This window comes from Heterodontus francisci, chromosome 5 (genome assembly GCF_036365525.1).
Source record: "Heterodontus francisci isolate sHetFra1 chromosome 5, sHetFra1.hap1, whole genome shotgun sequence".
NCBI lineage: Eukaryota > Metazoa > Chordata > Chondrichthyes > Heterodontiformes > Heterodontidae > Heterodontus > Heterodontus francisci.
In genome coordinates this window covers 101,275,246-101,347,334 of record NC_090375.1, presented here as the reverse complement: position 1 = coordinate 101,347,334, position 72,089 = coordinate 101,275,246, and the positions used below count along the sequence as shown (strand labels likewise).

At 43.5% G+C, this 72,089-nt stretch overlaps 1 protein-coding gene across 1 annotated transcript; it reads left to right on the top strand.

The window, feature by feature from the left end:
- Window positions 1-26,851: 26,851 nt before the first annotated feature.
- On the top strand, window positions 26,852-58,425 carry LOC137369576 (delta-type opioid receptor-like). The gene is made up of 4 exons (XM_068030867.1): window positions 26,852-26,921; window positions 27,170-27,440; window positions 47,856-48,208; window positions 57,899-58,425. The coding sequence occupies exons 2-4, from the start codon at window positions 27,178-27,180 to the stop codon at window positions 58,423-58,425; spliced, it is 1,143 nt and encodes a 380-aa protein (XP_067886968.1). The 5' UTR covers window positions 26,852-26,921; window positions 27,170-27,177.
- The last annotated feature ends 13,664 nt before the right edge of the window (window positions 58,426-72,089 follow it).

Sequence of the window (72,089 nt, the reverse complement as noted above, 5' to 3'; positions counted from 1 at the left end):
TACCAATATATGCTTCCGAAGGTGTGGTGCCCAGAACTGCTCACAGTCCTCCAGCTGTGATCTAACTAGGACTTTGTTTGGTTAAGCATGATTGCTACCCCCTTGTATTCTAATCCTCTAGATGCAAAGGCCAGTATTCCATTAACATTTTGATTATTTTCTGTACCTGTTCATGACATTTTGATGATCTACGTACCTGCAACCCTAAGTCTCTTTGGACTTCCACTGTTTCTAGCTTTTCACACTTAGAAAGTACCCTGTTCTATCTTTTTAGGTGGAATATGGATGACCTCACATTTGCCTACATTTAACTCCATTTGCCATAGTTCTGCCCAATATCACTTTGTAATTTTATGCTTCCATCTACATTGCTTATAATGTCACCTATCTTTGTGTCATCAGAAAATTTGAAGATGTAGCTTTCTCTTTCATCATCTAATTCATTAATAAATACAGTGAATAGTTGAGGCCCCGACACAGATTATAACGGGCCACCACTAGTTGCATCCTGTGAATTAGAGTACCAGCATCCCTACTCTGTCTCCCTGCACTCAGCCAATTTTCTAACCAGGGGTCAAAAATTTACCTTCAATTCCATGAACTTCTAATTTAATTTGCACTGCTTTAAGACCCTTTGAAATCTAAATATTGATAGCACTCAACTTTCCTGTCTACCATCATTTGCATAATTACTCATAGCTGCAGGTGCAAATTCAGGTGAGTCTACAGATGACACCACATGCTGGAGAGGAAGATTGTGTATGTCAAATTTAAAAAGGTAGGGATAATTGAACTGTAGTGTCACAAGGAGAGGGTCAATATTTTAGAAAGCTTCGGGAGAGCAATAAAACGCATGTGAAGCCATCACCAAGCTTTAACAACCCATTTCCCTTCCTCTTCATCTTCCTCGTTATTATTCTCTGGCTGCTGTGAAATCACCTCCTGAATGTATGCTTTGAGAATGCTTTCTCTTTCTTTCCATATAGTGCAGTTTCTCCAATTGTCTCCAAATTAGTAAATGAAATCATCCTAATGGAATATATTATGAAAAAATCTCTTTAAGTAGATTTATTTAAAGTAGCTGCTAACTTTAGCTTTTGACCTAAAACAAAATAAGGCATTACTTAGCAATAATGAAAAGATAATTATTTTTAGTTGAGATCATTAGTTATATCAAAAATCTTACGTCAAATTCTATTTGCCTAATTATTGAGGTTTGAGGTCCACACCCACCTTTCTTACTCACTTCAGGCTGCCAGAAAAACATATTAAATAGATTTTTTTGCTTAATTCTATGTACGCAGAAGCCACATATATAATACTTGATAAGCAACACATAGAAGACAAATGACAAGTGGTAGATGGAATTTAATATAGACAAGTGTGAAGTGATGCATTTGGTAGAAGGGATAGGGAGAGACGATATAGACTTAATGGCACAGTTCCAAAGAGTGCTAAGGGATAGAGGGACCCGGGGGTTCGTGAGCATAAATCTTTGAATGTGGCAGGAAATATTGAGAAAGTAGTTAACAAAGCATATGGGATCTTGGGCTTCATAAATAGAAGTACTTAGTTCAAAAGCAGGGAAATTATGCTGAACCTTTATAAAGATCATAAGATCATAAGAACTAGGAGCAGGAGTAGGCCGTCTGGCCCCTCGAGCCTGCTCTGCCATTCAATAAGATCATGGCTGATCTTTTCATGGACTCAGATCCACTTACCCGCGCTCCCACAGTATCCCTTAATTCCTTTATTGTTCAAAAAGATATCTACCTTAGCTTTAAAGACGTTTACTGAAGAAGCGTCAACTACTTCACTGGGCAAGGAATTCCATAGATTAACAACCCTCTGGGTGAAGAAGTTCCTTCTTAATTCAGTCCTAAGTCTGCTCCCTCTAATCTTGAGGCTATGCCCTCTTGTCCTAGCTTCACCTGCCAGTGGAAACATCCTCTCTACTTGTATCTTATCTATTCCCTTCATGATTTTATATGTTTCTATAAGATCCCCCCTCATTCTTCTGAACTCCAATGAATATAATCCCAATCTACTCAGTCTCTCCTCATAAACCAACCCCCTCAACTCCGGAATCAACCTAGTGAACCTCCTCTGCACCCTCTCCAGTGCCAGTATATCCTTTCTCAAGTGAGGAGACCAAAACTGCACACAGTACTCCAGGTGCGGCCTCACCAGTACCTTATACAGCTGCAACATAACCTCTTTGCTTTTAAGCTCAATCCCTTTAGCAATGAAGGACAAAATTCCATTTGCCTTCCTAATTACTTGCTGTACCTGCAGACCAACCTTCTGCGATTCATGCACAAGGACACCTAGGTCCCTCTGCATAGCAGCATGCTGCAACTTTTTACCATTCAAGGAATAATCCTTTTTCCTGTTACTCCTACCGAAATGAATGACATCACATTTCCTAACATTGTATTCCATCTGCCAGACCTTTTCCCACTCACTCAATGTATCTACGTTCCTCTGCAAAGTTTCACAGTCATCTGCACACTTTGCTCTGCCACTCATCTTAGTGTCATCTGCAAACTTTGACACCCTACACGTGGTCCCCAACTCCAAATCATCTATATAAATTGTAAATAATTGCGGTCCCAACACCGATCCCTGAGGCACACCACTAGTGACTGATTGCCAACCAGAATAGCACTCATTTATCCCCACTCTCTGCTTCCTGTTCGTCAACCAATCCTCTATCCATGCTAAAACTTTACCCCTGACGCCATGCATCCTTATCTTATGCAGCAGCCTCTTGTGCGGCACTTTGTCGAAGGCCTTTTGGAAATCTAGGTACACCACATCCACTGGGTCCCCATTGTCTACCTTGCTCGTAATGTCATCATAGAATTCCAAAAGATTTGTCAAGCATGACCTGCCCTTCATGAACCCATGCTGCGTCTGCCCAACGGGACAATTTCTATCGAGATGCCCTGCTATTTCTTCCTTGATGATAGACTCAAGCATCTTCCCCACTACAGAGGTTAAGCTAATCGGTCTATAATTCCCCATCTTTTGTCTACCTCCCTTTTTAAACAGTGGCGTCACATCTGCTGTTTTCCAATCTGCTGGGACTACCCCAGAGTCCAGCGAATTTTGGAAAATTACCATCAGTGCACCTGCTATTTCTCCCGCCATCTCTTTTAGAACCCTGGGATGCATTCTATCAGGGCCAGGAGACTTATCAATCCTGAGCTCCATTAGCTTGCCCAACACTATCTCTTCCGTAATAATGATTGTTCCCAGGTCCTCACCTACGTTCGTCTCTTTGTCAATTACTGGCATGTTATTAATGTCCTCCACTGAGAAGACCGATACAAAATACCTGTTCAATGCCTCGGCTATTTCATCATATCCCATAACTAAATTCCCCTTCTCATCCTCTAAAGGACCAACGTTTACTTTAGCCACTCTTTTTCGTTTTATATATTTACAGAAACTTTTGCTATCTGTCTTTATATTCTGTGCTAGCTTTTTCTCATGTTCCATCTTACTTTTCTTTATGGCTCTTTTTGTAGCTTTCTGCTGACCTTTAAAGTTTTCCCAATCTTCTAGTTTCATGCTGCTTTTGGCCACTTTGTATGCCTTCTTTTTCAATTTGATAGCCTCCCTTTTCCCCTTTTCTTCCAGTCCTTCCTTTTCACTGGAATATACTTTTGCTGAGCACTTTGAAAAATTGCTTTGAAAGTCCTCCACTGCTCGTCAACTGTCCCACCATAAAATCTTTGTTTCCAGTCCACTTTAGCCAAGTCCTCCCTCATTCTATTGTAGTCCCCCTTGTTCAAGCACAGGACCCTGGTATTGGATTTTATCTTCACATTCTCCATCTGTATTCTAAATTCAACCATACTGTGATCACTCCTTCCAAGAGGATCCCTAACCATGACAAGCTCTGGTTAGGCCACAAAAGGGATATTGCGTCAGTTCTGGTCATCACACTTTAGGAAGGATGTAAAGGTCCTTTCACGGGTGCAATAGTTCCAGGGATGAGGGAATTTTGTTACAAGGTTAGGTTGTTCTCCTTGGAGCACAGGAGGCTGAGGGGAAATCTAATAGTGATGTAGAAGATTATGACAGGTTTAGATAAAGTAGGCAAAGAAAAGCTGTTCCCATTAGCTGGGCAAGAGATACAGTGGAGATGTGAGGAAGAATATTTTACTCAGTGAGTGGTAATAACCTGAAACTTACTGCATATGAGGGAAGTGGAGACGATCAATGATTTCAAAAGGAAATTGGATAGGCAATGAGGGAAATAAACTTGCAGGGCGACAGGGATAGAGCAAGGGAATGGGACTGACTGGATTGCTGTACAGAGAAGGGGCATGAATGGGAATGGCCAAATGTCCTCTTTCAGTACCATCATAACTCTATGATTCTATAATTTGTACTGTCTAATAAAGCTAACACTTATAAATGGATAGTGGAGCTTCTGTGGGACCCACTCAGTCCACATCCAGCCTTTGACTTAGCCTCCCCTCCCGCTCCTTGCCTCCTCACTGCCTCAAGCCTGCTCAGCCCTGACTCTTTGTTGCTTTGTTGCTCCAGATCCTGCGCACTACGTTCAGCACTTATGTGACCAGACAGAGTGAGAGAGATAGGCTGTGGTTCCTCGCTGTGTCCAGCATCCCTTCTTGCTTCCAACTCCCAATTCCTTCAAATTCCATCTTTGGCTTGGCCCTTTACATCTTTTGTTTTCTTCTTTGGCCTCCTTGTCTCGAGAGACGATGGAGGTGGTCAGTGGTTTGTGAAGTAGTGCCTGGAGTGGCTATAAAGGCCAATTCTAGAGTGACAGACTCTTCCACAGGTGCTGCAGATAAAATTGGTTGTCGGGGCTGTTACACAGTTGGCTCTCTCCTTGCGCTTCTGTCTTTTTTCCTGCCAACTGCTAAGTCTCTTCGACTCGCCACACTTTAGCCCTGCCTTTATGGCTGCCCGCCATCTCTGACGATCGCTGGCAACTGACTCCCACAACATCTGATCAATGTCACAGGACTTCATGTCGCGTTTGCAGATGTCTTTAAAGCAGAGACATGGACGGCTGGTGGGTCTGATACGAGTGACAAGCTCGCTGTACAATGTGTCCTTGGGGATCCTGCCACCTTCCATGTGGCTCACATGGCCAAGCCATCTCAAGCGCCGCTGGCTCAGTAGGGTCTATATGCTGGGGATGTTGGCCGCCTCGAGGACTTCTGTGTTGGAGATACGATCCTGCCACCTGATGCTAAGTATTCTCCGGAGGCAGCGAAGATGGAATGAATTGAGACGTCGCTCTTGGTTGTTCAGGCCTCGCTGCCGTAGAGCAAGGTACTGAGGAATCAGGCACGATACACTCGGTCTTTTGTGTTCCGTGTCAGTGTGCCATTTTTCCACACTCTCTTGGCCAGTCTGGGCATAGCAGTGGAAGCCTTTCCCATGCGCCTGTTGATTTCTGCATCGAGAGACAGGTTACAGGTAATAGTTGAGCCTAGGTAGGTGAACTCTTAAACCACTTCCAGAGTGTGGTCGCCGATAATGATGGATGGAGCATTTCTGACGTCCTGTCCCATGATGTTCGTTTTCTTGAGGCTGATGGTTAGGCCAAATTCATTGCAGGCAGCTGCAATCCTGTCGATGAGTCTCTGCTGACACTCTTCAGTGTGAGATGTTAATGCAGCATCGTCAGCAAAGAGGAGTTCCCTGATGAGGACTTTCCGTACTTTGGACTTCGCTCTTAGACGGGCAAGGTTAAACAACCTGCCCCCTGATCTTGTGTGGAGGAAAATTCCTTCTTCTTAAGACTTGAACGCATGAGAGAGTAGCAGGGAGAGGATCTCAAACAGTGTGGGTGCGAGAACACAGCCCTGTTTCACGCCACTCAGGATAGGAAAGGGGTCTGATGAGGCGCCGCTATGCTGAATTGTGCCTTTCATATTGTCATGGAATGAGGTGATGATACTTAGTAGCTTTGGTGGACATCTGATCTTTTCAAGTAGTCTGGAGACCACGTCTGCTGAAGGCTTTGGTGAGATCAATGAAAGCAACATAGAGGGGCATCTGTTGTTCACGGCATTTCTCCTGTAGCTGGCCTTTACATGCTAGAGTTGAAATTGCATTATGCAGGCCCACTGCCAAGCAACCTAGAAGTAAAATAGAGAGGTTGATATAGATGGAACTAGATTGATGTGGAGTGGAGAGCATATATAGACATGGCAAGTTGGACAATATAGTGTTTTAGCAGAAACGGAGTGTTTATGTCGTATAAGGGATAACACCAAGGTTGCTGATTTACAGAGATTCAATTGGCCAAATTCCATTTTCCATTGCGTTCTGGAATTTCTACTGGTACTAAGGGAAATGAATTCCAAGATGCTATCCATTAACTGTAAAAAATATAAACGAGTGACCTTTCTTCCCATAAATTTAAGTTTTACCAATTTTTCAAGCTGCAAACACAAAATGACATACCAACTGGAGCTAGCTCCTGGGGGCCAAAATTCCAAAGGCCTTCATGCTAATGGAATAATTGTAAACCTATTGAAGTCTGACCTCTTCTCAAGTTGTATGGATGGGGTCTTTCACATTGTTGGGGCAGTGCCATTGCCTGTGAGGGGTCGTGAGTGGTGTCAGGCAATGAGGCCCACAGTTACTTCCCAGGAAATGACCTTCGACACTTCCTAGACCAAGGCAAAAGGAGAGTTTAAGCAGTCTCTAGGTACAAAAGCAGCTAATTGCCAATGAAACAAAAATAATTAATTCCCTCCAGGATCAATTATCTTTGTTTGGGAGACTTTTGGAACCATTTTTGGTGTTTCCACAGAACTCTTGCCAATTCTCACCAGTGAATTTGATTAAAGCCTACAGAGAGTATATGGATAGAATTTTCAAAGTAGCTCTGGAACTGCAAGCACCTTTAACTTAGGCTAGGCGGACAGAAGCTTCAGTCGAACAACAGAATTTCTCTTCAGGCTATGTTCCATCCCATTTCTGGTCTTCTGACTCCCCTTATCCGTTCTACTTAGGCCTCTGCCCAAATTGAATTTCAGGATGCTAATATTTAGCAATATTGGGTAGGATAGAGTTGAGTTTAGTTTGACTAGGAGTGGGTTGCACTTTGGGATCCTGAGATCTGACAGCACTAGGAAACTGAAGCTTGACAGACCATGGAGAGGGAACATATTGATACAGCTGGGTTTTCCTGTAGGTTTTGGCCCACTGTTGGATTTCTGAGAACCTTTGAGCAGTGAGGGGAGAGGATGGCTTGGGCTTGACAACTTTGTGAGGGGGTGCTCCAGGTCCAGTCGCACTGGCTAGTAACTAAGAGATCTCTGCAAGCATAAATTTAGTATTTTGTGATTAATTTCTGTAAGTATCTGCCTCGCTCTCTCTTTCTCTGTCTGCCTCATAGGTGTCAGTAATTCGAATGTTTATATTTTCTCTCAACAAAACACTGAGAGTAACTATAATTAGTTCATTACATGCAAAATTCAACTTTAGGAAGGGAAAAGGATGCTTGTATGTGAGCTTAATATGCTTGCTGATATTTACTCATTGTCATAGCACTCCATCTCTGTCAGAAGATCGTGTGTACAAGCCCCAGTCCAGAGCCTTGAGCACAAACTCTAGTACTGTGGGAGAGCTGCACTGTCAGAGGTGCTGTCTTTTGGATGAGTTGTTAAACTGAGGCACCTATCTACTCTCTTAGTTTGACAGAAAAGATCTCAAGACATCATTTTGAAGAAGAGCAGAGGAGTTACCCCTGGTCAACATTTACTTCTCAAACGACAGATTATCTAGCCATATATCTCATTGCTGCTTGTGGGACCTTGCTGTGCTCAAATTAGCTGCAATGTTTCCTAAATTACAACAGTGGCTGCACTTCACAAGTATTATATTGGCTGTAAAATGCTTTGGGACATCCTGAGGTCTTAAAATTTGCTATATAAATGCATGTCTTTCTTTCAATATACCTTCAGAAGAATATCAGTCAGCATCTTTGTTTTAAAAATATATTAAACAATCTGAATAAGGCTTTCAAAATTTATCTTCTGACTTTTCTTCAAATATTTTTTAAGAGTATCAACCAAATAGATTTAATTACAGATTGATGGATAAATATTCTATCATTTAGCTTGATATATGTTACTGATCCATGCCAGGAAGTTGTGCCCATTGCACTGTTCAAACAGCAGGATCTGTCTTTAGCTAACCATGCCATTGCTCTGTGGAAAAATATTGGGGGTGAAAATTTATATGCCCAACATCATTTTGAGAGGCTAGACAATGGGTGTTTTGAGAACAACTTCACTTGATGTAGTGCTTGATGCTAACATGATGGAGGTTTAATTGGTCTTGCTTGAAAATGCAAAATGGGCAATAATGAATTGGCAGCCCATTTTACACCCAGACAGATTTTCTTTTCCATTTGAATTTATTGGAAAAGAGAATCGTGTGCAGTGTACAACGAGCTGCCAATTCACTATTGCCTGTTTCACACTGTCACTGAAGATCAATGCCATCTTCTGTGTGCCTGAAATGGGAAGAGTTCCCAGTACTGACATCTGTCACCCCAATGAGCTCAAAAATCATGTGCTCACATTTCTTCATTACTACACTTACGAGCATTTATTGGATCTATTCCATAAATGCACCTTTGCTCTGCTTTTTCTTTTTCTTTCCAGCATTCATAGCAATAATAAACACAGACTATTTGCATATTTTACTTTCCGTTGGTAGTCACAATTCCTCACCTATGCCTATTTTTTCATTAAAGTTATTGAGCACCTAACTATTGGTCCCTATGTTTTATGACATATATAAAGTTTGCTGAAATTTTCTCACGAAGTGTCAAACTTAATTTTCAGAATCTGAAGTTACATGATTTTGTTTGAAAGTGTCTCCCTGTGCACCTGTGCCATACTATTCCCAGTTCTTCACATAGTTGGTGTCATATTCTGCTGTTGCAGTGTCTTAAATGTAACATATGGTCATTTAACAAACTGAAATGCTCTGCATGATGCCCAAATTCAAAATGGATTTCGTGCCTTGGCAACTGCAGTAACTTTGGAAAAAGGTCAGCTTGACTAAACTTGGACAAATGTTTAGTTTAGCTGTCAGGTTCATTTTATCATTCAGATTTCTATGTCCTTGAATTCGGTCAATGGAAACTGAGTCCAAGTGCAGTGCACTTTCTTCTTGCAATAATAGGATTGTTACGGTTATGGTCAGCAACCAACACTTGTGTGCATATTTTTGGAGAAGCTATTATCCGTTAATGTGGAAGAATCTTTTCATCGTTATTTACCATTTACCATGCAGTATCTGGAGCAGTAAATTTCTTGCATTTGTTTCATGTAAGTAGAATGATGTAGCCCATTGACCCTCTTAAGAACACAAGAAATAGGAGCAGAAGTAGACTATATGGCCCATTGAGCCTGCTCCGCCATTCAATACGATCATGGCTTATCTTGGGCTTCAATTCCACTTTCCTGGCCGCTCCCCATATCCTTTCGTTCCCTGTGAGACCAAATATCTATCTATCCCAGCTTTAAAAGAATTCAATGATGAAGCATCCACAACCCTCTGGGGTAGAGAATTCCAAAGATTCACAACCCTTTGAGTGAAGTAATTTCTCCTCATCTCAGTCCTGAATGATTGGCCCCTTATCCTGAGACTGTGTCCCTGTGTTCTAGATTCCATGACCAGTGGAAACAATCTCTCAGCTTCTACCCTATCAAGCCCTTTCAGAATCTTGTATATCTCAATTAGATCGCCTCTCATTCTTCTAAACTCCAGAGAATATAGGCCCAATTTACTGAGCCTCTCATCATAGGACAACCCCCTCATCCCAGGGACCAATTTAGTAAATCTTTGCTGCACCACCTCCAGTGCAAGTATATCCTTTCTTAAATGTGGAGACCAAAACTGCACTCAGTATTCCAGGTGCGGTCTCACCAAAGCCCTATGCATTTTCAGTCAGACTTCTTTATTCCTGTACTGCATTCCCCTTGTAATAAAGGCCAATATGCCATTTGCCTTCCTAATAGCCTGCTACACCTGCATGTTAACTTTGTGCATTCCTTGTATGAGTATCCACAAGTCTCTCTGAACATCAACAATTACCAGTTTCACACCTTTTAAAAAAATATTCTACTTTCCTATTTTTACGACCATAGTGAACAACTTCTCACTTCCCTACCTTACACTCCATTTGCCATCTTGTTGCCCACTCACTTAACCTGTCTATATCTATTTGCAGCCTCTCTAAGCCCACCCCACAGCTTATCTTTCCACCAAGCTTCGTATCATCAGCAAACTTAGATACATTATCCTCTGTCTCTTCATCTAAGCCATGAATATAGAATGTAAATAGCTGAGGCCCTAGCACTGATCCTTGTGGCACCCCACTATTCACTGCTTGCTAACTTAAAAATGCCCCATTTAGGCCCACGCTCTGCTTCCTGTCTGTTAACCAATCCTCTATCCACGTTAATATATTACACTCAACATCATGAACCCTTAAACAAAAACAAGAAATGCTGGAATCACTCAGCAGGTCTGGCAGTATCTGTGGAAAGAGAAGCAGAGTTAATGTTTCGGGTCAATGACCCGAAACGTTAACTCTGCTTCTCTTTCCACAGATGCTGCCAGACCTGCTGAGTGATTCCAGCATTTCTTGTTTTTGTTTCAGATTTCCAGCATCCGCAGTATTTTGCTTTTATTACCATGAACCCTTATCTTGCCTATTAATCGTTTATGTGGCATTTTATCAAATGTTTTTTGGAAGTCCAGGTATACTGCATCTACTGATTCCTCTTTATCTACCCTACTAGTTCTTCTTCTTCTTTGGTCTCCTTGTCTCGAGAGACAAAGGGTAAGCACCTAGAGGTGGTCAGTTACATCCTCAAGAACTCTAATAAATTTGTGAAACAGGATCTCCCTTTAGTAAAACCATGCTGACTTCACAGAATCACAGATCACAGAATAATACAGTGCAGAAGAGGCCCTTCAGCCCATCGAGTCTGCACCGATGCATTAAAACACCTGACCTGTCTACCTAATCCCATTTGCCAGCACTTGGCCCATAGCCTTGGATGTTATGATGTGCCAAGTGCTCATCCAGGTTCATTTTAAAGGATGTGAGGAAACCTGCCTCTACCACCCTCCCAGGCAGGGCATTCCAGACCACCACCCTCTGGGTAAAAAAGTTCTTCCTCAAATCCCCCTTAAACCTCCTGCCCCTCACCTTAAACTTGTGACCCCTCGTAACTGACCCTTCAACTAAGGGGAACAGCTGCTCCCTTTCCACCCTGTCCATGCCCCTCATAAACTTGTACACCTCGATCAGGTCACCCCTCAGTCTTCTCTGCTCCAGTGAAAACAACCCAAGCCTATCCAACCTCTCTTCATAGCTTAAATGTTCCATCCCAGGCAACATCCTGGTGAATCGCCTCTGCACCCCCTCCAATGCAATCACATCCTTCCTATAATGTGGCGACCAGAATTGCACACAGTACTCCAGCTGTGGCCTTACCAAAGCTCTGTACAACTCCAACATGACCTCCCTGCTTTTGTAATCTATGCCTCGATTGATAAAGGCAAGTGTCCCATATGCCTTTTTCACCACTCTATTAACCTGCCCTTCTGCCTTCAGAAATCTATGGACAAACACGCCAAGGTCCCTTTGTTCCTCAGAACTTCCCAGTGTCAGGCCATTCATTGAATACTTCTGTGTCACATTACTCCTTCCAAAGTGTATCACCTCACACTTTTCAGCGTTAAATTCCATCTGCCACTTTTCTGCCCATTTGACCATCCCGTCTATATCTTCCTGTAACTTAAGACACTCCACCTCACTGTTAACCACTCGGCCAATCTTTGTGTCATCCACAAACTTACTGATCCTACCCCCCACATAGCGTCGTTTATATAAATGGAAAACAATAGGGGACCCAGCACAGATCCCTGTGGTACGACACTGGCTTCCAGTCACTAAAACAGCCATCTGTCATCACTCTCTGTCTCCTACAGCTAAGCCAATTTTGAATCCACCTTATAAAGTTACCTTGTATCCCATGTGCATTTGCTTTCTTGATAAGTCTCCCATGTGGGGCCTTGTCAAAGGCTTTGCTGAAATCCATGTAAACTGCATTACCCTCATCTACACACCTGGTCACATGCTCAAAAAATGCAATCAAATTTGTTAGGCATGACCTCCCTCTGACAAAGCCACGCTGACTATTCCTAATCAAATTTTGCCTCTCCAAGTGGTGATAGATTCTCTCCTTCAGAATTTTCTCCAATAGTTTCCCTACCACTGACGCGAGACTCACTGGTCTGTAGTTCCTTGGCTTATCTCTACAACCTTTCTTAAATAATGGGACCACATTAGCTGTTCTCCAGTCCTCTGGCACCTCCCCCGTGGCCAGAGAGGAATTAAAAATTAGGGTCAGAGCCCCTGCAATCTCCACCCTCGCCTCCCACAGCATCCTGGGACACAAATCGTCCGGACCTGGAGATTTGTCCAGTTTTAAGCCTTCCAAAACCTCCCAATACCTTGTCACTCCCTATTACAATTTGCTCAAGAACCTCACAGTCTCTCTCTCTAAGTTCCATATCTACATCCTCTTTCTCTTGGGTGAAGACAGATGTGAAGTATTCGTTCATCACCCTATCAATATCCTTTGGCTCTACCCGGAAATTTCTCCCTTGGTCCCTAATGGGTCCTACTCTTTCCCTGGTTATCAACCATTTGTCCGGCTTCATTCCCCAGAATTAGGTCCAGCACTGCACCCTCCCTTGTTGGATCCTCTACATATTGAGCTAAAAAGTTTTCCTGTATACATTTTAAGAACTCCGCTCCATCTAAGCTCTTAACACGATGACTATCCCAATTAATGTTGGGAAAGTTGAAATCACCTAATATAATTACCCGATTATTTTACACCTCTGCAAATTGCGCACATATTTGCTCCTCAATTTCCCGCTGACTATCTGGGGGTCCATAATAAACACCTAGCAATGTGGCTGTCCCTTTTTTTATTCCTAAACTCTACCCATAAAGCTTCATTTGATGCCCCCTCCAAGAAATCATCTCTCCTTACTGCAGTAACTGACTCCTTAACTAATGCCCCCTCCTCTTTTACCCCCTCCTCTGTCTCGCCTGAAGATTCTATATCCAGGGATATTGAGCTGCCAATTCTGCCCCTCCCTCAACCATGTCTCTGTGATGGATACTATATCACAATTCCACGTGTTAATCATTGCCCTTAACTCATCCGTTTTAACTGCAATACTCCTGGCATTAAAGTAGAGGCCTTCCATCCTGGTCTTACTCCCTTGAAACTTACTTCCGCTGTATTCCCTCTGACTTGTTCGCTTTCCTGTGTTTAGACTTGTTCTAATCATGCTATGCTTTTTCAAGTGCAATGTTAAGATTTCTTTCATAATAGTTTCCAGCATCTCCCCAATGACTGATGTTAGGCTAACTGGCCTGTAATTCCCTGTTTTCTCTCTACTCCTTTCTTGAAAATCAGTGTAACATTTGCCAACTTCCAATCTGACAGGACCATTCCTGAATCTAAGGAATTCTGGAAAATCATTGACAGAGCTTCCACTATCTTTTCAGCTATCTCTTTTAGAAGCCTAGGGTGTAGGCCATCTGGTCCTGGGGACTTAACAGATTTTAGTCCCTCAAGTTTCTCCAATACTTTTTCTTGGTTGATATCAATATCCTTAATTTCATCACTCTTTTTAGCCCCTAGATTACTGCCTATTTCTGGTATGGAACCAGTGTCTTCTTACTGTGAAGACAGACACAAAATATTTGTTCAATGCCTCTGCCATTTCCTCATTTCCCAGGATGATTTCTCCTGTTTCTGCCTCGAAGGGACCAACATCTACTTTAGCTACTCTTTTCCTTTTTATGTACTTATAAAAGCTCTTACAATTTCTCATAGCTGACCACTGCATCTCAGATAAGCCAATTTTGTCTATGGACTTCAGAGGACTGTCATTGCATAACTAACATTCTTGCCTAATTCTACATTGTATTAACCATATGTGTTATAAATTTGGCTACAGTTTTTTTGAAATGTCAATATTCATTAAAAGAGGAAGTAATTACAAAGAGAAAACCATTCTGAAATGCTAGTTCTTTCTATTTTAAAAGGTGATCATGGAAAATGAAAGGGAGCAGCAAGCAACAATATTTTAATTCAGTAGTTAACTTGAAAATAATCAAAGATCAACTGGATAAGATGTATATAATCAAGTGATCCTGGGGAAGGTTTCCAAGAGCATGCACCACACATGGAGTCTCATTTGCAGATAGCATGGGTCATATAAAAAAAAAGGTTGTAAAATTAAGAGAGTGATCTGCACCACCTGTATCTTCAGTTCTACTAGTGATATGGGCTCTCCAAACATTTAACTTGGCAGGATTGGACCCAACAGAGCTGAATGAGGTATTTAAAAAGGAAAAGAGTAAGTAAAGTGAGTGTTGGTCCTCTAGAGAGTGAGAATGAGGAGCTAATAGTAGATAATAAGGAAATGACGGATGTACTGAACAAATATTTTGTTTCTGTCTTCAGTATAGAGGATACTAAAAACATTCCGGCAATAGCTGTAAATCAGGAGGTGGAAGGAAGAGGGGAACTTGGTGAAATTACAATCACCAGGGAAGTGGTACTGACCAATCTGATGGAGCTGTGGGCTGACAAGTCCCCGGATACTGATGGACTTCATCCTAGGTTCTTAAAAGAGGTGGCGAATGAGGTAGTAGATGCGTTGGTGTTAATTTTTCAAAATTCGCTAGATTTTGGAAAGCTTCCATCAGACTGGAAAGTAGCAAATATAACCCCTCTATTCAAGAAGTGGGGGGGGGGGGGTAGGCAGAAAACAGGTAACTATAGGCCAGTTAGCTTGACATCTGTCGTGGGGAAGGTGTTAGAATCAACCATTAAGGAGGTTGTAGCTGAGCACTTGGAAAAACTCAAGCTAATTAGGAGTAGTTAGCATGGTTTTGTGAAAGGGCAATCATGTTTAACCAATTTTATTTTATTTAGAGATACAGCACTGAAACAGGCCCTTCAGCCCACCAAGTCTGTGCTGACCATCAACCACCCATTTATACTAATCCTACATTAATCCCATTACCCTCTCACATTCCCACCTTCCCTCACCTATATTTATAATGGCCAATTTACCTATCAACCAGCAAGTCTTTGGCTGTGGGAGGAAACCAGAGCACCCGGCAGAAACCCACACGGTCACAGGGAGAACTTGCAAACCACACAGGCAGTACCCAGAAACGAACCCTGTGAGGCTGCGGTGCTAACCACTGCGCCACCCCACTGTGCCACTCTTTATGTTGGATTCTTTGAAGGAGTAACATGGGCTGTGGATAAAGGGGAGCTCCGTTGATGTACTGTACTTGGATTTCAAGAAGGCATTTGACAAGGTGCCACATAAAAGGTTATTGTGCAAAGTAGGAGCTCATGGTGTAGGGGTAACATATTAGCATGGATAGAAGATTGGCTGGCTGGCAGAAAGCATGCCTAAATGGGTCCTTTTCTGATTGGCAGGCTGTGACGAGTGGAGTCCCGCAGGGGTCTGTGCTTGGACCTCAAATTTTTACAATTTATATAAATGACTTAGATGAGGGGAGCGATGGCATGGTAGCTAAATTTGCAGTTGACACAAAGAAAGGTAGGAAAGTATGTTGTGAAGAGGATATAAGGAGGTTGCAGACTGATATAGATAGGTTGAGTGAATGGGCAAAAATCTGGCAGATGGAGTATAATGTGGGTATTTGGCAGGAAGAATAAAAAAGGAGAGTATTACTTAAACGGAGAACAACTGCAGAATTCCAAGGTGCAGAGGGATCTAGGTGTTCTAGTGCAGGAGTCACAAGAAGTTAGTATGCAGGTACAGCAGATAATAAAGAAGGCTAATGGAATGCTCTCCTCTATTACGAGAAGAATTGAAAATAAGAGTGGGGATGTTATGCTTCAGTTATACAGGGCATTGGTGAGACCACATTTCAACTACTATGTGCAGTTTTGGCCTCCTTATTTAACGAAGGATGTAAATGTTTTGGAGGCGGTTCAGAGGAGGTTTTCTGGATTGATACCTGGAATGGGCGGGTTGTCTTATGAGGAAAGGTTGGACAGACTGGGCTTGTTTTCACTGGAGTTTAGAAGAGTGAGGGGAGACTTGATTGAAGTTTATAAGATAATGAACGATCTTGACAAGGTGGATGTGGTGAGGATATTTCCTCTTGTGGGTGAGTTCAGAACGAGGGGGCACTGTTTTAAAATTAGATGATGCCCTTTTAGGACAGAGATGAGAAGAATTTTTTTTTGTCAGAGGGTTGTGTAACTTTGGAACTCTGCATCAGAAGGTGATGGAGGTGGGGACATTGAATATTTTTAAGGCAGAGATAGATAGATTCTTGTTAGGCAATGGAATCAAGGGTTATTGGGAGTAGATGGGAGTATGGAATTTGAAACACAAGCAGATCAGCCATGATCTTATTGAATGGCAGAGCAGGTTCGAGGGGCCAAATGGCTTACTTCTGCTCCTAATTCATATGTTTGTATATTCGTATGTACAAGGACAGGGAATTTGGACAGAGATCTGTCCTGCTGGACCTCTGCGCTGCCTCTCAAGACAGTGCCACATCTGTCGCCTCCTGCTAACTTTCTTAGATGTCCGCAGGTATCAAGTAAACAGCTATGGCCAGGATGCCCTTACAGCAGCAAGTGAGATGTAGCCTACAGCACATTCATCTGGGCCGCAGCTGCTCCGAAATTCTGCCCATCCCAATCCTAACAGGTTCCTGCAGGAAAACAGCAACGAGTCACCTTATATCCTTCTTCCTCTGAGGCAACAGTGAGAAGTAACGGAATAAGAATATGAGTATTGCTGAATATAGAGACATTTTGTCAAAGCTTTTCGTCTTGCACTCATCAGGACAATGCACAAGAATACCAATGTAAGGGAAAGTAACAAATTTATACTGTATGAAAAGAGAGTGCTGATTGGTTGGCAAGTGGGCTCTGATTGTGAGAGGCATTGCCACAGAGAATGTACCAGTTCATGGCGACTGACAGTTAACTGCCAAGCTTTGCTTGAAATTTAAATCAGGCAGCTTGACTTTGATTGGTCAAGACATTGCCCTGAGCAATGAACCAGAAAATGGCTATCACTTATTTTGTTTAGCTGAATCAGGCACAATGTGTATACATGTTCTTTCTATCTGCAAAGATCAGTGCTCTGTGAATTCATATATGTAGCTTCAAGCACTTGCAAATATGCCTTACTGCGAGCCTGACTGACAATCTTAATCTGGTTGTCCGCGTAATTCCTAGCACACTGAGGATTATTTAGCAAATGTTGTCCACTTGCAGAATCACATCAAATGTTGGACACTGTGTTTTGAGTTTTGCAAGCTGGTTGGGTATGGCCTGTACCTTGCCCATTGTGAACAGCGGAAGGGACATGTTGTTTGGTACGATCCGCCTGTCTTTGGGGCAAACGGCCTATATACCTAGTATCACACTGTCATTGAAATTCTTTGCAGACAGAAAGAACATGCACATACATTGCACCCCTGTTTCAGCTAAACAAAATAAGTGGCAGCCATTTGCTGGTTAATTCCTCAGGGCAATGCCTTGACCAATCAGAATCAAGCTGCCAGGTTTAAATTTCAAACAAAGCTTGGCAGTTAACTGTCAGTCACCTTAAACTGGTGCATTCTCCATGACAACGCCTCTGCCAATCAAAGTCCACTTGCCAATCAATCAACACTCTCTTCTCATACAGTATAAATTTGTTGCTTTCCCCTTTACATCAGTATTCTTGCAGATTGTCCTGAAGAGTGCAAGACGAAAAGCTTCAACAAAATATCTCTATTTTCAGCAATACTCAAGTTCTGTACTACCAAATGACTATTTAGAATAGGAATAAAAGGATGCATAATTGTAGGCACCAAGGGGAAGCATGGTTCAAAGAAAAAGAAGTGTGGCGCATCGATCTTTTTGCATGAAAATATGGTTACATTACAATGATATGTGCAGTGTTTTTGGAGAATAACAGTGAGGCTATCAGCACTCATCATTAATAAAGTGTAAATTGAACAGCAACTGCCAGCACAGATGCAGTTATTCACAGAGATCAGGAGGTTACCGTCCAAGTTGCTCTGTTCCCCAGAAGATTTATTACATCTATATCTTAATTACTGCCAAACAACCTCTCAGGCGTTGAAAATTATTCTTTTCAGGTTTGGAGTCTCATTCCTTCAGAATAGGAATAAAAGGGAACACAAATTTAATTATTGTTGGAAATCTTGAAAAATTAATACATTTAAATAACTTTTGAAAGTTTTTTCATTCTGTCTCTTTAATCTCTCTCCCTTAACCCCATTTTATTTCCCTCTCTTTATTTTGATTCTTGTACATGATTTGGCATTGAATGAACTATTTTAACTTGCACTCCCTGGTTCAGACTCTGCATGCCTGAATAAGGATTTTTCAATCTTGACTGGTTAAGGAGAGACATAGTAGCTCGCAGCTGTCCACACACACGCCTGTACTGAAATAACTTTCTAATCAGGCAAATTCTAGTGCAAAAGCCTGTAGAAAGTTTGTGGGCAATGTAAGTGTAATGAACAGCTGGTGCCGTTCGTTGACCACAAAATATGAACCATTTTATCAGAAATGGTGGAGCTGGTATTTGTTTCTGATTGTCAAGTATTGTTTTTGTAAAGGGGGAATATGGAGTTAGGGCTGATCTTGCCGGGAGCCATTTAGAAAGATGTCTTGGATTAACTGTCTTCCAGTTGGCAAAAGGTTTCCATCTGAACGTCCTTCTTGCAGCAGGCCTTCATCTGCCTGGTCACCTTACTTCTTTCTTTCTTTCTTTTGGGCCTCCTTATCTCGAGAGACAATGGATACGCGCCTGGAGGTGGTCAGTGGTTTGTGAAGCAGCGCCTGGAGTGGCTATAAAGGCCAATTCGAGAGTGACAGGCTCTTCCACAGGTGCTGCAGAGAAATTTGTTTGTCGGGGCTGTTGCACAGTTGGCTCTCCCCTTGCGCCTCTGTCTTTTTTCCTGCCAACTACTAACTCTCTTCGACTCACCACATTTTAGCCCTGTCTTTATGGCTGCCCGCCAGCTCTGGCGAACGCTGGCAACTGACTCCCACGACTTGTGATCAATGTCACAGGATTTCATGTCGCGTTTGCAGACGTCTTTATAGCGGAGACATGGACGGCCGGTCGATCTGATACTAGTGGCGAGCTCGCTGTACAATGTGTCTTTGGGGATCCTGCCATCTTCCATGCGGCTCACATGGCCAAGCCATCTCAAGCGCCGCTGACTCAGTAGTGTGTACAAGCTGGGGATGTTGGCCACTTCGAGGACTTCTGTGTTGGAGATACGGTCCTGCCACCTGATGCCAAGTATTCTCCGGAGGCAGCGAAGATGGAATGAATTGAGACGTCGCTCTTGGTTGGCATACGTTGTCCAGGCCTCGCTGCCATAGAGCAAGATACTGAGGACACAGGCCTGATACACTCGGACTTTTGTGTTCCGTGTCAGTGCGCCATTTTCCCACACTCTCTTGGCCAGTCTGGACATAGCAGTGGAAGCCTTACCCATGCGCTTGTTGATTTCTGCATCTAGAGACAGGTTACTGGTGATAGTTGAGCCTAGGTAGGTGAACTCTTGAACCACTTCCAGAGCATGGTCGCCAATATTGATGGATGGAGCATTTCTGACGTCCTGCCCCATGATGTTCGTTTTCTTGAGGCTGATGGTTAGGCCAAATTCATTGCAGGCAGCTGCAAACCTGTCGATGAGATGCTGCAGGCACTCTTTAGTGTGAGATGTTAAAGCAGCATCGTCAGCAAAGAAGAGTTCCCTGATGAGGACTTTCCGTACTTTGGACTTCGCTCTTAGACGGGCAAGGTTGAACAACCTGCCCCCTGATCTTGTGTGGAGGAAACTTCCTTCTTCAGAGGACTTGAACGCATGTGAAAGCAGCAGGGAGAAGAAAATCCCAAAAAGTGTGGGTGCGAGAACACAGCCCTGTTTCACACCACTCAGGATAGGAAAGGGGTCTGATGAGGAGCCACCATGTTGAATTGTGCCTTTCATATTGTCATGGAATGAGGTGATGATACTTAGTCGCTTTGGTGGGCATCCAATCTTTTCTAGTAGTCTGAAAAGACCACGTCTACTGACGAGGTCAAAGGCTTTGGTCACCCTACTGCCCTCATGATATTTCCTATTGTACCTCCAAGGTGTGCATGAAGAGTTATCTTTGAACATTATGCATTATGGCGCACACTGCCATGATCTTAGACACCCTGAAAAGGCTATTATTGCAATACTCTTCCTGATTGTTTGAGGTACCCGAAGTGTTCCTTCAGGATGCTTTCTCAATTATTATTCTGGTGGCATCATGGATCTCATTGCAACAGTGTTTCGCTGGTGTTATGGAAAACTGAACCAGTGTCATCAGCCTCTGCTGCAAAGGGTTGACCAGGATCCATTGTTATGAAAAGGCTTCTTTTTTTTTGAGGACTTGTGTTTGAAGACTGTAGAGGTGGATTCCTTTGGAGGACTGGAGTGATTCCATAGATGCTGGACTTTGTTTTTTTTAAAAATATCACTCGAAAGACTTTGTTTAAAAACACTTACTGGAAGTCACATGTCTTCAGCTAAGTAAACAGCAGGTGCCTTCTGACTATGGTAGTTGTTTACAGAGAAGTGAGATGTCAAGATTTATGGTGGTCAAGAGTTGGTTTCATTTTGTTTTGAGTCAGTTAGGGGTCAGCCTGCTAAAACACACCAGTTCATTTTTCTCCACCTCTGAGAAACCCTGACTATCCAGTGTATGATAGCTGAAATTCCTGATACCTCATTTCTCCTGGAAAGCCTGCCAGATTAATCCTCGATGCCGCCTGAAAAGAACTGCTCCAGAAAATCCCAGTGACAGCTGTCTACACATATTTGGGATGCCAGAATAAGGGGATAACTGATATCATTCCATATCTTTTCCTTTTCCTTCAGGAATTAACAAGTATTTGGCCAAAGTATTCTTTTTGTCTTTTTTATTTGTAAAAAGATCTCTGCTGAGAAAACTTCTTTATTTTTTTCTTTAACCGGTATGTGTGGATGTGTGTTGGGCTAAGTTAGAAGGGAACTTTTATATTTCAATCTGTGTTAATGCTTTGCATCTTTACTGAATACACCTTGTTTTGTCATAAATTAGTAATTTTGTTATTTATTAAAGAAACCTGAATGGTGGACTTTATTCTGAAATAAAAATAGAGTATTTCATTGGCTGTATCAGTAACTAGGTAAACATTTAAATATATGTTGTGACCTGTGGAGAAGTGAGACTAGAGAAAGACAGTGTACTCCTCCCACCTCGGTCGTAACACCATCCAGACACTTGTCTTACTGCAGCAATAGAGGTGTTATGGTGGACTGTCTTAAAATGAATTAATTGCGATAGTTTACAAGGAAAAAAGCATTTCAATGAACTATTTGGTAATTGTGGTCCGAAGCTGCCTGCACATTCAGTGAATGGAACCCAAGGAGTTGATAGCATTGTGAAACAGGGCACATATGGGAAAGCTGCAACACAGTAAAAGTGCAGGTCCCTGTTACATTGAAGATGAATATGTATGGAGGAGATAATGTATTGAGCAGCTCCAGCAAACAAGGTACTGTACTTGTCACTTGCTTGATGCATCTGTGTACAGCTATATGGCTAATATTGCAATTGACTCTGGAGGCAGCCTGTCATGATCCTGTTGGGTAGAAGTTGAAAGCAGTGATGACCTTTCCATTCACTGACAGTGCAGTGACTGTGCTGAAGGTGATCTCTAGGTCTCGAATGAGCATGTGGCATAATTCTTGTATTACTTCAAAGTGAAGTGCAGTTTCAGGAAATCATTAACACAAAAGCAAAATACTGAAGATTCTGGAAATCTGAAACAAAAGCAAAATACTGGAAACAATCAGCAGATCTGGCAGCATCTGTGGAGAGAGAAACGTAATTAATTTTTCAGGTCTGTGATCTTTCACCCTCTCTGCCCTAGCCCTGAATTTGCATCTTTCTCTAGTCTCTCTCTTATTTCCCCCATACCCTGTCCAAGCTCATCTTGTCTCTGAGACACAGCTCCTGCTCACTTGACCCTATTCTGAAGGAAGTGCTGACTATTCAACTTCCCTTCCTGGTTCCCATATTAACTGATATTGTTAATGGTTCTCTCTCTTCAGATACTGTCGCCCTTTTCTTCAATTCTGCCGTCATCACCATTCTCCCCAAAAATAGAACCCTTGATCCCTACACCCTTGCAAACCATCAGCCCATTGTAACCTTCCTTTCCTCTCCAAAGTTCTTGAAAGTGCTATTGCCTTCCAAATCTGTATCCATCTTTCCTGGAACTGTGTGAATCCCTTCAATCAGGCTTCTGCCCCGCCACAAGTGGCTCATATCAAAGTCACTAATAACATCCTATGTGACTGTGACAATGGTAAACTATCCCTTCTTACTCTCCTTGACCTGTCTGCAGCCTTTGACAACGTTGAACACCTATCCTCCTCCAACTCCTCTCCACCATTGACTAGCTGGGTGGGACTGCGCTGGCCAGGGTCTATTCTTATCTATTCTGTTGTAACTTGCATTGGCTCTCTTTTCACTTCAGCACTTTTACATCTGGTGCCCCCAAAGATCAATACTTGGCCCTCTCCCATTTCTCATCTAAATGTTGCCCCTTGGCAACATCATCCAAATACACCATGTCAGTTTTCACATGTATGCTGACAACTCTCAGCTCTACGTCACCACCACCTCCCTTTAAATGGTGAGACTGCTTGTTTGACAACCAGCACTCGTTGAGCAGAAATTCCCTCCAGCTAAATATTGGGAACATCGAAGCCATTGTCTTCAGGCCCGCCACAAACTACATTCACTAGCCACCAACTCCATCCCTTTTCCAGGCAACTGTCTGAGGCTGACCCAGACTGGTTGCAAACTTGGTGTCACATTTGACCCTGAGATGAGCCTCCAACCACATGTCCACACAATCACTAAGATGGCCTATTCCCGCTTCTGTAACATTGCCAATTCTGACTCAGTTCATCTGCTGCTGAAACCCTCATCCATGCCTTTGTTGCCACTAAATCTGACAATACCAATGCACTTGTGGCCAGCCTCCCATATTCTACCCTTCATAAACTTGTCATCTAAAACTCTGCCGTCCATGTCCTAACTCACATCAAGTTCCTTTCACCCATCACCCCTGTGCTCGCTATTCTATATTGCATTCTAGTTGAACAATGCCTCAATTTTAAAGTTCCCATTTTCATTTCAAATCCCTCCATGGCCCTGCTCCTCCCTATCCCTGTAATCTCCTTCAGCTCTATAACCCTCCGAGTTATCTGTGCTCCTCCAATTCAGAACTCTTGAGCATCCCCGAATTTAATCACACCACCATTCGCAGCCATGCCTTCAGCTGACAACATCCTAAAGTTCTGGAATTCCTTCCCTAAACCTCTCCACCTCTCTTTCTCTCTTTCCTCCTTTCAGATGCTCCTTAAAATCGACCTCCTTCTTAAGCTTTCGGTCTTCTGTCCTAACATGTCCTTATGTAGTTCAGTGTCAAATTTTGTTTGATAATGCTCCAGTGACATGTCTTGGGACATTTTACTACTTTAGAGGCACTATATAAATATAAATTGTTGTTTTTGTAAACACACATCACAGTTTGTGCACCGGACAATCTGGAAATTAACAAAAAGCAAAGCACCACTTGCTGTGATCAAGCAAGAACCTTTCTGTCAACACTCTAAATGGCCTCCTGAGAGTTGTTCTTCACTTTAAATTAATGTAACATGATACATTCATATTCTATGCAGTGCGATGGATGGATTCAATGAACAGTTTCCTTTGGAAAAGATTCACAGAAGGGAAAATGTAACAATATTTTTAGGTGTGGAAACTGAAACAGAATAGATCAGATAAATCAATTTTGCACATGCCTCCTTTTTATGATGACTGCAAACTTGAACATTCATTTTTGAAACATGTTTTTCACCTTTGGAAACAAATAGGATGAAGTAATAAACTGCTATGTGCAGACAGGAGCCTGCAAATTAATAGAAAGATCACCAAAGTGGTGAAGGATAAGCCAATGAGTTGACTGAAACAAGTGCATAATATTTCATCAAGAAATAAGTATTTTAAGTGCATAAATTTAAATAGTTCTGTGGGTGCTTGCTAGATTCAAGGTAGCTCATTTGATGTAATCTATATAGATTTTAGCAAGGTTTGTGACAAGGTCCCAGATGGCAGACTGATCCAAGAGAAAGTCGCAAGTTGGATCCAAAAGTGGCTCAGTGTTTCCAGTGGGGTTCCAAAAGGCTCAATACTAGGTTCCTTGCTTTTAATGGTATATAACAATGATTTAGACTTAAATGTAGGTGTCATGATTAAAAGCTTTGTTGATGATACAACCATTAGCTGTATGGTTGACAGTGAGGAAAAAAGCTTTAGACTGCAGGTAGATTTCAATGGATTGGTTTGGTGACAGAAAAGTGGCAAATGGAATTCAATCTGGAGAAATGTGAGGTAATGCATTTGGGAGGACAAACAGGGCAAGGGAATATGCAATTAATGGTAGGATACTGAGAAGTGTGGAAGAACAGAGGGTCCTTGGAGAGCATGTCCACAGATCCTGGAAGGTAGAAGGACAGGCAGATAAGGTGGTTAAGAAGGCTTACAGGATATTTTTCTTTATTAGCTGAGGTTATGCTAGGAAAGATACAGTAATATTATTTTAATAAGAATTTGTGGTTGAGACTTGAGAGGCTATCCAACCCAGGAACATCAATAGTCTAAATGAAATACAGGAAGCTCTGCTGTATTCAGGTGAACAAAAAACTGACTGAATCTGATCAACATGCATTACGAAGGCCAAAAGGGCTTTTCAAATGAAAGTAACCTGTGAACAGCTGCAAACTGTTTTCATTACAGATAAACAGAGTCGCTGGTAAAGAAAACACTTTAAGGCTATGGAATGTTTAGCAAAATGCAGAAAAGTCATAAAAATAAGTCAGAATCAATAAACAGACATACTTCAAAGCTACTTTTTACTTTGATGCCAAGTTAGAGCTTTGGGGAAGCTTCATACACATAAAAACATGGAGTCATGGTGTCTGAAAACACAAAGATGAGATTGGCATGTTTTTAAAGATGCTAATTTAGCTGGCCTAAGTGGCCCAATCTGTTTCGAAAAGCTGCGAGAGAGCAACACAAACTGATGCTGATTGATGACATCAGAGTTTGCCTTCTTTTGAAATGCAATGTAACTAGAAATTCTCCAGGCAACAATTTGTGAGAAGTCAGTAATTTATTGTCCTGTGGTTTTACAATGTGTATGTGACCAGGAAAGGATGCTGCTATTATATTTACTGATAAAGATCTTGAAGTCATCTGCAACATCCACCAATGGTGATGAAACTCCTGAAGGAAATGTAAAGATATGCTTATTGTCAAGGCAGTCTCTAATATCATTGTTTAAACAAAGAATTAAATGCTCCATGGGGCAATTGCAGCTTAAGGCAGATTTTGATAGGACAGTATGAAGCTGTCAATGGAACATCCTGCTCACCTTGAAAAGAAAGATATAAAAATCATTGTAAAGGGTGATTTGGTGCTTAAGCCAAGCAACTTGGTCAGTTGCTGAAGAGTGCGATCAATAGGAAATCACTGGTGATCATATGCACAACCCCTTGTAATGTATTTGTGACGAACGGGCATATTACATTGCTAACTGGCATTCCTACTAAACCTAGTAAAGACATTAGTGTTTAATTTGAGCTTTGCGTGCTGTCTAATTATTTCTTGTAATTCTCGTATTTGAACAGTAACTTGTCAAAGGATAGAAGGTTATGTCTTACAGCTAGAACTGTTTAAAACACTAGTTAGGCCACAGCTAAAGTACTGTGTACAGTTCTGGACACTACATTACAGATGTGATCACATTACAGAGGATGCAGAGGAGATTTGTTGCCAAGACTGAAAATGTTTAGCAATGAGGAAGGACTGGACAGGCTGGGGTTATTTTCTTTGGAACAGAGGAGGCTGAGGGGAGATTTAATTGATGTATATAAAATTGAGGGGGTCTAGATAGAATGGATAGGAAGGCCCTATTTCCTTAGCAGAGAGATCAATAACCAGGGAGCATAGATTAAAAATATTTGGTAGAAGGACTGTAGGCGAGTTGAGAAGTTTTTCCACCCAGAGGGTGTTGGAGGTCTACAAGTTGCTGCTTGAAATGGTATTAAAGGTAGAAACCCTCATTGCATTGAGAAAGTACTTGGATAGGCACTAAAATGCAACCCACAAGGTTATGAACCAAGAGGTAGAAAATTAGACTAAAGTGGACCGCTCTTTTTTGCGTGGGGCGGGTGCACAGACACGATGGGCCGAATGGCCTCCTTCTGTGCCGTAAATTTCTATGATTTTGTGATTTAGGACAGCTCCAGTCCCTTAGTATAAGATTGCTATGGTGAACTCTGAAAAGTGGCAGTCAACCAGGTGCCGGTTCGGTTTTACAGAAGATGTACCAAATTCTCCGATCGCCAATGAACGGCTCCAACCGAGCTGCGTCCATTCAGAAGCGTCATCGAGTTGATGTCACGTTAGACTTCAACTGCTGCATCCCAGTAGCAGCAGGGAAACGGAGAGATTGTACCGGGAACACACTGCCACTTGTCAGATCCTGCAGCAAGGATCTCTCGCCCTACATACCTCACCGTGCAAACATCAAAAGTTGAACAGTGAGAAGGTGAGGTTTCTCCTTGCACCGTTAAACAGAAGCTTTCAATCTCGTCTCTTCAATAACCCTGGGTAAGAGTTGGTAATCGGACAAGGCTTTGTTTAATGTCCCTAATAATAATTCTGTATCCTTATCCTTTTTGTCCAGTATTTTCAGTTTTCCTCCGAAGATTGTTATTATTTGTGTATAGATTTCTGCTTGCTTTTATTTTAATTACTTTTACTCTAATTATCCTGCGTTTTTTTCTGTTAAAACAACTGTTATATCTGTAATGAGAAGCTCTATCTTTTCTTGTTTGTCTTTGCTTTTATTTTTGTAGATGCGGCTATGGGTACCCCAGTGGTAATTACTAGGGAAGACATGGGTTCTGAGTGTATGCTGCACTCCTCTGATGAATGTAGCCGTGGCGTTGTCCCAAACAACACTTACCCACCAATTTCTTACTATTGGGAAAACAGCACTGACTTCCTTGACTCTCATAGAAACGGCGCCGTGGGCACCCTTATCCCCATCAGCATCACCGCTGTCTACTCGCTCATTTTTGTAGTAGGTTCGGTGGGCAACTGTCTGGTTATGTATGTGATCGTCAGGTAAGAGGCTTCAGTTCGTTTGTCCCTTTGATTTCCTGAGTAGAATGTTGAAGTTAAAGTTTCGGAAGAATCAAAGGGCGCAGGGAAAATCTAGCGACTGCGTTAAGTGTTAAAGTAAATAGTGACAGGAAAGTAAATTGGTACAAATGTCTCAATGTAAATCAATTACATAGGTGCAACCTTTGTGATGTGGGATTAAAATGGTTCATAGCAGGATGTAGATTAGTAGTCCTTACAGGCACTGCTGTTACAGAGAATTCAGGTTCAATGCAACTTCTGTACTCATTTTATTACTTACCAAAAGGACCAAAGATTTTTGAAAATGACTCAACCAGATTTAATCTCCCTTGTTATCCACTGTTAATGGCTATATTGAAATAACACACATTTAACATAATTAGACGAACATCGATAAACCCTTAAATATGTTAAATGGGACAAAACGACTCGTTTTAGAATTGCAACGCCCCCAGATGGGAGCAATCAGTAGTGTTTCTGGACCGACAGATTAATCCAAGTCCTTGCACAATGATCTGTCTTAAATGCAACTGTAAAAATACATATACATTAGTTAGAGGCTGATGTTGAAACCGTGTTAACAATTTTATGCCGAGAGAGATTCAGGTGTGTTTACAAAAAATACTGCATATGCCGGAAATCTGAAATGAAAGCAGAAAATGCTGGAAACACAGCAGGTGAGGCAGCATCTGACGAAAGGTCATCGACCTGAAATGTTAACCCGACCTTTGTTTTGCCAGCAGTGCTGCCTGACTTGCTGAATGCTTCCAGCTTTTTCTATTTTAATTAAAGATGTATTAATTTGTGTAACGAGTTGGTATGTGAGGCATATCTATTTTATGTTGCACATAAGAGCTGGTATTGTAAAAAGAGATTGCCAATGATGCATGTAATCATACATAAATATGCTCCCCCCTCAATAAACACTAACTTCTCCATTATGTAGAAAGTGGTTCCTTAGAGTGTGCTGTACCCCACTGTCCTAACAATCCAAATCCCAGCTGAAGTTAATCAGCTACTAACGTTGGCTCCAAAATTAATAATGGGGGGTTGAGGGGGTTGGGGGGGGTGGGGGTGGGGGTGGGGAGAGAGAATTTTCAGCTGCTGGCCACCCTTATTCTTGTCTGAAAAATAGGAGATCAGCAGTTGAAAATTGAGGTGGGGGTGGGGCGCTACACCCGAGTGAAGCCCAAAGGCCGCACAGTGCAATTTTCAGATAGGACTGCAAATGGGCAAGCATTATACCTGCCTGTTTGAGGTGAGAAGATGCTTAGATATGTAATTCAGGATCCTTGTTTACAATTTTCTGGCTCACCACCATCTTCTCAAGAACAACTACGGACGGGCAATAAATGCTGGCCTTGCCAATGATGCCCACATCCCATTAACAGCTAAAAAAAGGTCATGCTCTGCCCATTTGTAGCAGGCTCAACAAAAATACTGCAGCCCGCTACTGACCCATGCTCACCATCTTTCCTCCCATTCCAAACTCCACCCTGGGATTGGCTCCTCCCTATTTGGCCTGACCTGCCGGCAGGCTCAGTTTAAGATTGGCTCATTTTCTGCCCTCCCACAACTGGCGAGCTGTAGTGGAGTGGCCCTTTGGTGCCTGCAGCTCTGTCATTACATTCAAATAAGAACTGAACCTCAAAATAGTTTTTGTCTCTCTTTGTGCGGGCTGATTGACCACTCTGCCGACTTTTGGCAGAAGTCAAAACTATTCCTCCCAAGAATGTCCACTGTGAAGTCAATGCGCAGCATTTTCTTTGGATTTTACTATGTTGATTGAATTGAATGATATACCCACACTATGCCAACTGTTCGCTCAATAACAGAACACTTTGCATCTTATAGGGAGGGATATGCTGGGTTTTTTATTCATGAAAGGGATGTGGACATTATTGCAAGGCCAGCAATTATTGTTCATCCCTAATAAAAACAAGAAACACTGGAAATACTCAGCAGGTCTGGCAGCATCTGTGGAGAGAGAGGCAGAGTTAACGTTTCAGGTCAGTGACCCTTCTTCAGAACTGAGTGACTTGCTAGGCCACTTCAGAGGGCAGTTAAGAGTCAACCACATTGCTGTGGATCTGGAGTCACATATAGTCCAGGCCAGGTAAGGACAGAAAATTTGCTTCCCTATGGGACATTAATGAGCCAGACGGGTCTTTGCAACAATCTGGTAGTTTCATGGTGACCATTACTGAAACTAGTTTTTTATTCCAGCCTTATTTAATTAACTGAATTTAAGTTCCTCAGCTGGCATGGTGGGATTTGAACCCATGTCTCCAGATTATTATTCCAGGTCTCTGGAGTCCTAGTCCAGTAAGATAACCACCGCGTTATCGTACAAAAGGTCATACAATCTATACATCCATATGGCCAGGTGTATTTTCCTTTTGATACTAGATAGACCTGGATGATGAATTGCAAGAATGGATATAGCAATGGATATTTGGTGATTATGGCAACAGAGTGGAGTGCACTGAAATTTATTAGAAATTTAAACTTGTGAATATTTGTTTGAATGCATTGAGTTAGCCTTGTATTCCTTGAACAAAAATACCTTGACATTACGTTGTGATATTAGCATGTAAATACTTAGGAGGCAAAATTCAATAGACCCTGAAAACAGGTGCAGGGATCATGATGTGTGACTAATGCACTAAATTCACTGGCACCCAAGATTGTGTGAGGCTGGTTCCAGTTAAAGCTGGCCTGCACTACTTAAAGCCAGCCTGCATCTCTTAAAAAGGAAATGCATTCTGACTGCAGCAGGAACTTTTGTGGAAGAGAGTCTGAGCAGGAAGAAGAGTGAATTATGGTGCAACTAGCGAAAGAGAATGTTCCAAGATTCTTGGATGGTGCACTGGAGTCCTTTGTGGAGGAGGTGGGGAGGAGGAGAGGAGGATTTGTGCTCCCACTGCCACGCTACCAGAGACCTTGCTGTTCCCTGTTAGCCAGCCATCCATGGTTGCTGTCATCCATAGTGAGGTGGAGCAGTCCAAAGCTGGCCTTCTAATGCCAGAGCTGCTTGAAGTTGTCCTTAAGGCCATCTGCAGTCTCCTCCATTGAAAGTCAGTAGCCTTTTCACCAGCTATGCTGCAGCCACTGGGATAGCACTACATAGGAGCATTAGGACAGGCAAAGATACACAGAAGGAATGCATGATTTGTCGACTTTCGCATGCAATATGGCAATGTTTGATTTATAAACTTGGTTTGGAAAGTTTGTTTTGTGGTGGTTTTTATTTCAGTGCTTTAGCCAAGCTGATGCTGTGGTGATCAGTAACAGAGGGAAGGTAAGATATGGGACTGTTGGTGAGTGGGGAATTGGGGTTACATTCACTGGTACCATGTTCAGATTGCACACTGGAGTCATGAGTCGTGTGGTCAGCAATAGCCCTTGTCCACCACTATCTAACCTCTGGTTTGTTGTGGTGGCTGAAATGCAGATGGTGTAATGGACTGTCACAGAATGAAGGCATTTTGATTGCTGCCAGGATACCCACCATTGACCAGCGATACACTGAGTATGGTCACACATCAGCTGGATGTTGAGGGAAGTTGAATGCATTGCTGTTGCAGTCCATCTCAGAATTGACATGTGTGAGGCGTCATTGACTCCCCGTACCATGGGGAAGCCATCAATCCTTGTGAAGTTGGGTACTCACTCGCTTCTCTCTGGCAAGAGAATGAAATGTATTCAGCTCTCTTTGCATAAAGAGCCTCAGTGACCACCCTTATCCAACCATTCACAGTGGACTGGGAAATGTTGCAAAAATTGCTTGTTCCAGCCTGGAAGGAGCCAGACACATAAAAGTTCTTGGCCACAGTCACCTTCACAGCCATTGGAAATACTGTCCTCACCCTCATAGCAGTTTTCTGTGAGCAACTTCTTAGTGAAGCAGAGATGTCTGGCACACTGTTCCTCGCTGAGGTTCAGGTAGGAGAATTCCTCCCTGAATATGCTAGGCAGATATGGCCTCCTTCTAAGAGCTCTTCTCTTTTTCCAGAAGCTTGTCCTGCTCTTTATCACCTAGCTCATTCTATCTGGCATGCTATATTCCAAGGGGAATGCATACTACTGCACTCATGTCTGGGAGCAAGTAGTTTGTGCAGAATCCCTTAAGTCAGAACGAATTTCTTCATGTGCTACACCACTCCCTACAGACTTCAGCAACTTTGAAAAACTCTATAAACTACCAAACGTTTGTACAATTGCAGAAAGAGCCAGTAGAAATAAATGATCAACCAACCTGAAAATAGTTGATAATCCCCTTAAACAGCACTGGTAGGAGGCCCATCCTACTGCTGAATATGTGTTCAGTTGTGCGAGGTTGAGAGAGGGTTTTAGCTGAAGTCTTGAGCTCCAAAATGACAGCGCCATATCATACCAGTGCTACACGCTGATTGACATCATGATCGGTCTACTCTGCATACTTCTGATGAACGATCCCTGTGCGCGTGCTAACGCCCTTACCAATATGGCATTTGGCACAGACAGCTCCAGAAGTGCGTGGTGCATGTGCTGTAGACACCACTTTGGAGGCAAAACAATATCCATCACACAGTTTCAGGTCAGTGACCCTTCTTCAGAACTATCAGTGCAATAAAAACCTACCTTAATGCAGACCTGCTGTTATCTCATTCAGCTTACACTCCATCACCCTTTGCCCAGGTTCACAGCACACAGACAAAGGTGAGGAGCTGCCCAATCCCAACACTAACAGCACATTGAGGGAGCAAGGCTGGACATGACATCTGATTAGGCAGCAAGAAATGAACGGATGACTAAGAACAATAAGTATTATTGCAGAAAGGCTTTATACGTGCAAATTCTAAACATCTGTGAACCCCAAGTGCGTCTAGGTGCTCTTCTTAACAAGCTTATATGTGCTCCGACAAGGTGTGACCCCTGCGCTTGCAGCTGGAATGGAGACAGGCTGATGAGCAGATTGCCCCATAGCCTGGGTTGACCTTGGTGGCTGTTGGCCTCCAGCATTCTGAGGGGGTGCAGGATCCTCCTCTGTTGCCGCAGCTACTGGAGCTGGGGTCACTGGCAGGGAGGCTGAGGAGCTGCTGTCCACACTTGGAGCGCCCTGAGAGAGACTCCCAGAAGGGGAATACAACCGCTGCACCTCTCTTGTGAGGCACCTCCCTGCTGACCTGAGGAGGATGGTGGAGACTCCAGGTGCCTTGTCCCCTCTCGCCTTGCCTCTGCTACATAGAGTTCATGGACAAGTCAATGGCATGCATGTCTGAGCACATCACTGGCATCCACTGACTGGTCTGCTGGAGCTGGCTCTCTATGATCATTGCCAATCTCTCGAAGGAGGAATCCATGCACACATACGCCCGAGACATGGTTTGGACGGACTCCTCCATTGTCGGCTCATGGCTATGCATAGCCACTGTCATCGCTACTAGATTTCTCTTAACTTTTGCTACAACTATAGTATCCCCTGTGTTGCTGACAACTCCAGAGGCTCGCTATCAGCCTGGGGCTCAGCATGAGCCTGGCCTTCCACAGTCCTCCGACTGTCCGTGAACTCGGCTGTCACAGCCTCTGTCAGCTACTCGGGCATGTCTGTGATGTGCTCACCAGCTTGTGACCCTGAAGCTACTTGCGAATACATACCCACCAGTGAGAGTATCTGTGCTGGTGGAGGGTGCAGGGGAATGATGTGAGGGTGCACCCTCTGAGGATCCCCCCTCCTCCTCACAGGTAGAATAACGACATCCCTGGTCTTCGTGGCAAAGCGTCGTTCAGGAATACTGAGACCTGCATGAAAGAACACAAACATTTAGGGGTTAAGGGTTTCACATCTCCTCATCCCAACCATATCTGATATAGAGCTCCATATGTCCAGTGATGGATACATGAGCACTATGCTTCATGTGTCGACCAGATGCACCCTTGCGCCCCTACAATCATTCACTCACTCTCTTGGGTTGACACTCCTGTCTCGCCATCAACAATTGCTTGGCCGCCCTGTGACCCAGACAGTTCCAGGGCCTTCTCCTCTACCAGGGTCAGAGCACGTATGTCTGGGGTGCCACCATCAGTCTTGGCCCATTCCTTGTTATTGTGTGCCTGTTTCTCCTGCAAACAAAAGGAGGAACACTGCTGGTTTTCCCACGAAGACTGGCACAATAACTTATGCAGTTGGCAGCCCCTCGGCCCATGATGGCGGCTTCCAAATGCCTCCTCCATGCATCCGCTCTCAAGGGATGTGGTGGGGGTCAGCAAAGACAGCTGTGGCCGAGATGCCACCATGCATTTGATAGGACATGCTGCTGCCACACCCACTTGCCTCAGCCTGGGTGCTTACTCCCTCCCCATCTAGCGCACCATCCCGCAATGCCCATGCAAGCCCCAAAGAGGGGAGCGGCATGGAGGACTCAGCCTTGTGGAGCCTTGACCCGTTTGCGGTGCTGCACCCATTTCGGGGGTGATCCTTGGCTGCTGACTTTCTCTGCACTCTCTGTCCAGGCTTACATGGTTAGGTGGGATACTCTCTTCCTTCCATCCCTTGGGAACAAACCTCCCATCTTGCCATTGCAGCCTGGTGGAGAAACTGCAGGGAGCATGACTAAATCGTGACGCCACCCAGTGTTTTCCCTTTGCTATGGTGGCAGCAGGCTCCTGGTTCGCCCATTGCATCTTCTCTTCAGAAGCAGGAGTGCAGGGGTTTTTACTTCAGGCACAGTGCTGCAGGAATCATCATTTGAGGCACAGGGGTGCAGTGGGGTTCAGTTCTGCCACAGGGCTCTTCAGCACTCCTTCAGCAACAAGGAACAACTGCAAGCAGAGCTGGCAGTTCTTTAAAGATGGCGCCAGCACCTGCTGTTCAGGCAGGTGACTGCACTATCGGTGCCTCATTGCTTGCCCCTGGTCGTCAATTGGACAGGCCCCTCACCTCATTAATTGGTCGGCTGCTGCGTGATAGTGTTCGGCTGGCCGCATGTGGCTCGTGCAGCAGTGGCACCCGCTTCCAGTGCTGCCGCCATTACCCATGCTGTCCAAATAAAATTCTGCCCACCAACTCCAGTTCTGCTAAATGGCAGATTCTGCCTCCACTACACTGTCTAACCACAGCACTCCACTCCAGTTCTGCCTAACTCCAGAACGCTCCTCTAGTCGAAAACGAGACTCGCGAATGATATGTTGCCTCCCAGGTGCACGGGTCAGGGATGTCTCAGATCGGCTGCAGAATATTCTGAAGGGGGAGGGTGAACAGCCAGTTGTCGTTGTGCACATAGGCACCAATGATATAGGTAAAAAACGGGATGAGGTCCTACAAGCAGAACTTAGGGAGTTAGGAGCCAAGTTAAAAAGTAGGACCTCAGAGGTAGTAATCTCAGGATTGCTACCAGTGCCACGTGATAGTCAGAGTAGAAATGAAAGAATAGTCAGGATGAATGCGTGGCTTGAGAGATGGTGCAGGAGGGAGAGGTTCAGATTTTTGGGACATTGGGACCGGTTCTGGGGGAGGTGGGACTATTACAAATTGGATGGTCTACACCTGGGCCGGACTGGAACCAATGTCCTTGGGGGTGCTTTTGCTAACGCTGTTGGGGAGGGTTTAAACTAATGTGGCAGGGGGATGGGAACCAAATGAGGTCAGTGGAGAGTAAGGATGTAGTAACTAAAACCTGTCAGGAACTAGATAATGAAGTCAGCGTGACTAAGGGAAAGAGTAGGCAGGGAGCAGATGATGAAAGCAAAGGGACTGGTGGTCTGAGGTGTATTTGTTTTAATGCAAGAAGTGTAATAGGTAAGGCAGATGAACTTAGGGCTTGGATTAGTACCTGGGAGTATGATGTTATTGCTATTACTGAGACTTGGTGAAGGGAAGGGCATGATTGGCAACTAAATATCCCAGGATACCGATGCTTCAGGCGGGATAGAGAGGGAGGTAAAAGGGGTGGAGGAGTTGCATTACTGGTCAAAGAGGATATTACAGCTGTGCTGAAGGAAGGCACTATGGAGGACTCGAGCTGTGAGGCAATATGGGCAGAACTCAGAAATAGGAAGGGTGTGGTAACAATGTTGGGGCTGTACTACAGGCCTCCCAACAGTGAGCATGAGATAGAGGTACAAATATGTAAACAGATTATGGAAAGCTGTAGGAGCAACAGGGTGGTGGTGATAGGAGATTTTAATTTTCCCAACATTGACTGGGATTCACTTAGTGTTAGAGGTCTAGATGGAGCAGAATTTGTAAGGAGCATCCAGCAGGGTTTTCTAGAGCAGTATGTAAATAGTCCAACTCGGGAAGGGGCCATACTGGACCTGGTGTTGGGGAATGAGCCGGGCCAGGTGGTTGACGTTTCAGTCGGGGACTACTTTGGGAATAGTGATCACAATTCCGTAAGTTTTAGAATACTCATGGACAAAGACGAGAGTGGTCCTAAAGGAAGAGTGCTAAATTGGGGGAAGGCCAACTATACCAAAATTCGGCAGGAGCTGGGGAATGTAGATTGGGAGCAGCTGTTTGAAGGTAAATCCACATTTGATATGTGGGAGGCTTTTAAAGAGAGGTTGATTAGCGTGCAGGAGAGACATGTTCCTGTGAAAATGAGGGGTAGAAATGGCAAGATTAGGGAACCATGGATGACTGGTGAAATTGTGAGACTAGCTAAGAGGAAAAAGGAAGCATACATAAGGTCTAGGCGGCTGAAGAAAGACGAAGCTTTGAAAGAATATCGGGATTGTAGGCGCAATCTGAAACGAGGAATTAAGAGGGCTAAAAGGAGTCATGAAATATCTTTAGCAAACAGGGTTAAGGAAAATCCCAAAGCCTTTTATTCATATATAAGGAGCAAGAGGGTAACTAGAGAAAGGATTGGCCCACTCAAGGACAAAGGAGGAAAGTTATGCGTGGAGTCAGAGAAAATGGGTGAGATTCTAAATGAGTACTTTGCATCGGGATTCACCGAGGAGAGGGACATGACGGATGTTGAGGTTAGGGACAGATGTTTGATTACTCTAGGTCAAGTCAGCATAAGGAGGGAGGAAGTGTTGGGTATTCTAAAAGGCATTAAGGTGGACAAGTCCCCAGGTCCGGATGGGATCTATCCCAGGTTACTGTGGGAAGCAAGAGAGGAAATAGTTGGGGCCTTAACAGATATCTTTGCAACATCCTTAAACACGGGTGAGGTCCCGGAGGACTGGAGAATTGCTAATGTTGTCCCCTTGTTTAAGAAGGGTAGCAGGGATAATCCAGGTAATTATAGACTGGTGAGCCTGACGTCAGTGGTAGGGAAGCTGCTGGAGAAGATACTGAGGGATAGGATCTATTCCCATCTGGAAGAAAATGGGCTTATCAGTGATAGGCAACATGGTTTTGTGCAGGGAAGGTCATGTCTTACCAACTTAATAGAATTCTTTGAGGAAATGACAAAGTTGATTGATGAGGGAAGGGCTGTAGATGTCGTATACATGGACTTCAGTAAGGCGTTTGATAAGGTTCCCCATGGTAGGCTGATGGAGAAAGTGAAAGCGCATGGGGTCCAAGGTGTACTAGCTAGATGGATAAAGAACTGGCTGGGCAACAGGAGACAGAGAGTAGTAGTGGAAGGGAGTTTCTCAAAATGGAGACATGTGACCAGTGGTGTTCCACAGGGATCCGTGCTGGGACCACTGTTGTTTGTGATATACATAAATGATTTGGAGGAAAGTATAGGTGGTCTGATTAGCAAGTTTGCAGACGACACTAAGATTGGTGGAGTAGCAGATAGTGAAGGGGACTGTCAGAGAATACAGCAGAATATAGATAGACTGGAGAGTTGGGCAGAGAAATGGCAGATGGAGTTCAATCAGGGCAAATGCGAGGTGATGCATTTTGGAAGATCCAATTCAAGAGTGAACTATACAGTAAATGGAAAAGTCCTGGGGAAAATTGATGTACAGAGAGATTTGGGTGTTCAGGTCCATTGTTCCCTGAAGGTGGCAACGCAGGTCAATAGAGTGGTCAAGAAGGCATACGGCATGCTTTCCTTCATCGGACGGGGTATTGAGTACAAGAGTTGGCAGGTCATGTTACAGTTGTATAGGACTTTTTTTCGGCCACATTTGGAATACTGCGTGCAGTTCTGGTTGCCACATTACCAAAAGGATGTGGATGCTTTGGAGACGGTGCAGAGGAGGTTCACCAGGATGTTGCCTGGTATGGAGGGTGCTAACTATGAAGAGAGGTTGAGTAGATTAGGACTATTTTCATTAGAAAGACGGAGGTTGAGGGGGGACCTGATTGAGGTGTACAAAATCATGAGAGGTATAGACAGGGTGGATAGCAAGAGGCTTTTTCCCAGAGTGGGGGATTCAATTACAAGGGGACACGAGTTCAAAGTGAAAGGGGAAAAGTTTAGGGGGGATATGCGTGGAAAGTTCTTTACGCAGAGGGTGGTGGGTGCCTGGAACGCTTTGCCAGCGGAGGTGGTAGACGCGGCATGATAGCGTCTTTTAAGATGTATCTAGACAGATACATGAATGGGCAGGAAGTAAAGAGATACAGACCCTTAGAAAATAGGCGACAGGTTTAGATAGAGGATCTGGATCGGCGCAGGCTTGGAGGGCCGAAGGGCCTGTTCCTGTGCTGTAATTTTCTTTGTTCTTTGTTCAAAGCCCAAGACAGCTGAACCTCATGAACTCTCTCTCCCCAGTAATGCTCAACATCAGGGAGGAAAGATTGAATTTGGCCTGATATTAGGCATGGGGATCACGGTGTATGATTGCCGTGTGTCTGGTCTCATTGAGGCAGGCAGCATGCAAAGTTTGTGCTGCCTGCTCATCTAAATGATTACAGTGTGCAGCCCAGCACGAAATGCACTGCTGCCTGGCTGTACACTCAGCAGGGGGCCCAGATGCGTGTGTGGCTAGCATGACACACAGCTCGTCTGGACCTCCTAAAGACAGCCTGTCCCTCTTGAAGGCGACCTGCACTCATGCAACAGAAGCTGCTGCAACTGGCTCAAGAAGGCTTGGCTGGAAGGTACAGGACAGCAAAAAAAGGCAACAGGCCAGAGAGTTGGCTCCCAAGTTTCTTGATGCATTGCTAGAGGCCTCAGTGATGGAAATCAAAAGATTCCACAGGGAGCCAGGAGGCCCTCAAGGCAAACCCTGAGAAGAGAATGGGAGCAGTTGACCAAGGGAGTCAATTCCCAGAGTCTGGCCCCAAGGACCTGGCTGCAGTGCCAGAAAAGGTTCAGTGACTTCAAGGTCAGTTGACTGCATCTTCAGATGACATCTCCGACCCACCTCACCACCAACCAGTCAAGCTGCTCAATGTACTACACCCCCATAACTCACACATCAGCAATTGGGATTCATGCCTAACATCCAGATGCTCCACCACACTTGCACACACTTACCAATGCTGCCAGCCTCACACCCACCTCTTTCTGCTTTCTCAAAACTTGAGCTATTCAGCTATGGCAGCCACATCCCCCAAACACACAGTAACACACTCACTGACATTCTTCCCTCTCTCATGCAGGACAAGGTTGCATATAACTGCCGGGGGGAGCAGAGAACTGGCGGGAAACAGGCATGCCTGCATCTCCTGAGCCATCAGGAAGAGATGGTACACCACATCATGGGCATGGCTGAGACTGAGGACATTGCATCTAGTGTCACCAAGAACATTTACGACAATGGTATGTTTCTGCATCAAGCACCTTCTCAAATCCATTTCACCCTCACCCTGCTATCTGGCATGAAGTACAAGCTGCAGATGATGTGACCATGGACCTCTTGTTTTCCACCCCACACCCCCACTCCCCCACCCACCATCCCCCCCCCCCCCCCCCCCACTCCACAACTTCCTCACCTCAACTCTCTCCTTCTGCATTTCTGCTTTCAGATACACAAGATTTGCCACCTGGCCAGACAGTGCAGCCTCTTCATGGAAAACAAGTGCTAATCCAGACCTTTGATGAAGAAGCACCGTCACTTGATCTGACACTTACAGCCACCAGCTCAAATACTGGCACTGCACATACATTAGAGGGTAGTATAGAGTCAGGATCAGCATGTGGGGAGCCCGACACAAGTGAGCTGCAGCCAGACCATGGGGTAGGGGCAGTTCATGTGTCAGTTCACCAGAGGATAAGGTTGCAGATGAGTTCTGTGCAGAGGATGCTGCAATGGTGCATAGCAGACTGATTGAAAGGTGAACTCTTGTGGGGGAACTGTGATATGGGACTCACATCTCAAGAGAACCAGTGTCTGAGTATCTGCTTGTGGATAGCCCATCCAGAGTCAAGTGGTCCCGGATGCCTCTTCCCTTCCTCCTCTTCCTCGTTCTCCTCCCTCTCTTCCTCCTCTTCTTTCTCCTGATGTACCCTCTGGATGGCTGGTGGTTAGGGCTATACCCTCATTATAACAAGATTGTGGAGGACACAGCAGACCACCATGAATGTGGAGACATGCTCTGGTGAGTACTGGATAGCTCACCCTGAGCAGTCCAGGAGGTGGGACCATTGTTTCAATTTGCTGATGGTTTGCTTCATGATGTTACTGGTGGCTGTATGGCAGTCATTGTAGGGGTGCTGTCCTCAATTGCTTGGGTGGCAGAGGGGGGTCATGAGCCAGATGTATAACAGGTTACCCAGTTACCCAGTTACCTAGCAAACACTCTCTGGATCTTCCTGGTGGGCTAAAGATGGCAGGTGTGGCTGCCTGTCGCAGGATGCGGCTGCCAAGATAGCGGGCATTCACCAACAGGGACTTCTGATCATATCCACACACCAACTGCTCATTAATGGAGTGATAGCCCTTGCGGTTGTGGGACATTTTCCCACTAACATATGGGGCCCGCAGAGCCCTATGTGTGCGGTCGATGGCACCCAGCACCATTGGGAATCCTACTCTCCAGTCATTGAGAACACAATGAAGTCCCCTTTCCTTTTATACAGAGCAGCTACAACTTCCTTGATGTAGCGATGCACAGAGAACTGTGAGATGTTACTAATGTTGCCTGCTCCTGCCTGGAAGGATCTGTTGGTGTAGAAATATAGGGCAACGGTGATCTTGAAGGCGAATAGAAGCACTGTCCTCGCCCTACTGTGCGGCTGCAATTGGGGTTGTAGGCGGCGATCCTGTTCAGTGACCACCTCCTTGGTGAAGCACAGGCACCTCTCACATTGCTTTTCGGCTGAGGTAGAGGTAGGAGAAGTGCTCCCTAAAGAACCCCCCCCCCCCCCCAACTCTAGGCTTCCCCTCTCTGCTGCTTTTACTCCAATGCCAAGTCATTCTGCAACTCAAGAGGTGCTGAAACTATAGCCCTCATTACTGAAGCAGGCTTTCTCCTGACAGGCTTTGCAACTGCTCTGCACTCCTTAACAAAATCCAACAATACTCTCTTGTAAATGCAAGAAGTCTGCAAAACTCCTCCAATTACACAACACAGTACTTTCACTAACTCTGTACCAGCAAAAGAAAGTCAAAATACCTCATCTGGGAGTCCCATAGTTAGCCCTTTAAATAGCACTAGTTGTGGGGGGTGGATGGGTCCCTCGTACAGCTGAACACATGTTCAGCTGTGAGGGATTAGAGCAGGGCATTAACTGGACCTGCGAAATCCAAAATAGCTGCTGGTGCGCCAAAACAGCATTAGAGACTTGTTTAATGTCACAATCTGCCTACTCTGCAGGGTTCCAGTGCACAGATGGCAGGCCTGCACTAGCTTCCATACAGTCAGGGTGCACCGCATGGGCCGTGCTGGAAATGGCCGGAAACATTCCAGCTGGCATTTTTTGGGTTTCGAGCTTCTGTAGCAATGGCACCAGCAGCACTATGGAACCCGATTTCACAGCCCAGCTGCCTATCTCTCATATGGTATTCTTGCCTACTGTTTTTAAGGAATAATGGAGAAAGTCACAAATTTTAATTCTCAAGGCATCAGTAAAAATCTCAGAATACGTAGTATTAAAAATGGAATTTAATTTATTCTATCACTATAAAGCACTGGTACTGATAACACGTAGGGTTACATTCCACAACACCTTTAGTATTATAAAACAGCTATCCTCTAATTCACCTTGAGCAATGGCATGGATCAATCTGCTAGTATTTGTATATTTATTGTATCAGAGAGAAAGCAATCTAATTTTGGGATGATGCAGTTTGACATTTAGGAGTAGAAATTAGACCCCACTGCACTCATTTTCTGGGCAGGAAACAAGGACGAAAATACCAATTATGTGGGGCATTTTCCTCCCCCATTGGGACTTACCTGAGGGCTATAGCTGACAATGCAAGTGGTCCAAAATTTATGCCTTGAAAATTGATAAGCAAGGATGCCTGAAATATGTTCAATCGCATATTTGGTCAGGCGATATTTCAGGGTCCCTGATGGTTCCCTAAAACAGGAGTTAGGCCCCTTGCATAAGTTAATGAGAGGCTGAATGCCTTTGTTAGGATTCATCTGCCTAATTGGGCTGTCCTGAGCTCTACTGTGGTTTTCCTGTCATGGATGTGACTAAAAGGTATGTAAACATGTTTTTACAGCTTGATGTGGGACCGTGAATGCTCTTTCCAGGTCCACAGAGTACCCGAGAGACACTGCTAGCCCACAATTGGCTCATTTCCATTTTCCTCCCCATTCCGGAATTTATTTGAGGGCTGTTGCTGGTGAGGCAGGTGACCAGAAATTGATCCCTTGGAAATTGACTGCCTTCGGAGGCATGACTTGCGCTGACAGTTTGCCCAAAGTATTCACTTAAGACCCAATGCCCAATTTAGGATAAGCCTCAGGCCTCCCAGTTCATGCATATACTGTCTGCGTGTCACTGACTATGCACCCAAAAAAATGACCATCATCACTTTCTACCCATTAATTACATTACTGGCCGGTAATTATTCCCAAACATCCATTTTTAATGCATTTGTTGAAATAAGCACAAGAATCCATTATATATTAAAAATAATGAGTTCTCTCAAAATTCTCATGCTATTTCAGCTACACATTCGTGCTCTCAATATTTTAATGATATTGCAGCTATGCAGTAAACATACCAATTGAATACAAGGTGGATGCCCGTAACATTGAATGGCAGCCTCTCACTAAAATCATGCTATTCATAAGATCATAAGAAATAGGAGCAAAAGTAAGCCATTCGGCCCCTTGAGCCTGCTCCACGATTCAATAAGATTATGGCTGATCTGATTGTGGCCTTAACTCCACTTTCCTGCTTGCCTCCTGTAACCTTTGACACCCTATGTAGATCAAAAATCTGTCTAACTCAGGCTTGAATATATTCATTGACCCAGCGTCCACTGCTCTCTGAGGTAGAGAGTTTCAAAGATTAATGACCCTCTGAGAGAAGAAATTCCTCCTCATCTCTGTTAAACTGTTCCCTCCCAGTTCTAGATTCCTCCACGAGGGAAATATTCAGCATCTACCCTGTCAAGCCCGCTCAGAATCTTATATGTCTCAATAAGATCATCTCTCATTCTTCTAAATTCCAATGAATATAGGCCCAACCTGCTCAACCTTTGCTCATAAGACAACCCCTTCATCCCAGGAATCTGCCTAATGAACCTTGCCTGAACTTGTTCCAATGCAAATATATCCCTCCCTAAGTACGGTAACCAAAACTGTACACAGTACTCTAGGTACAGTCTCACCAATGCCCCTGTATAGTTGTAGCAAGACTGTCATGTGATGATCACTCTTGCCTAGAGGATCCTTTACTATGAGGTCATGTATTAATCCTGTCTCATTACACATTACTAGGTCTAAAATAGCCTGCACCTGGGTTGGTTCCAGAACGTATTGTTCTAAGAAACTGTCCCTATTACACTCTATGAATTCATCCTTCAGGCTAGCTTTGCCAGTCATACCAGCAGTATGTTTCCCTTAAAGATCATTATGCCCATTGCAAATAGGACCATTTTCAACATTAATAATAAAAGTACTTTCTTCTAAAGTTTCCTTCAGATTCAGACCTCATGAGTAGCAGGTAGAAGCAGTTTGTTATTTTTATTGCTGCATGTATATTTTCTATTTTACAGAACAGAGGTTCTGACCTGTTCATTGTGCTTATTGGCAGCAAATTGCCAAAATTACTAAAACATTGACATTTCTAATATATCCAACCTCAACCTAATGAGGACAGAAGCAATTTGAGGATTATGAACACCATTGTTGCACTCCAGAAGCAAAATAGTTGACTCAGATGTAGGCTTTAATCTCTGTATTGTACAGATTACAATAGAGCCTTATTTAAATCCAACAGTGTTAGAGAAAGATGTAATCATATTTCCTACACAAAAGGCAAGCATTAGAAATGCAAAAATTAAAATCATGCAAGAAAAAAATTTCTATCCACAGTTGGTTCAATGCACCTAGCTGTGCTGTTCTTTAAGCCAGATCTGTGATCTGTAATTAAACTGTTCATACAAGCACACACATTACCAATTATGCTAAACTACCTCGGTGCTTTATCGAGAAATAGGTTTTCTAGCTAAAAATTAAATCAGAAATATTAAAAATAATAACAAAATTGTTAACTGTAGTTTTGTTTGAGGTGCAATGAAAATTTGGCACAGTGGCGCAGTGGTTAGCACCGCAGCCTCACAGCTCCAGCGACCTGGGTTCAATTCTGGGTACTGCCTGTGTGGAGTTTGCAAGTTCTCCCTGTGTCTGCGTGGGTTTCCTCAGGGTGCTCTGGTTTCCTCCCACATGCCAAAGACTTGCAGGTTGATAGGGAAAATTGGCCATTAGCAATTGCCCCTAGTATAGGTAGGTGGTAGGGAAATATAGGGGCAGGTGGGGATGTGGTAGGAATTTGGGATTAGTATAAATGGGTGATTGATGGTCGGCACAGACTCGGTGGGCCGAAGGGCCTGTTTCAGTGCTGTATCTCTAAACTAAACTAAACTAAACTACGTTAAAAAAATGTAGTTAAAGCAATGCACAACAGCACAATATATGTCTGTGTAAGCTTCTACACTTTGAGAAGGCATCGGAACGTATGTAGTAGAGAGTCAGTTGCATCTCTATGCTAACAGAGTGACAGAGTCAACCTGTAAAGGGATAGCATTGAATAGCTCCCCAACACCAGAATTACTTTAGTTTGAGAAATCATTTAGGCTTTGATTTTAAGTTCTGTCTCAAATTTTGAACTATTAAAAAAAAATGTGTCCTAATTTTAATTTACTTAACATAGAACTACAGTAATTTTAGTTGATATCTATTTCCTCCTACTTTTAGTTGACTAAAGTAACACTGGAAGCACCTAAGCGTAAATGGGGGATAAAGAGTAATTTCTTAAAGATTATCAGATAATACAGGGTAGAAATTCTGATCAACAAAGTTCATGTCTTTTAGCACTGACTGCAAAGTTCACACACATTCTGGCTGCCATAAGAACTGATAATATCAATCTGTGTAATGAGGTCTTTGCCCACTGATTATCATTCATAGAGGGTTCCAATAAATTAAACGTCATGTCCTTTTATCAAAGAAGTTAGAAATAGCCATCATTCAAAGTCACAATCCCCAGGTTGAGACATATCTTTTGACATGTGATAAGGGGCCTTAAAAGTCTGCCAGGTTGTGCTTCATGCTGTGTGAATGGAATAGTGCGACACAAGGGGCTGGATTTTTCCAGCTTTCCAGTGGCTCATGTACATGGATGGGGCAGAACACTTGCCCCTGAAGACGTAGAGGGGACGAGCACCAGGCAACGGTGTCTGGCGCCACCGCACAGGTGCCGGTGCCATTTTTAAAGGGCTTCAGGCCCTTCCGAAGCATTTAAATTTTTAAAGTGACAGTTTTTTAAAAAATTAAACTTTTATTCAAAGTTCCAGTCCCCTCCCCCACACCCCCAATGACTAATCAGTTTATTAATTGCACTTTGCCCCTCCCAAATTTCTTTTCCGATCCCGAGCTTTCCCCCCGATCTTTATTAACTATGACCTTCAACCCCTTCTCACCATCCCCTCAACCAATAGCAAGAGATTTCGCCGCTTCCTCCCTGTCCCACCCTGAAAACTTTACTCCTCCCCCCTCCCCACCAGTGCTCCGGCTCGGTCTCTGACCCCCGACTTTGGGGGGCTGGTAAAATCCAGCCCTACCTCTAACAAGACTCGATGATGCTTGGAATTGTAAATCACACTCTCCTGGAATAATTAGCTAATTAATATTTCAAACCTCCACTGTGTGGGCCAAAACACATTTACAACATGAACAATAGGCCATTTGAAGCTGATAGTTTTCTGTTGAAAAGAATATATTGTTACCTAGGGATTTAACCCTAAATGTGTAAAAAAAAATGCAAAGCATCTTGGAATGTTTTATAATGCTAAAGGCTCTATATAAATACAAGTTGTTGTTAATTAGTCTAGAATTACAGGAATGTATGTAAAAGAAAAACATCAATAAATACAAAAATCCATTTTTCCCAACCCTTTTCTCTCTAAACTCCTCAAATGTGTTCACCATACCCATCTCTCCCATTACTCTTTGATTTCCTTTTATGTGTTTTCCACCCTTCTCAAAACCTTCAGACTTTCCTTGCCAAAGTTTCCAATGACATTCTTTATACCTTTGAGCACAATGTGTTATTCCTGCTTGTCCTTCTTGACCTCTCTAACATTTGAGCCCATAATTTCTCCTTTGTGGTCTACCTTCTTCCCACTGCCCTTGCCTCCACTCTTCCCTCTCCGAGATGGCCAAAACATCTCCTGTAATAGTCATATGTCTAACCCCCATCCCATCCCGCCAAAATAGGCATATCTAGTGTGTCCCAGGCTCCATCCTTGCTCCCCCTTCTTTTCCTTGTGCATATGTTGCCCTTTGGTGATATAGTTCATGACAATGGCCCATCTTTCACATGTATGCTGGCAACACTTAGCTCTCACTCTACCACCACTCTTGATTCCTCAACCACCACTGCGCTGCCCAATGGTTAAGATGATGTTATATACTAGATAAGCAACAATTTCCTTCCATTCAATATCAACAAGATCAGAGCTATCCAGGCAGAAATCAATTTTGGCCTGACACAATAGATAGCATTGCAAGTATCATTAAAAGAGGCATTTCAATTTCTTGTTATTATACTATTATTAGAAACTTAGCTATTAGAAACCTCTTATAAATTTTACCGTCTGAGAAGAAGACTGCATTCATTTACCAGAATTTCTTGATAAGAAATACTTTGTTAATTATGAGTTTGTTTCATTAGCTATAGTGAATAGTAATTAACTAATGGAATCATCAGCAACTGATTGCACCACATACTGGAAAAAAGCTGACATTCCTTATATTTTGTTTGGTATGGCTTTTACATTTTCCAGTGTTAAATGCTTTTCATAAATTCTATGAATTGCACACATTTTATGTCCACCATAGCAAGCAAAATGGTATGTGAGAGCAGGACACAATGACCAGAATTTTCCCAGCCCCATGGAGGCAGCTCTGGAGACGGGGAGAGGGGTGAGGGTGCAGAGTATTGGGGGGGGGGGGTGCTGGTTGGTGGGGCATGGAATGTTAGAAATGAAAGCACAGGCCTGCTCCCTGATGTGTTTCTGCCTCTTTGCACTTTTCTTGGGGCAGAAATGTGCGAGCAACAGCAATGTGTCCAGCAGCTGGCAGTTAAGCAAATTAATGAGGTACTTAGCAGGCATTTTGTGAGCAGACTGCAATCTTGCCAGTGTCACATGGACCCCCTGCTGATCACACAAGTAGGAGGAGACAGCTACACAGCTAGAGGTGGAGGCTGCATTACATATGATTGAGATTTAACTGATACAGACAGACAACGGCAAGGATGCTGCCTTCCCATCTCACAACCTTGCCATTGAGTGTGGAATTCGTGGAGATGGCTATCTCTGATCCCCATGAGCCTCATGATGTCTCATCATTCCCTGATGATCATGGCAGCTGCAATGTTTCCCTGCCGTTCCTGCTGCTTGGGTCTCAGCAGTGCTCCCACTGGTCACATAGTGGGGCTGCAGGCATCCGATGTAGTGGGCCATGCTATCCTGAGCTCCCACCTGTGGAACCCATCCACCTTCCTAATTGGATGGTGAAGACGATGGTGGCCTGTTGATTTGCCACCTCCCAGAAAATTAGGCTCCCGGGTGTGCTAACTAAATGCACGGGGTCAGCTCCCAGAAATGGTCCCGCCATTGGGTTCCAGACGCCTACCAGAAAATTCAGCCAAATGTGTTGGTGTAGGAGAATTAATATTTAATTACCTAGCATCTAAGAAAGGTAGAGCAAATGTATAAAGAGTACATCTATTGAACAAATAGCCCATAACTTCTGAATGATATGTATACCAGTGCTCGGTTTATTTTGCTTGTACTTGTCATTTTTGTATGGGCTACGAATGGTTGCAGCAATGAACTAAGACAGCTTTATGTTTTTCTTTTTAGACACACCAAGATGAAGACAGCTACCAATATCTATATTTTCAATCTTGCTGCAGCAGATGCTCTAGCAACAAGCACAATGCCTTTCCAGAGTGCTGACTATTTAATGGGGTCCTGGCCGTTTGGAGATATGTTGTGTAAAATAGTGGTCTCCATTGATTATTACAACATGTTTACCAGCATTTTCACATTGACAATGATGAGTGTTGATCGCTATATTGCTGTGTGCCATCCAGTGAAGGCACTGGACTTCCGTACTCCGTTAAAGGCAAAAGTAATAAATGTTTGCATCTGGCTTCTTGCCTCAGTTATTGGCATACCTGTTATTGTGCTGGGGGGCACTGGAGCAAGGGATGGTGAGTATTGATGCTGCATCAAAATCAACTTCTTTCGTCTGATTTTTATTCTAATGTATTTAATTTTTGCATATGTTACATTTTTTGCTGAATCTTGTCCACCCTTTGTTCCCACTGATGAGTTTTAATGAAGTGTAAAGCATTGAATATCCAAAAAAAAGTTTTGCAGCAAATTAAAAGCAAATGAAGCAGCCTATATGACATTTCTCTGTAGAGGTGAGGTGAGAGTGACGGCCTTTGACATCAAGGCAGCATTTGACCGAGTATGGCAACAAGGAGCCCTAGCAAAGCTGAAGTCAATGGGAAACAGGGGGAAAACTTTCCGCTGGTTGGAATCATACCTAGCACAAAGGAAGATGGTTGTGGTTGTTGGAGGTCAATCTTCTGAGCTCCAGGACATCACTGCAGGAGTTCCTCAGGGCAGTGTCCTAGGCCCAACCATCTTCAGCAGCTTCATCAATGACCTTCCTTCAATTTTAAGGTCAGAAGTGGTGATGTTCGCTGATGATTGCACAATGTTCAGCACCATTCGCGACTCCTCAGATATTGAAGCAGTCCATGTAGAAATGCAGCAAGACCTGGACAATATCCAGGCTTGGGCTGATAAGTGGCAAGTAACATTTGTGCCACACAAGTGCCAGGCAATGACCATCTCCAACAAGAGAGAATCTAACCATCTCCCCTTGACATTCAATGGCATTATGATTGCTGAATCCCCCACTATCAACATCCTAGGGGCTACCATTGACCAGAAACTGAACTGGAGTAGCTATATAAATACCGTGGCTACAAGAGCAGGTCAGAGGCTAGGAATCCTGTGGTGAGTAACTCACCTCCTGAATCCCCAAAGCCTGTCCACCATCTACAAGGCACAAGTCAGGAGTGTGATTTTTATTTATTCATTCATGGGATGTGGGCGTCGCAGGCCAGGCCAGCATTTATTGCCCATCCCTAATTGCCCTTGAACTGAGTGGCTTGCTAGGCCATTTCGAGGGCATGTAAGAGTCAACCACATTGCTGTGGATCTGGAGTCACATGTAGGCCAGACCAGGTAAGGACAGCAGATTTCCTTCCCTAAAGCATATTAGTGAAGCAGATGGGTTTTTCCAACAATCGACAATGGTTTCATGGCCATCATTAGACTAGCTTTAAATTAAATGGAATACTCTCCACTTGCCTGGATGGATGCAGCTCCAACAACACTCAAGAAGCTCGACACCATCCAGGACAAAGCAGCTCACTTGATTGGCACCCCATCCACAAACATTCACTCCCTCCACCACCGACGCACAGTGGCAGCAGTGTGTACCATCTGCAAGATGCACTACAGCAACGCACCAAGGCTCCTTAGACAGCACCTTCCAAACCCGTGACCTCTGCCAACTAGAAGCACAGGGCAGCAAATGCATGGGAACACCACCACCTGCAAGTTCCCCTCCAAGTCACTCACCATCCTGACTTGGCACTATATCGCTGTTCCTTCACTGTCACATGGGCCAAAATCCTGGAACTCCCTTCCTAACAACACAATGGGTTTCCCACCTCACATGGACTGCAGCGGTTCAAGAAGGCAGCTCACCACCACCTTCTCAAGGGCAATGAGGGATGGGCAATAAATTCTGGCTTAGCCAGCGACGCCCACATACTATGAATTAATAAAAAAAATTAAAGAAAGAACTTGGGAAGTTTAAAACCTTTCCACATAACTGTGTCTTTAAGAGCAGGTTCTGTTAGGAGCTGTTGAGCAAATAGTAGATATGTTTTATAAATCTTAACAACAACAATTAGCATTTAGATAACACCTTTAAGGTAGTGAATGTTGCGTTGTTGGGTTTGTATTAGTAACGTTGTAGGGCGTTCTAGAGAAAGTCTTAGACTCTGGTAAAGGTTAACTAAGAACTCTATTATTTACGGTTACTATATACAATCTCCGCAAGCGACCTAAACTAGCATCCTTCGTGTTTCTATACCACCTTCTTCTCAAGCATAACTTGTATGACTTTTACATCATCTCTCGTACAGTGGGAAAAGTCTCGCTCACTGTCTTCAGCATTAACCCTTTACATCCTTATACTGCATCACCCCCCAAGACTTTATCCAACATTTTTCCAAAGATATACATTTATGACTTCTCTACTATTTTTCACACCACACCTCCCCCCTACCAAGTCTGTCACTTTACAGATTCAGTCTCATCGGAGGTTTGACAACTCTCCCCGATCTGGTTGTAATCTGTCTGGGATGATCAGTAGTCTTCGTAGGAAGTCTGGGTTGCTGACTTGGTTATTTGTTTCTACGAGTTGTAGTATTTTGTTTGGTTTGGGTTTGTTCACCTTCATCTGGATCTTGCAGATGGATTATTGACTGTTGCTTTTGCGGATTAGGAATGATATTCCTCCGATTCCTTTGTATGTTCCATTCATTCGTTTGTATAACATACAATCACTGATAGTCCTCATATTTATGGATTACTGTACCTTCTCATTCCAGGTCAACTATTCAAACTTTTTGACCATTGTTTAATTTGGGTAAGCTTCTCGCTTGAAATCTCCTGTTGCAATTCCTGGTTTGTTTCCTTCTGCAGGAGTTTTATCTTTCTCATAGTCTTCAGTCTTTACCTTTGCTTGACTTCAGCTACCTCTTTGATCAACTGCAGTTCCAGCATGCATTCCTGCTCAGTAAAGAAAGTTCTTAATTGTATAAGACGTATAAGGTTTCTACCAGTTGTCTGCCTCTACGCTGAAGAATTGCTTGGAGTTTGCCTTTTATTTATTTAGAGATACAGCACTGAAACAGGCCCTACGGCCCACCGAGTCTGTGCCAACCATCAACCACCCATTTTATACTAATCCTACATTAATCCCATATTCCTACCACATCCCCACCTTCCCTCAATTCCCCTACCTATACTAGGGGCAATTTATAATGGCCAATTTACCTATCAACCTGCAAGTCTTTGGCTGTGGGAGGAAATCGGAATACTGGGCGAAAACCCACACAGTCACAGGGAGAACTTGCAAACTCCGCACAGGCACTACCCAGAATTGAACCCGAGTTGCTGGAGCTGTGAGGCTGCAGTGCTAACCATTGCGCCACTGTGACTCACAGTTGTCGCCCGCCTGGACCATGCAACTGTATACCTGTCGGTTACAGGTAATGTCTCTTCACCCAAGGCTCTTAGTTAGACAATACCATGACATTAGCCCCCATGTCAAGCTTAAAATTCATGAGGTGAACATTCACGTAGATGTCTGCTGTCCAGAAATCTTGGTCTGGATTACTGATTTCTCTCAAGAACTCTCCTGGTTCTTTCTCTTGTGGATATTGCTGTACTTGATTCACTGCTCTTTGCGTGAAGGACTTCTGCTTTGTACCTTTAAGCGCAGAAATTTTGCTGTGGCACATCATTCCATCGTGCCCAGTTTTTCCACACTTAAAACACTCAGCTTTACTTGCCGGGCAGTGCTCTCATCTGTGGGTCTTCTTGGCTCCACAACATTGGCAAAGTTTTCCTATTTCATGCATCTTCTCACCTGTATGTTTTTTCTGTTCCATAAAGTGCTTCCCTGGCTTTGGCTTAACCAGTTGTATGGGCATTGGACTCCTTCTCATCCACAGCTTGTCTTCAGCTCGTAGGATTTCCCTACTTTGTTTGCGAACTTCAGCCTGTCGTACAATTTAAATGGCCTTTCCAGTGTAAGGGCTTCCTTGGATTGCAACTGTTCTGACAAAGATACATCTGCTATCCCGACAACTATCCTGTCTCTTATTAGTTCTGTCTTTAATTCGCCATATTCACAACCTTCTGCCAATCTATAAAGGTCATTAATATAGGAGTCTACAGATTCGCCAATTATCTGCACCTGCTTATTAAATTTGGCTCTTTCCAAGATTTTATTGGTACAGAGATTAAAATATTTATCGAAGGCTTGGAGTACCTCTTTGAATTTATCAGTAGCCTTGTGGATCCCTTGTCGGACAATTAAGTTGTCCACAATCACTCCTACTGAATACAGGAGGATGTTCACTTTCTCCACTTCAGATTTGGTATGGAATTGAGAAGGAATTCTGAACCTTAAGCACTTTTTTCTCCATACAAGCCAGTTTTAGATCTGATTGTGACTTTCTTGATCGTGGAAACTCTCAGGCATACCTAATTTTGGATCCTTTTGTTTGCTAGGTTTTGTTAGGGGCATACCCTTTAATTTTAACATTTTCAGGCTTGGCTTGAGGTGTTTGCATGCTGTTCAGGGCTTTCCTGTGCTCCCTGACCTTTTCCCTGCTTTCCGACGATTACCACGCTTTTTCTCCTCAGCAAGGCTGAGCAATGGCTGCCGACTGTACTCGTCTCTCCAGTCGCTGATTCGACCGAGTTTGTTTTCTGCAGCTGATTTTTTCCCCCTGGTGCGCTGTTCTAATAAATGGTCAGTTTCACTGTCTCACCGATCCTGGATTGTCATCCAGCATGAAGACTCAGACCCGACCTCTGGATGTGCTGGAAATATTGATACAGAGTCCCACGCTGCTGTGGTGTGGTCTGTGAGGCTGCACAGCTCTTCACAGCCTCTCCTGCCAGTAAGCAATTTTCTTACCGTACCAGGCCAGTATTTTCTTTAAATTTCTCTGTTGTTCCCATGGTGTTTCTTCCAAAGTAAGGAGATCTTCAAATTCTCCTGGTCACTTTCACTGTTGTCACCATGTAGTGTTGTTGGGTTTGAATTAGTAGCATTGTAGTGCATTCTTGAGAAATTCTTAGGCTGGAATTTTGTGCTAGTCAGACGGGAGCCGTCCACCGACCGAAATGTCAGTGGCGATCCCGCCTCCGCCGGGTCTGGGGATCCAGTCCGAATTTTACGGTCCTCAGGCCCTTAATTTGTCTTAGGCGGGTCTTCAACTTCATTGAGGCAGGAAGTCCCACCTAATGGAGCTGCCGACCAATCAGTGGGCCGGCAGCGCTGAGTCTCAGCAGCACCACCGGGAGCATTGGCCACTGCTGGGACTGCAACCCAGCTTCGTGATCAAGATGACGGAGAGGACGGAAAAGAAGTACGTGTTTGGGCCTCTCTGGGGATGATCGGTCGGGCCCCTGCAAGTTAAGGGTATTTTTTTGGGGGGACGGGGTGGGCGGGCGTGTTGGGTGTTGGGGGTGGTTGGGGCATTGGGGGAGCGGCCCTCCATTGAGCACATGGTGCCTGATCAGGAGCACCCCCCGCCCCGCCCAGGCCAGCTGAACGCCCCTACCTTTTACAGGCGGTGTTTCTTGGGCCTGGGCCGCCCACCTGCCAATGCTACAATCCCCATGGCGGTCGGGGATGGAGGCCCTTAAGTGGCCCTTAACTGGCCACTTAAGGGCCTTGATTGGCCTGGGGCAGGCGGGCTGTTTCCCTCCGCTGTCGCTGGCATTAATGGGCGACTGAGGTGGGAGCGTGTCGTGAGGGGCGTCCCGAGCCTCCCACTCCATCTTACACTCCCCCCCCCACCGACCACCATCACCAGCCCTCTCTTTGGGGTGGGGGGGGCATAATATTTCGGCCTTAGACTCCAGTAAAGGATAACTAACAACTCTATTATTTCCAGTTACTATTTACACTCTCAGTAAGCCACTTCAGTAGCATCCTTTGTGCTGCTATACCTTCTTCTCAAACCTATCTCATGTGACTATTACATCATCGCTGATACAGTGGGAGGGGTCTCCTTCACTGTCTTCAGTATTAACCCTTTACATCCTTATATTCCAGTGAACCATCCCAAGGAGGTTCATAGAAGCGCCAATAGACAAAATTTGACAGCAAGTGATTTAGGGACATATTAGGACTCATGGCCAAAAACTTTGTCAAAGAGGTAGGTGTTGAGCTTCTTAAAGGAGGAGAGAAAGGTACTGAGGCAGAAAGGTTTATGGAGGAAATTTCAAAACTTAGGGTTTAGATAGCTGAAGGCACGGCTGCCAATGACGGAGCAATTAAAATGGGAGATGCGCAAGAGGCCAGAATTTGAGGAATCAGAGTTCATAAAATCATAGAATGATACATCAGAGAAGGAGGTCACCTTGTCGTTTCCCTCCCACCCCCCCCCCCCCCCACACACTAGAAATGCAGAGTTGACCCCATCTACACTAAAAATACTAAGCTCTTCCCTTCCCACCTCAGTGGTGCCAGCTTTCCTTGGACGGCAAAATGAAGGCGCATGAGTGCCACTTATCTCACGGAAGATCCTGGACCGTCAGTAAAATCACGGGGAATTGCAGGGAAATGTATTCATGAGGTTTATTTAAATATTTAAAGTCGGGTCTAATCGCCGAGTGTTGGGGGGGTGGGGGGTGGTGCGATGGCTGCCACGTAGCCTCGCCGCAGCTGGGAAGCTCAGGCCGGCAATCCCAGTGTTGGGCTCCGTGGTGGGCCACTGCTGCTGCAATCTCCCAACCCTCCCCGCCATGGAGCCCGATGTCAGGAGCTCAACAAAATCAGCCCAACATCTCTAAACATCCGATGTCAGAAGCTTTCACTTGACATTATCAAGCACATACTTAAATCAAAAATAAAATCAGATCTAGTCTTAATTGTGTGACAACCTGATACGAGTATAGCACTTGTTCACTTCAGATCAGATGAACAGACATCATCTTTCTGCAGTTTTTATGCCTTCATCCCCATATCTCCCTGCAGCATTGATGGTTATTACATAACATCTTTTTTCTTATGGTGCTCAGCATTGCTTTTTTTTTGTCCCTTAAAATTTAGTTACCATGAAAACTGATTTTCCTAAGAAATTGCAGTGTGCAGAATTATTAATTTCCAGTCTAAATTGTAATGATCCTAAACTCAACTCACAAGAGGAAGTGCAAAATATGCAGCTATAATTGACTTAAGCAAGATGTTTAATCCATCTTTGGCTAGCTTGGTTTAAAGTATTGGACCCGTTATGCTCATGTTAATCTGTAGCACTGCCATAGTTGTACTAGATATGTAGCATGAGCTTAGAAATTGTGCTTTGTGATACTGTTGTATGAACACTTAAGGGTTAATTTTTAAAAAATTAATTCCCCTTACAGAGCCTTGTCCACCAGCATTGCATATTGAGAATTTGGGCACATGCTCCCCACCATCTAATTAATGGTCCAAAATATATTACAAAATGTTATATTTTCCTCTATTTGCGAATTGTGATGAAAATCTAGATTATGGTTACAAAGTGGAAAACAGTGCTATACTCACAGCTATATTTTCTTTTGATTAGTGAACAGATCAAGACCTACTCCTAAATCAGTAGCTGGTAGAGGTAAACAGGAAAATGAAAACTGTCTTAATTTATTGGAGAGGTAAACCGGAAAACAAAAACTATTTTTAATCCTTGTGAAAATATAAAACTTATGAGTCACCCTTTAAGTGAGAGTGACAGTGAGATTATAAACAGCGAGAATTGGACACCTGAGACTTTACAAGCACTGGCCTTCAATGTATATGAGTATTCCAGTGTTCCCATGGCAACAGGAACTGAAATACAATATTTTGAAATTGACTTGTTGAGAAACCATAGGTAGGTAGCACAATTTCAATATATATTATTTGCATATTAACAAGTATCAATCATCTATTTGAAAAAAAATGAAGTAGGAAAAAGACACCAAAACTAGTTTTCATATTGCCACATCCATACTTCATGTTGTTTCTGGAGGTAATTTTCTAAATGTGTACACTTTACATCTGCTCACCAAAAATCCACTGAAGTTGGTTTTCAGCTGACTAACCTGCATGTCAATTGGTGTCCAAATCATTTTCATCTGGTTACATGTTGCAACAGTTGAATCTTGTCATGAAAAGCTGAAGGCCGAGGAGAAATATTATATTAACTATTTGCATATAGTCAATTATCAAGCCTGACTCATGGAACCAGGTCTCTGTTACATACCCATTAGCTAACAGGAAACAGAGAATAGGTATAAATGTTTCATTTTCTGGTTGGCAAGATATAACGGGTGATGTGCTACAGGGATCAGTGCTGGGGCCTCAACTTTTTACAATTAATATAAATGACTTGGATGAAGGGGCCGAAGGTATGGTTGCTGAATTTGCTGATGACACACAAAGATAGGTAGGAAAGTAAGTTGTGAAGAGGACATAAGGAGGCTGCAAAGGGATATGGATAGGTTAAGTGAGTCAGCAAAAACCTGGCAAATGGAGTATCATGTGGGAAAATGTGAAATTGTCCATTTTGGCAGGAAGAATAAAAAAGAAGCAAATTATCTAAATGGTGAGAGATGGCAGAGCTCTGAGATGTAGAGGGATCTGCGTGTCCTAGTGCGTGAATCACAAAAGGTTAGTATGCAGGTTCAGCAAGTAATTAGGAAAGCTAATAGAGTGTTATCATTTAAGGGGAATTGAATATAAAAGTAGGGAGGTTATGCTTCAGTTATACAGGGCATTGGTGAGTCCACATCTGGAGTACTGTGTACAATACTGGTCTCCTTATTTTAGGAAGGATGTAAATGCGTTGGAAGCAGTTCAGAGAAGGTTTACTAGACTAATACCTGGAATGGACGGGTTGTCTTATGAGGAAAGGTTGGACAGGCTAGGCTTGTATCCGCTGGAGTTTAGAAGAGGACGAGGCAACTTGATTGAAACATACAAGATCCTGAGGGGTCTTGACAGGGTGGATGTGGAAAGGATGTTTCCGCCTGTGGGAGAATCTAGAACTAGGGGTCACTGTTTAAAAATAAGGGGTCACCCGTTTAAGACAGCGATGAGGAGAAATTTTTGCTTTCAGAGGGTTGTCAGTCTTTGGAAATCTTTTCCTCAAAAGGCGGTGGCAGCAGAGTCTTTGAATATTTTTAAGGCAGAGGTAGATAGATTCTTGATAAGCAAGGGGGTGAAAGGTTATCGGGAGTAGGCAGGAATGTGGAGTCAAGGTTTTACAATCCGATCAGGCATGATCTTATTGAATGACGGAGCAGGCTCGAGGGGCTGAGTAGCCGACTCCTGCTCTTAATTCATATGTTCGTAACACACATCGGTTCATTTTTTTAGTTTAGTTTAGTTTAGTTTAGAGATACAGCACTGAAACAGGCCCTTCGGCCCACCGAGTCTGTGCCGACCATCAACCACCCATTTATACTAATCCTACACTAATCCCATATTCCTATCACATCCCCACCTGTCCCTATATATTTCCCTACCACCTACCTATACTAGGGGCAATTTATAATGGCCAATTAACCTATCAACCTGCAAGTCTTTGGCATGTGGGAGGAAACCGGAGCACCCGGAGGAAACCCACGCAGACACAGGGAGAACTTGCAAACTCCGCACAGGCAGTACCCGGAATCAAACCCGGGTCCCTGGAGCTGTGAAGCTGCAGTGCTAACCACTGCGCCACTGTGCCGCCCAGGTTTCTAATTTAATTCAATATAATATGTAAAGAGGCTGCTAAAATTGATTTACTTTCTTCTTGCAGGATCTGTCTTATTGATACTCCAGTTTGTTAATTAGGACAAGGTTAATTGAGCATTCAGTTACGTGGATATTGTGTTTGGTACAACTTTATTCCACTGAATTCCCAGTAAAATTATTTATACTTGCCTAAAGATTGTCTTAAAAAACAAATAAAATGATCCCAATCTCAGTTAACAAGGTTTAGCTTAGTTTTGACTGTAGATTTCATCATAACTGCTGACTTTTGTTTCTGCTTCTTTAACAGGTATTGTCGAATGTGCATTGCAATTCCCACATCCCTACTGGTACTGGGACACCGTGCTGAAAATCTGTGTTTTTGTCTTTGCCTTTATTGTACCAGTTCTCATCATCTCTGTATGCTACAGCTTGATGATTTTGCGTTTGAAGAGCGTGAGACTGCTGTCTGGTTCAAGGGAGAAAGACAGAAACTTACGCCGAATAACAAGAATGGTCCTCATTGTTGTAGCAGTTTTCATCATTTGTTGGACTCCCATTCACATTTTTGTATTAGTCAAAGCTTTGGTAAATGTGCCAGAAACCGCAGCAGTATCTGCCTGCTATTATTTCTCAGTTGCTCTTGGTTATACCAACAGCAGCCTTAACCCCATCCTCTATGCTTTTCTCGATGAAAATTTTAAAAGGTGCTTCAAAGATGTTTGCTGTTCCTCAGGGTTGAAGCTGGAGTTGCAGACCAGCAACAGAGTAAGAAATACCACACAGAATGCTACATTGTTTCGCAGTAGTGTAGGGAATGCAAACCGGCCAGTATGACTAGCAGTGGAAATGTCATCTTTCTCGCCACAAGCGAGAGATGACTTTCAGGATTTAGGTCTGACTCAAATTACTTCTGCAGTTTAATTCTTATGCAGCTGACCAAGAAAATGCATATATTTAACATTATAACAAATGCAATGATTTGGCCTGCCTGTGTTCGACAATAAGACATCAAATGATCAGTATGCATGGGAAAGTGTGTTTCATTTTAATATTCTTATCTTTAGCACAAAATAGCAGATCTATGTCATTTTAGCATCAAAGCTGGATAATTGGCGTTGATTCTGAAAAAGTAGTGCACTTACATTCCCATTTCATTGGGAAATGGAGCATATCACAAAGACTATGCTGCAATGGATACATTTGGAGTCTTTGCTTATATGATTCCAATGCGTTCTTTGTATATTAGCAACAAACAGCTGAAATTTTGTGATATAAGACAATTTCAAATCTTGTGAGATTCTTAAGTCAGATCAAAAGAAGAAGCCATCCGCAATCCATCATACACAAAAGTATACATGTCATTTAATGCGTTGTTACCAATATATCAATGTTGATATTTGGTGATTCAGCTGGCTTCTAGCTGAATTTGGTGGTCCTGAGGCTTTTAGATTGAAGAGGTAGATGACTGGTTCCGTGGGTCTCTTGGAGACAGTGATGCGGATGATTTCCTCCAACAAGGTTTCTGATTGTCGCCAGAATATGCAAAGGTGGTCAGTCAACAGGCAGGATTTGAAAGCTTTCAAGCTGGAATGGAGAGAGAGAGAGAGAGAGAGAGGGACCTCCACTTGGGTCTGCACGTGTCCACGTCCTGAAGCTTCACTTTTCGGCTACAGAGAAACACCAGCTTAAAACCACAGATGGGGAGGGGCTTGTCACATGACAGTCACTCAGTGATTCAAACATAGAAATTAACAGTATTCTTGCTAAAAGAAAAAAACACGCAGTTCCCTTAAACTTCTTGGGTCTTGGTTCTTGCTGGGGAATGAGCCGACATTTCATCTTCCTCAGAGGCCTTGCAGTGTAGGATCCAGTGTTGCAAATTTGGTGGCCATCCTAAGCTGCCAGCAAAGTCATCCTTCATCTGTTCGCTCTTAAATGTCTTCAAAAAATATACATTCAGATCTCCAGTCAGTGGATTAAATAAATTATCATTCAACGAGGCAAGTTGGCGTGACACTTGTAAAAAAAAAAATTGTTGCATTCTAAGTTTTAATACCAAAAGACTTTGATCATGAGCCTCAGTTTGGATGTAACGATCCATTTACTGAACATATGGCTCAAACATAGTGCGAATGTCAATGACTATTCTAGAACTGAGTTTCATGTAACAAAGTGGGCTTTGGAAAAAGCAATCAAGTCTGGATCAGCCAAACAAAAGCCCTTATTTTGTAAAATAACATGAAACAGGGTTTCTGTACAGAAAATGTACAGAAAATTTACTGGAACCAATTTTACAAACATGCACTCACGGCGAGGAACTTCACTTACCTGTCAGGATGGAAAGCGCAATTTTCTGTCCATTATGTTAAATAGAATCTTTATCTCACTCTGAAATATTGGTCTTTATTATAACGTTTTAACTCTGGGTGTTTCCGGAAGTGACTGTAAATTTAAAAGAAGCTTAAAAAATGTTTAAGTATTTTATCGTTACTATTAATATATGGTAACATGTTCATATAGTAAAATATTTCTCACTCAATTGAAGTAAAAGAATCAACTTGTGATATATAATGTGACTGGCAATGTTTTTGCTGTTTATGAGTGCTCTGAATTGTGGGTGTGCTTTATTTAAATCTGTTTGATTTCTTTTTCTCTGTTGGTTACAAACTGTTGGTCATTTTGATGTCTAAATATTTGGAGGTACTTTTACAGCCATGTACAAACTGTGTCGTCTTGATTTGGAATATGTTTGTGAAATCGTTATGAAATAAAAATTAGAGTTCTAAATAATTGTAGCTTTTCCCTGGAATTCATGATTTTGAGACTTATTTTGGAGCAGCATTAGAGCAAAGAGAACCATACAGATTTTTTTTAACCAGAGACAGGGCAAAAAAGCCAGAGGTTTCTGAACAATCGGGATTGCAAAATCTCTTAGGATTCATATTCTCAGTGTAACTTTACTTGGAAAAAAAAAACTAAATCATATATTTTTCATACAAATTCTTTGTAGCCAATTACAGTACTAGGACTCACTGCTAAAAACCAAATAGTATGTTTGCTTTTCGTCACCTCAGTGAATTCACCAACACCCCCTCACGCAAGTGGAGCAATGCCCTGATGGGCCAGACTGTATTCTCATTCATTTTCCATGCTTTCAATTCTCTGGCTACTCAGAGCAGGAATCATATTGTATATGTCTGCACTACTATTTAAGGCAATTTTGTTTATGTGATTGCCAGAATGCATTTTAAACTATTTTTGTAGCAATTTACAAAACATTTAATCTACAAATAAATTAAAATTATTCAGTGCATTCCAAGAATATTGTAAATTAAGAAATGCTTTGGCACAGTTTAATGGCCTGGATTTGGCATTTCACCATCAGAATATGGATTACAATAAATGTAATTCCTCGTGATAAAATTTAACTTATTGAAAGCTCCTGCAATGGCCAAACATGTGGTGTGGTATTGAATCTTACAAACCAGAAAGGTCTTCAATTTGATTCTTGTTCAGATCCCTGGTCTTTGCAAAATTAGCTGTTCTCAGTTAGAGTTGGGCTAATGGAAGTAATGTAGCACCCTCAGGAGCTGGTGGGAGGCGGGTACTGGCGTGCCAGTCAGAATCTCTGCTCCTGACAGGTAGTTAATGGCCTCTGCCAGAAGTAAATCTGTACAATGATCAGGTGAGGATAAGATCTGCATCAGCTACAATGGCACTCACATTTGAATAGTTGACCACGTTCACTGGGCTTACAAATGAAGAATAACCATTTGGATGATGTATCAGTGGTTGTTATCAGTGGAACTGTACCCCAGCATGATTAGTTGCCTTCACAAATAGTTACAATAAGGGAACAACATTGGAGCAAGGTGGTAGAAATATCCTCTGGCCCAAAATCATTCTCAGATTCCTCTTTCTAAAATTCATCCTTAAAAATTTGTGGAAAATATTTTAAACCAATTAGGACAGATAAATGTATCTTGGTAGATACACTGTTCAAAGAGTTAAGGTTTGAGTTTCTTTCTCAAGAATATCATTAGCAGTCAGCACCGTTATGTAGGTGTAACTTATTAGAAATGCCAAAACAGTTTGCAGCACTTGATGATTAATTACATTTCCAGCACAGTTTCAAGTGCTTTGCAAACAGCTTTCTGAAATAAATACTTTGGCTTTTGATGCAAACATACTGGTGCAGTTGCTGCGTCACTATTGACCATCTGCTTTTAACCAACCAGTTGATTTTCTCAGTGGAATCAGATGAGACCATTTCAAGACTTGAATGCTGCTTCTGTATCTGGAGAGGTTTTGTAGCAACTCTCCCACACCCTTGGATAGGATACATGAAAGGTTGACTTATCTGAAGGGAATCATTCTCTCACATTCTGGGTTGACTTTTCCTTCGGCTGAGGAGCTGGGACTGGAGGTGAGTGAGGCTGCAATTTCATGTCCCCAAGTAGCATGCTGACTTTCTGATGTGGTCCTGTCTCCCCACGGTTTTGGAAGAGGCGATGGGTCATATACCGGCCACCTGTCCAAACATGGTGCGTAACCAATTAAGCCCCTTGAGAGCTACCTTGAGGTCTTAATTAAAGGACACTCTCCTGACCCTGACTGGATTTTCAGTCTAGCACATGGGGTACCTGTCGCATCAGGAGGCCATCTGTGAAAACCATGGTGGCCTCTCAGCAGAGAGGGTAGACATCGGAGCTGGAGGCTCCAATCTATTTGGAAAGCACCACTCTGAAAATTGGCCGCAACAATGACAGTGCTTGTTACTATGGAGACTTTCCCCCCTAATGTCCAAAGGCCCCAACCCTCCTGGCCCTTTTACTTACTTAATTTGTTGCCAGCGACTGGGAATGGAGGTGCTTTTGCACCTCCCTAGCTATTTCAGTTGTGTCCACCTCTGACAGTGGAGCTGACGATCTATGACTGTTGGACACCTCCTGTTAGCCCTCTAGAGTCAGGAGCCTGCCTGCCATCCTTAATTGGGCAGGGGTCCAGGAGGTGGCCACTTAATTGGCCGCCTCCTTCAAAATAGCCCTCTGGGTCCCGCTACTGGCATTTGTGGGTTCGCGACCCACATTTCATCCTGACGGTGGGATTGGGACTGGTAACGAAAATTCAGCTCTCTGCCTCTAACATTTTCCTCCTTCACAGAAACATTGATGTTTCTCTCTATTGATATGTCTAAGGTGATTGTTTCCCTGAACTTATCTCTCGTGTTCCACCCAGATTCGTAGGCCTAGAAATTTGATGGTGGCACACTTGTTTCTTCAGGTGCAAAATGGCAGAGGTGTACACATTCTCTATGCATAGAAGGTGCAGCACCTGCCACCTGTAAATTGCAGGAAAAGAGGCGTCTAGTATCCATTCCTGAAACATGTATTAGGCTCTTTTCTTAGGCAAATAGGGGTTTAATATCTGTTGACGATCCCCTTTGCAAAATTGGTCTGCCTGATCTCAACTGGAAATGAAAACATGGTCTACAGTACTTCTTAAAGTGACAGCTTTTAAAAGAAATCTTAACCTGAATGTAGAATGGAGAGGAGAAGGAATGCTTCTTCCAACCCCAGATTAAAAGAACATGGGCCACTGCCACACTAGCTAGTGATTCCTCCATCGCCCCCTCCCCATCCCCAACCAGTTACCGATACGCCCATCCCTCCACCTCCGCTCGGCTACCAATTCCTGCCCACTGGTCCCTCCCGATCTCGTTGGCTCCTCTTCCTCACCTACCTACGGGCTGCTGCTAGTGGCCCATTCTTCAGATGAGCTGCCAGGTGAGCTGCATCTTATTCTCTGCAGCTTGCCCTCTTCATAGAAATGTGGCCTAACGTCCAATATTGGGGGCACCTCGGGCCTCAACGTTCAGACCCAGGGCTCATACCGTGCACCCCTTGTGCACCCAAAAATAAATGCATCCAAATATCTAGGCCTGAGTCTCCTATCTCCTCTAGCAGGGCTTTGAGATTTGCATCACTGATGTTCTTTGCATTTCTCCTGGATGGAGCCCTGCTCTGCTGCACTGTGGGCACAGATGGCACTTCAGTGGCTGTAGTTCTGTCCAAGTACAATTCAAATCTTGATAAGACATGTAGAAAGTAATTTGAGAGAAATATGAGAGCAAAGTACTATTTCTGTCATACCTGCTGGCCCTGTTCCTTAACTCTAACCAAATAGATTCATCTTTTACATCATCCCATATATCATCCACATGTTTCAGTACTGTAAAATAATCTTTGATTAATACTTTTATCTCTCTTCCATTTTTCCTACTTCATCCCTCCTATGTATTTTGCAACTAGACGTGTTCAGCTTACAGTAATGATCCAGCCTAAGCCTGAGTTAATACTATTATTCCCTACTCCCTCCCAAAAAGCATTTAGTGCCTTTGGCTCAACAATCTTTTTCACAATATGTTGTGCTGTTAATTATCTCATTCTGACTGTTGGCAACCTTATTTATTTTACTCAATCTTCATTTTAATCTGTTTTTCCCTTTTATCTTTCCTACATTCCTTGTCCCTTTGGCTCTCCATTCTATTTTCTCAATGTATTTTTCTCCCTTCCCTGCTACGTTAGTTTAAACCCTGCTGCATTGCACAAACTACTCTTTGAAATTTAGCTTTGTTCAGATGAAGTAAAGAGGCACAGGGTATAAAAGCAGGGAGCTTATGCTGGAACCGTATAGAACACTAGATGGACCGTAGCTAGAGTACTGCACACAATTCTGATCACACATTACTGGATGGACGTGATCGCTCTAGAGAGGATACAGAGGAGATATACAAGGATATTGCCAGAATTGGAGAATTTTAGCTATGAGGAAAGATCGGATAAGCTGGGGTTGCTTTCTTTGGAACAGAGGAGGCTGAGGGGAAATGTAATTGAGGTATACAAAATTATTTGGGGCTGTGATAGAGTGGATTGGAAGGACTTTTTCCATTAGTGGAGATATCAATAACCATGGGGTATATATATAAAGTAATTGGTAGAAGGATTAGATGTAAGTTGAGGAGTGATTCTTTTCACCCAGAAGATGGTAGGGGTCTGGAACTCACTGTCTAAAAGGTTGATAGAGGCAGAAGCTCTCATCACATTTAAAAAAAACACATGGATATACATTTGAAGTGCTATAACCTACAGGACGATGGACCAAGAGCTGGAAGGTGGGATTAGGCTGGATAAGTTTTTTTTTCGCATTGGAACTATGGGCCAAATAGCCTCCTTCTGTGCTGTAACCTCTTCTATGTTTTTTATGTTTCTATGAAGTCAGTCCATCCTGTGCATGGTACTCCTGCCCTAGAACTGGTCCTAATCTCTTAGGAACCAGAACCCATTCCTCCTATGCTATCTCACCAGCCTTACATTTAATTCCCTCATTTTACTATTCCTATGCTAACTAGTATGTGACACCAAGAGTAATCCCCCTCATTATTCTATCTCGCATTTGTTGAAACTACCTTTGTAGAATCACAATTCTATTTCTTCCTATATCATTAGTTCCATATAGAGCCAAGATTTTTGGCTTTTCTCCTTCTTTCTTCAAAATATTTTTTCACCACGTCAGTGATATCCTTCACCTTGGCACATGGGATTGCAACATGAAGGTGGAAATTCTTGTCTATTCCGTTATTATGGAATTTGCTCTTACTGCTGCATTTCCGGACTTTGGTCCACATTCTTTGGCAAGCATTTATTCCATGCTGCGATGGTGTTAGTTGTGGCTGTTCTGCTCTGAATTGTAATCATTGTCGAAGGTACACAGTACTGAGTACTTAGTTGGCAATACAACACTCTAAGGAGATCTCTGTACAGTCTCCTGCCTACTCTCCCTACTCCAATAGATGATCATCCACTTCCCTTGTTCATTCTGCCTCCTGAAATATGCAATCAAAAAACTCCTTAGGCTCCTGAATGAGATAGAGTGTCATAGGCTGGTCCTCAAGCTCAGAAAATTTGAACTGGAACACAAGTAGTTGGAACCACTTATTGTATTAGCAGGAGAGACTTGCTGCACATGTAGTCATTTCAGGCACAAGAAACTTCCAGGACTTCCTATATTGTGGAGGTACTGCACATCATGGGCATCAGCTACCTCCCCTCGCCCATCACCCACACTAAACTCAGCTGTTTCCTTTTAAAAGTTTAGTTAAAACAAACAAAATAGCTTATTGGTGTAACAAATCAAATATAGTTTTAGGCCAACCGAATTCTAATTATGTGATCCTGCATGTTGTTCCTAATCTTGCATCTGTACTATGTTAAAGTCAAGCCATCTCCTACTGTAACTCTTTGTTGCCCTGAACTTCATGACTGCAATTTTTACTTCCCTTCATCCTACAACTTATCTGCTTTTAAAACGCAACTGTAGTATTACGAAACCATTGCTTGCTGATGTAGCTCCTCTTCTACTCTTTACAGTTTTGATGGTGCCCTGTATTATGGACCTTTAATCTTCCTCCAGATTTCTCAATATAAAAAAACATTTTGTGCCCCCAAAAGGGCAAGAAATTGGGCTCATTAGTGCCTGTTTTTTGGGTGCTATGAGTGCCCTTAGATGGGATCTGCAGCACATACGCACACTTGTGGGGATAATCATGCCAGATGCCATATGTTTTCTTATTCGTTCATGGGATGCTGGCGTCGCTGGCCAGGCCAGCATTTATTGCCCATCCCTAATTGCCCTTGAGAAGGTGGTGGTGAGCTGCCTTCGTGAACCGCTGCAGTCCAGGTGGGATAGGTACACCCACAGTGCTGTTAAGAAGGGAGTTCCAGGATTTTGACCCAGCAACAGTGATATAGTTTCAAGTCAGGATGGTGTGTGGTGTGGAGGGGAACTTGCAGGTGGTAGTGTTCCCATGCATTTGCTGCCCTTGTCCTTCTAGGTGGTAGAGGTCATGGATTGGGAATGTGCTGTCTAAGGAGCCTTGATGTGTTGCTGCAATGCATCTTGTAGATGGTACACACTGCTGTCACTGTGCATCAGTGGTGGAGGGAGTGAATGTTTGTGGATTGGGTACCAATCAAGCAGGCTGCTTTGTCCTGGATGGTGTCGAGCTTCTTGAGTGTTTTTAAGTTTTTTAAATTTAGAGATACAGCACTGAAAAAGGCCCTTCAGCTCACCGAGTCTGTGCCGACCAACAACCACCCATTTATACTACCCCTACAGTAATCCCATATTCCCTACCACCTAACTACACTAGGGGCAATTTACAATGGCCAATTTACTTATCAACCTGCAAGTCTTTGGCTGTGGGAGGAAACCGGAGCACCCGGCGAAAACCCACATGGTCACAGGGAGAACTTGCAAACTCCACACAGGCAGTACCCAGAATCGAACCCGGGTCCCTGAAGCTGTGGTGCTAGCCACTGTGCCACTGTGCCGTGTTGTTGGAGCTGCACCCATCCAGGCAAGTGGAGAGTATTCCATCACACTCCTGACTTGTGCCTTGTAGACGGAGGGCAGGCTTTGGGGAGTCAGGAGGTGAGTTACTCGCCACAGGATTCCTAGCCTCTGACCTGCTCTTGTAGCCATGGTATTTATATGGCTCCTCTAGTTCAGTTTCTGGTCAATGGTATCCCTCAGGATGTTGATAGTGGAGGATTCAGCAATCATAATGCCATTGAATGTCAAGGGGCGATGATTAGATTCTCTCTTGTTGGAGATGGTCTTTGCCTGGCACTTGTGTGGCATGAATGTTACTTGCCACTTAATAGCCCAAGTCTGGATATTGCCCAGGTCTTGCTGCATTTCTACATGGACTGCTTCAGTATCTGAGGAGTCACAAATGGTGCGGAACATTGTGCAATCATCAGCGAACATCCCCGCTTCTGATCTTATGATTGAAGGAAGGTCATTGATGAAGCAGTTGAAGAGGTTGGGCCTAGGACACTATCCTGAGGAACTCCTGCAGTGATGTCCTGGAGCTCAGATGATTGACCTCCAACAACCATAACCACCTTCCTTTGCGCTAGGTATGATTCCAACCAGTGGAGAGTTTTCCTCCTGATTCCCATTGACTCCAGTTTTGCTAGGGCTCCTTGATGCCATACTCAGTTAACTTCTGCCTTGATGTCAAGGGCAGTCACTCTCACCTCACCTCTTAAGTTTAGCTCTTTTGTCCATGTTTGAACCAAGGCTGGAATGAGGTCAGGTACTGAGTGGTCCTGGCGGAACCCAAACTGAGTGTCACTGAGCAGGTTATTGCTAAGCAAGTGCCGCTTGATAGCACTGTCAACGACACCTTCCATCACTTTACTGATGATCGAAAGTAGACTGATGGGGTGGTAAGTGGCCGGATTGGATTTGTCCTGCTTTTTGTGTATTGGACACACCTGGGCAATTTACCACATTGCCGGGTAGATGCCAGTGTTGTAGCTGTACTGGAACAGCTTGGCCAGGGACACGGCAAGTTCTGGAGCACAGGTCTTCAGTACTATTGCTGGAATGCTGGAATGTTGTCAGGACCCACAGCCTTTACAGTATCCAGAGCCTTCAGTCATTTATTGATATCACGCGGAGTGAATCAAATTGGCTGAAGACTGGCATCTGGCATATTGGTGCAGGTATAGCATGCAGGCAGTAAACATCCACTGGAAATATGCAGAACAGGCAGATCATGAAGTCAATCAGTGTGCGTTGTTGATTTGATGCCCAGCGTTGCAATTGTGGAACTCAATGCTCCAACAAAAGCCCTCTTTTAACCTTGCATGGCTGAACATGTGTTCAGAAGTATGAAGTAACCCTCCAACAGCCCTATTTAAAGAGATCATCAACTACTGACAGGTTAGTTGCTTGTTGATTTCTTCTGGCTAATGCAGCAATTTCACAAGCATTTAGTGCTTTCCATAGTTGTCATGGTCATTTATAGCACAGAAGGAGGTCATTCAGCCCATCGAGTCCATGCCAGCTGTCCACGTAGCAATCCAGTCTGTCCCACTCCTCCACTCGATCGCCATAGTCTTGCAAGTTTAATTCCTTCCAATAGCCATCCAATTTCCTTTTGAAATTATTGATTGTCCCTGGTTCCACTACCCTCATAGGCAGCGGGTTCCAGGTCATTACCACCCATTGCATAAAAATGTTCTTCCTCACATCCCCCCTGCCTCTCTTGCCCGTAACCTTCAATCTGTGTCCCCTAGTCCTTGTACCATTAGTTAATGGGAATAATTTTTCCTTGCCTAACATATCTAAGCCTGTCATAATCTTGTACACCTCAATTAAATCACCCCTCAATCTTCTTTGCTCTAAGGAGAACAACACCAGCTTTTACAACCTAACCTTGTAACTAAAATCCTCCATCCCTAGAACCATTCTGGTAAATCTCCTCTGCCTCCTCTCAAGGACTCTCATATCCTTCCTGAAGTGTGGTGACCAGAACTGGATGCAATACTCTAGTTGGGGCCTGACCAGAGCTGTATAAAGGTTCAGCATAACTTCCCTGCTTTTGGACTCAATGCCTCCATTTATGAAGTTCAAGATCCCATATGCTTCACTAACCACTCTCTCAATATATTGTAACAAGATAGATGAGTTGATGGCAAAAAGAGAAATTAATGTGCATGACTTGATAGCTATCACAGATACGTGGTTGCAGGGTGACCAAGACTGGGAACTCAATATTCAATTGTGGTCGACGTTCCGAAAAAATAAGCAAAAAGGAAAATGAGGTGGGGTAGCTTTGTTAATAAAGGAAGGTATCAGTGCGGTGGTGCGTAGTGATATAGGTGCAATAGGTTGTGACGTGGAATCAGTTTGGGTGGAAATAAAGAATAGCAAGGGGAGGAAGTCACAGGTGGGAGTCATCTATAGGCCCCCAAAGAGTTGCCTCACTGGGACAAAGTATAATTCGGGAAATAATGGAGGCATGTAAGAAGGGCGCTACAATTGTCATGGGTGATTTTAATCTGCATATTGACTGGATATATCAGATTGGCAGAGGTAACATGGAAGATGAATTTGTAGAGTGCATCATGGATTGTTACTTAGAGCAACGCATTGCAGAACCTACCAGAGAACAGGCTATTTTAGATCTAGTAATGTGTAGTGAGGTAGGATTAATAAGAGATATCATAGTTAAGGATCTTAAAGAGGGTAGCGATCACCACATGGTAGAATTTCAAATTCAGTTTGAGGGCGAGCATCCTTTCCTAAATATGGGGACCAAAACTCCCTTCCCCCTGCAGAATATTCTGCTCCCTTTCCACAACATCCTTTACCCTGGCACCAGAGAGGTAACACACCATGTGGGACTCACGATAATGATTACAGTAAGGCCTGTCTGTCCCCTGACTATGGAATCACCTATAACAACTGCATTTCTGCACTTTGCTGCTCCCTCCTGTACAGTCCCATGCCCGTGGGCGCCATGGTCTGGACTGCACTTCTTCAAGGTGTCATCATTCCCAGCAGTCTTCAAAGCTGAGTACTGGTTTGAGAGTGGCACACCCTGAAGACTCCTGCAGTTCCTGCCTCTTCCTACTCTTCTAGATGACCACCCACTTACTATCCTGAACTCCTACTGCCTGTGGGGTGACCAAGTTGGAAAGGTCTACAGGGAGTGGTGCAGCAGGTGATGAAGGACTTTTTGCTAACTTCAAGACTTTTGCACAAACCATTTGCTCCTAAGCATGGGTGCACGAGTGGGCATACCCCTTGGAATACAGCATGACTGGGAGTATGAGCAGGGGGCATGCAAGCTGCATGCAAACCACATCCGGTGGTCATGAATAAACAGTGAATGAACAGTTCTGATGAAAGGTCACAAACCTGAAATATTAACTGTTTCTCTCCACAGATGCTACCAGACTTGCTGAGTATTTCCACCATTTTCTGTTTTTAGTTCAGATTTCTAGCATCTACAGTATTTTGCTTTTATTTTAAAGTTTAATCACTGCCATCAATATTGGTCTGGGTTGAATACAAAGAACAAAGAACAAAGAAAATTACAGCACAGGACCAGGCCCTTTGGCCCTCCAAGCCTGCGCCGATCCAGATCCTCTATCTAAACCTGTCGCCTATCTTCTAAGGGTCTGTATCTCTTTGCTTCCTGCCCATTCATGTATCTGTCTAGATACATCTTAAAAGACGCTATCGTTCCCGCGTCTACCACCTCCGCTGGCAACGCGTTCCAGGTACCCACCACCCTCTGCGTAAAGAACTTTCCACGCATATCCCCCCTAAACTTTTCCCCTTTCACTTTGAACTCGTGTCCCCTTGTAATTGAATCCCCCACTCTGGGAAAAAGCTTCTTGCTGTCCACCCTATCTATACCTCTCATGATTTTGTACACCTCAATCAGGTCCCTCCTCAACCTCCATCTTTCTAATGAAAATAATCCTAATCTACTCAACCTCTCTTCATAGCTACCGCCCTCCATACCAGGCAACATCCTGGTGAACCTCCTCTGCACCCTCTCCAAAGCATTTACATCCTTTTGGTAATGTGGCGACCAGAACTGCACGCAGTATTCCAAATGTGGCCGAACCAAAGTCCTATACAACTGTAACATGACCTGCCAACTCTTGTACTCAATACCCCGTCCGATGAAGGAAAGCATGCCGTATGCCTTCTTGACCACTCTATTGACCTGCGTTAATCATTAGCTATAAAGAATATATCAAAAAGAATATATAAGAATACCTCTGAATACCAACATTTTCCAGCCTCTCACCATTTAAAAATATTCTACTATTCTATTTTCTTCCAAAGTGGATAACTTTCACTTCCCCACGTTATATTCTATCTGCCATGTTCTTGCCCACTCACTTAACCTGCCTACTTCCCTTTGCAGCGTCTTTGTATCCTCCTCACAACTTACTTTCCCACTTTGTATCATCAGGAAACTTGGATACGTTACACTTGATCCCCTGATCTAAGTAATTGATATGGAGTGCAAATAGCTGAGGCCCAAGCATTGGTCCTTGTGGTACCTGACCAGTTACAGCCTGCCAAGCCAAAAATAACCCCTTTATCCCCACTTTGCTTTCTGTCTGTTAAACAATCCTCAATCCATATTACCCCCAATCCCATGAGACCTACTTTCATGCAATAACTTCCTGTATGGCAACTTATTGAATGCATTTTGAAAATCCAAATACACTACATTCACTGGTTCCCCCTCACATACTTTGCTAGTTACAACCTCAAAAAGCTCTGACAGATTTGTCAAACATGATTTCCCTTTCGTAAATCTGTAATCAAATGGGATTCTCTAAGTTCTCTGTTATCACATTCCTAATAATAGATTCCAGCATTTCCCTACCCGTGATGTCAGGCTAACTGGCCGAGAGTTCTCTGTTTTCTCTCTCCCTCATTTCCTGTATAGCAGGATTACATTTTCAACCTTCTAATCTACCAGGACTGTTCTAGAATCTAGGGAATCCTGGAAGATCAAAACCAATCTGTCCATTATCTCTGTAACTACTTTTTAAAAAACCGTCAGATGCAGCCCATCAGGCTCAGGGTATTTGGCAACTTTTATATCCCAT

What these genes read in the sequence shown, in the direction of transcription:
- LOC137369576 (XM_068030867.1), top strand. Translation starts at nt 27,178, where the DNA reads ATGGGTACCCCAGTGGTAATTACTAGGGAAGACATGGGTTCTGAGTGT. An exon ending in GTTATGTATGTGATCGTCAG is followed by an intron (nt 27,441 to 47,855) that starts GTAAGAGGCTTC and finishes TTTTCTTTTTAG; the next exon opens with ACACACCAAGATGAAGACAG. An exon ending in GGGCACTGGAGCAAGGGATG is followed by an intron (nt 48,209 to 57,898) that starts GTGAGTATTGAT and finishes CTTCTTTAACAG; the next exon opens with GTATTGTCGAATGTGCATTG.